Source organism: Lycium ferocissimum, chromosome 6, assembly GCF_029784015.1.
Source record: "Lycium ferocissimum isolate CSIRO_LF1 chromosome 6, AGI_CSIRO_Lferr_CH_V1, whole genome shotgun sequence".
Classification (NCBI taxonomy): Eukaryota; Viridiplantae; Streptophyta; class Magnoliopsida; order Solanales; family Solanaceae; genus Lycium; species Lycium ferocissimum.
This window is the reverse complement of record NC_081347.1, coordinates 3,206,803-3,274,066: the sequence shown is the minus strand read 5'-3', so window position 1 is coordinate 3,274,066 and position 67,264 is coordinate 3,206,803. Positions and strand designations below refer to the sequence as shown.

At 33.6% G+C, this 67,264-nt stretch overlaps 5 protein-coding genes across 5 annotated transcripts; 4 read left to right on the top strand and 1 right to left on the bottom strand.

Moving 5' to 3' along the window:
- Nucleotides 1–10,917: 10,917 nt before the first annotated feature.
- Nucleotides 10,918–16,811, top strand: LOC132058937 (uncharacterized). Its single transcript, XM_059451369.1, has 10 exons — nucleotides 10,918–11,406; nucleotides 12,016–12,153; nucleotides 12,720–12,908; nucleotides 14,404–14,541; nucleotides 14,669–14,790; nucleotides 14,876–15,008; nucleotides 15,178–15,307; nucleotides 15,419–15,498; nucleotides 15,616–15,750; nucleotides 16,225–16,811. Exons 1-10 carry the CDS (start codon nucleotides 10,999–11,001, stop codon nucleotides 16,546–16,548), a joined length of 1,797 nt encoding a protein of 598 aa, XP_059307352.1. The 5' UTR covers nucleotides 10,918–10,998; the 3' UTR covers nucleotides 16,549–16,811.
- A 3,752-nt stretch (nucleotides 16,812–20,563) lies between these two features.
- LOC132060552 (major pollen allergen Lig v 1-like) lies at nucleotides 20,564–21,820 on the bottom strand. Its single transcript, XM_059453561.1, has 2 exons — nucleotides 21,453–21,820; nucleotides 20,564–21,246 (listed from the first exon to the last, which is right to left on the bottom strand). The coding sequence occupies exons 1-2, from the start codon at nucleotides 21,622–21,624 to the stop codon at nucleotides 20,864–20,866; spliced, it is 555 nt and encodes a 184-aa protein (XP_059309544.1). The 5' UTR covers nucleotides 21,625–21,820; the 3' UTR covers nucleotides 20,564–20,863.
- Nucleotides 21,821–28,724: 6,904 nt separating this feature from the next.
- LOC132060493 (uncharacterized) lies at nucleotides 28,725–29,660 on the top strand. The gene has a single exon (XM_059453518.1). The coding sequence runs from the start codon at nucleotides 28,725–28,727 to the stop codon at nucleotides 29,658–29,660; it is 936 nt and encodes a 311-aa protein (XP_059309501.1).
- Nucleotides 29,661–38,369: 8,709 nt separating this feature from the next.
- LOC132058936 (protein RSI-1) lies at nucleotides 38,370–39,823 on the top strand. Its single transcript, XM_059451368.1, has 3 exons — nucleotides 38,370–38,527; nucleotides 38,640–38,664; nucleotides 39,358–39,823. The coding sequence occupies exons 1-3, from the start codon at nucleotides 38,444–38,446 to the stop codon at nucleotides 39,537–39,539; spliced, it is 291 nt and encodes a 96-aa protein (XP_059307351.1). The 5' UTR covers nucleotides 38,370–38,443; the 3' UTR covers nucleotides 39,540–39,823.
- Nucleotides 39,824–43,337: 3,514 nt separating this feature from the next.
- Nucleotides 43,338–49,200, top strand: LOC132058935 (uncharacterized). Its single transcript, XM_059451367.1, has 6 exons — nucleotides 43,338–43,520; nucleotides 44,118–44,212; nucleotides 46,561–46,822; nucleotides 46,916–47,112; nucleotides 47,870–48,057; nucleotides 48,883–49,200. The coding sequence occupies exons 2-6, from the start codon at nucleotides 44,118–44,120 to the stop codon at nucleotides 49,167–49,169; spliced, it is 1,029 nt and encodes a 342-aa protein (XP_059307350.1). The 5' UTR covers nucleotides 43,338–43,520; the 3' UTR covers nucleotides 49,170–49,200.
- The last annotated feature ends 18,064 nt before the right edge of the window (nucleotides 49,201–67,264 follow it).

Below are 67,264 nucleotides of genomic sequence, written 5' to 3'. Positions count from 1 at the left end.
GCCTAGTGGGCTTACTATATAATGTTCCTATTACTAGAGATGATTTAACCTGTTGAGTGATGATAAATAATAACTACATCTAAACTGTTGGAAGATGAAAGTTATAACCTTCCTTGTGATCTCCAATACCTCTTCTTCTAGTTTCAGCCTTTAGTCTTCATGTAATTGTTGTATTTATTGAGTAATTAGTGCTTGTTGGTAACTGGTTAGCATGTCATAACTTATAGGTCAGTCGAAAGCATGTGATGTTGTTTTTGTTTAAGGTTGCGCGCTATTTGGCATAGTTGTTGGTCTAATCTAGCATAATTTCCCTTTTACTAGTTTAGATGATACAAATCAATTATGAACCCATTGTTTCAAGTCTAAGTGTCCCTCATATGATATATTTGCTACTAGTTTAATTTGTGGTGGCCATTCGCTTAATTTGAATTAGTAAGACTGGACCTGTAGTTTGGGGGTGCTGTTAGTTGCCTGATTTAGTTATATAGGGAAGAAGCAATGTCCTTTTTTTTTTATGAATGTATTTCAGTTCTGTTCTCAAATGTTCACTTTAGATTTCCTTCCCTTTTCATCTTTCGTTCCAGTTCTGCCCTATGAGAAAGGTAGTAATAAGGTTAGTTTGGTTTAGTTGCAATATCATATATTAGAGTTGGGTTTGAGACATTCAATTTTCTGCTTGGTTCATGAAAATAAGGCATTTCCACACTTTGTTTTGTTCACCTAAAGAATCATGAATAAGGCTGTGTTAATGTATAAGTTCAGGATCTGATTTGGCTTGTTTTAACTAAAATTCGTAGGACCGAATGCATGTTATTAATTCTCCTAGATCTGATCTATATTGTGTACATCTGTTTTCCTTAGTGTGAGGAAGTCCATACTAGAACTAACATGCAATTCAGTTCGATGATGGCAAAAATATTCAGTTTTTATACTCACTTGGATGCGTATCAGTCGGCATATTTAATGTATAAGGGGTATACCCCTGGCAGTCAAATGATCAATTAAGCCTCGGAAGTTTTGGGCTCCGTCTTGTATTGCTTAACAATTGGGCTGCTGAATAATATACATATATGTATATGCTCAGCCCATTCGATTACCCATTTGCATAATCTATTGGGCCTATCCTTTTAAAATATATGTATAGCTTTGTGTGCTTTGCGTCTTGGCCTTTTCCTTCTTTGCGAACATCTAAACCGAACATAGGTCTGTTGTATTTGTTTAGCTTCTCTTCCTATCATTTCTTAGGAGTCTTTAATACATTAAATACAGGCAGCCCCTCTGTTTTAGTTGAAGGCCATTGGCCCGCTTTGAATTTGCATTATTTATGGGTTATATACTAATCTTTTTCCTTTTGTTTTGTGCATGACCATCTCGCACACGAGTCTGAGGGGCTTGTCATCTTCCGCATTTGGTGTTGGGCCAAAGCCCAACGAAATCTTCCTCTCGAGTCAGCCCACCCGCAGCAAAAAAAAAAAAAAAAAAAAAAAAAGAGTGCAGGCCGAGGCCATAACGCGATGTGACGGACGGCGATGGTTCTAAAATGGGCTAAGCCCATTTAGTTACATTTGTTCTTTTACTTATTGTGTGTGTTTGATTTGTATTATACAACTAACACTTTATCTTATTTTTGTTCTCTTGACTTAGACGGATTCTGGGCGGGGTTGTAGGAAGTCTAATTTTTTTTGTTGGGGAAGATAAAGTAGAATCGTTTAAAACTTAGAATGAATTTAGTATTAGTACCTACAGCATTTTGGGCTACACGAGATGATTTTCAAAAAGGAAGCCGAAGGCCAAACAATAACCATACCCTTCTAATAAATCATGCTGATTTCAAAACACTCTAAAATAATGGAAACCTGTATCATTTTTTAGGCATCAAAATCCCTTCAGACTTCTAATGATTTCGTCAAATTTAATACCAAAGCTTTAAAATCTTGCTTATATTAATCTTCTAATGATCCTTCATTTTGTTAGTCGGTATAATCTATTTTTTCACAAATATTTACAAAACGACGCATACTTTCTTCAGTTTACCTATAATTAAACTCTTTTATACAAAAATTAGTATCTTTCTACCAGTCCTATTTTAAATAGCATTCCTACATGTCTATCATAACTTTAGAAATACTTACAAAGTTATTTTCTTTTCTACAATATTATATTTATACTTAGCCTAATTAATTTGAGTCCGGTCGGTTAACCATTATTAATGGAGTTTAGAGGATGCCTAATACCTTCCCTCTAGATTAGTTGAACTCGTACCTAGAATCATTTGGTTTCGTAGACTTGGAAATAAAATTAACTTTAGATATTGACTTTGATTAAACTTAGGTGTCCTAATTCACCGTAAATAATTAGGTGGCGACTCTTAACTTTAAATAACCCCGGAATTATCCGAATGTTGTAAACTATTTTGACTCCGGTTAAAATAGGGTATAACACTGATCTCAACCACACACAGACTCTACTTGCTTCATGAATAGCGGTTATCTCAGCATGATTTGAAGAAGTAACAACAATGGACTGCTTTGTCGATCGCTATGATATAGCAGTACCTCCGCATGTAAACAAATAGCTTATTTGAGATCGAGCTTTACGTGGATCAGATAAATAACACACGCATCTGCATAACCAACAAGATCTGTACTACCTTTGTTAGTATAAAACGGACCCATATCGCTAGTTCCCCCTTCGGATATCGCAATATATGCTTAACTCCGTTCAATGTCTTCGTATGTAGGAAAGAGCTATATCTTGCTAGCAAATTAACAGAGAACGCTATGTCAGGTCTTGTAACGTTAGCAAGATACATAAGTGCACCAATTGCACTAAGATATGGTACTTCAGGACCAAGAAGCTCTTCATTTTCTTCTTGAGGCCGGAACGGATCTTTACTCACTTCAAGTGAGCGAACAACCATTGGCGTACTTAAAGGATGCGCATTGTCCATGTAAAATCGTTTTAAAACCTTTTCGGTATAAAAGCGGTTGATGGACAAAGATCCCCGTCATCCAAATGTTCAATACGCAAACCAAGACAAAGTTTTGTTTTTCCCCGAATCTTTCATCTCAAATTCTTTCTTTAAATATTCAATTGCCTTTTGGAGCTCTTGCGAAGTTCCAATTAGGTTTATGTCGTCAACATAAACGTGAATTATAACGAACTCTGATTTTGTTTTCTTAATAAAAACACATGGACAAATGGCATCATTTACATAACATTTATTTACCAAGTACTCACTGAGGCGATTGTACCACATGCGCCCTGATTGTTTTAGACCATACAACGATTTTTGTAATCTGATTGAATACATCTCCCGAGACTTTGAGCTAATTGCTTGAGGCATTTTAAATCCTTCGAGGAATTTTCATATAGATTTCATTATCCAAGTGAGCCATAAATTAAGGCATGTAACCACGTCCATCGAGATGTATTTCAAGGTTTTCATGTCTGTAAAGCGATGAGATATCGAAATGTTATGCCATCCATAACGGGTGAATATGTTTCTTCGTAGTCGATACCGGGTCGTTGAGAGAATCCTTGTGCAAAGGCGTGCCTTGTATCTCACAATTTCATTTCTCGTTCATTTTTGCCACAAAACCCATTTATGACCAATGGCCCAGTTTTACACCGTTAGGCGTTTGGACTACGAGGTCAAAATTCTCACGTTTGGCAAGTGAATTCAATTCTAATTGAGCGCACTCTTGCCATTTTGGCCAATCATATCTTCGTCGACATTCTTACGGATTGAGGTTCCTTATCGTCGATGTCTTTCATAATATTTAGTGCAACATTATGTCACGACATTATCCACCATAATCTTCGATCAATTCAAATCTATCCCGTAGGAAGAACTCGATGATGATTCTTTTTATTCTGAATCTCGGGTTCCCTCTATTTTCGGGAGTATCGGGATTAATCGGATCTTGAAAATCTTAGAAGTATTCTTTTATAGTGTCATTTTGATCATTTTTTCGTGTTTCTTTTTCTAGGATTTTTATCCTTAGAACCCAATAGCCTACCACGCTTCAGCGTGTATGAGATTCGAGAGGCTATGACACTTTAGTAGATTGTCCACTTTGGGACATCGGTCGGATGAGCACATTCTCTGCGGGGATATGTGACTTAGTTATCTTTTTCAAATCGATAAATGCGTCGGCATTTGATTTGCTATTTTTTGCAAGTGAATGATCTTCTGGATCTCTTGTTCACATATGGGGGCACGTGGATCAAAATGAGATAGTGATGGAACTCTCCACGCAATTTTTCTTTTGATTTCTTTTCTCTCTCCCCCTAATTGTGGAAAATTTATTTCATCAAATCGACAATCTGCAAATCGGGCAGTGAATAAATCTTCCGTCAATGGCTAAAGATGCCGAATAATAGAGGGTGATTCAAACCCGACATATAATCTGACTTATGCTGGGGGCCCGTCTTAGTGTTGTGGTGGTGCTACGAACACGTATACGGCTGACAGATTCGGAGATGAACAATATTTGGTTCATGACCAAATACTAATTGTGACGGGGAGTATTTATTATAATGATTCGGTCTGAGACGAATAAGAGATGCTGCATGTAAGATAGCATAACCCCAGACGGTAGTGGGCAACCGTGTTTTCATAAGTAGTGGTCTTGCTATCAATTGTAGTCATTTAATAAATGACTCAGCAAGGCCATTTTGGGTATGAACATGTGCTACAGGATGTTCAACTTTTATCCCAAGACGATAAATAATAATCATCAAAAGATTGAGACGTAAATTCTCCGGCATTATCGGCGTATGGCCTTGGGATAATCCAGGAAAGCTATTCCCCTTAAGCATATTATTTGTGCCAATAATTTCGCAAACGCCAGGTTGCGAAACTATAGGAGGCACACATGAGACCATCTTGAAGATGCGTCTATTAGGACCATAAAATATCTGAATGACCCGCGAGGTGGATGAATAGGTCCACATGCTATCCCCGTGTATACGTTCACAGAAAGGCGGGGGATTGATATCGGCTTTCATTGGTAATGGCTTAGGCTATTAATTTACACGATATGACGCGGCACATGAAAATTCATACTTTTAAGAATCTTCCAGGTTCTTAAGTGGATGCCAATTTGAATTTTCAATAATTCGTCTCGTAAATTTATTGATCCCGGGGTGACCTATTCGGTCATGCCAAAGCACAAAAGTACTTGAATCATTAAACTTACGGTTTACGATCGAGTGTGCTTCAATTGTACTAATTTTTGCATGTACGGACGAGAAGACAAAGTTGGTAATTTCTCGAAAACATATTTACGGTGGAGACATTCTTTGTAATGGCAAGATATTCATCATTTATTTCGTTTAATGTCTCGGCGTGATACCCGTTACGGCGGATATCTTTGAAACTTAACAAGTTTCTTGGGGATTTAGAGAAGAGAATAATGCATCTTCTATAACAAGTTTCGTCCATGGCGGGGAAATATAGTAGCCCTCTTGGGAGCCTTGATCAATTTCGAATTGCCAAAAATTGTATTAATATTTCCCACTTTTTCTACGCAAGTGAGAAAAGTATTTCTCATCTTTGAATATGGCATGCATTGTTCCATTTATCAATCACGCAGAAATATCTTCGTGATTGGTCATTGATCCAAATAAAATTTGAGGAATTTCCATAAATTCTTCAAAATGAAAGAATAGACAAAGTGAACATGAAAGTAGATATTATTATTATACAAAGCATTACACAAACTTTATTTACATAACTATGGAAACATAACTATTATAGCTAATAGTAACAACATGGATGAAAATATCCAAACTATTACAGATTCATCACCGATCAGATGATCTATTTTTCCTTCGGGAGTTCAAGAAATGCCACGTCTAGATGCATGGGCTCAACATTATCTTCGAAATAAAATTTGCTTCGGCATTCTTTTACGCCTTTTGAGGGAGGCTTGATACGGCTCAACTAGGTGCTTTGGCGTACGGCAGTGCGTGACCGGTGCCCGCTTTCCTCCACGTCGGAAGCATTTATTTTTGAATTTTCTTTTCTTTGCCGTGCTTTTCATCCTTCCTTTTACTACTTCTTGGTGGTGAAGGGTATTATTTGGTGCAAGGCGAGAATCATGATTAAAATTCCTTCCCTCGACCACGACCATGACCACGGCGGGGCCTGACCTCTTCCACGTCTAGAATGGCAAAATTTGCCTCGTTCACTTCAGGGGGTGGGGGGCGATGCAGTGGGCTTTCATGATTTTTCATTAATAATTCATTATGTTGTTCGACCACTAGAAGATGTGAGATTAGATCGAAATATTTCTTGAACTTCGGCTCTCGGTATTGCTGCTTTGCGGGAGCATACTCGAGCGGGAAAAGTGGAGAATGTTTTCTCCGGCACGTCATGATCGGTGATATTTTCACCACGTAATTTTAGCAGAAATAATTTTAAACATAGGCGAGGAATTATATGCCTTAATAGATTTAAATCTTGTAGCCTTAAATGGAGCCGATCAAAACGTGCTTGTGGAAGTATGACCATCTTCGGGTGGTCATATCTATCTTTTAAATTATTCCACGAGTAAGAGGATCTTTAACGGTGAGATATTCCATTTTCGAGTCCTCGTCAAGGTGATGGCGGAGGAATATCATTGCCTTGGCACGGTCTTGGTTTGATGCCTCATTTTTATCTTTGATGGTGTACGCCGGACCCATTATCACATTAAGGTGAATCTCGGCATCAAGAATCCCGAGACATATAGCTATTCTGGGATATATCTAAGGCTACGAGTTCACGTTTAGTAAGATTTGCCATTAGTAAAAGGAAATAGAAAGTCAATAAACTTGGAGGCTTTTAAAGTATTTGCTCGAGAGATGACGAGTCTACGTCTTGATAATGTGATATAAAATAAAGACTAAGCTTCAAATTAAAAGGCAAAAGATATACGGAGAGAAAGAGATAGGAAACGGTAGTACTATATCAATTGTTTCTTCTAACTTTTGTTTGTGTATTCCTTTCTATATTATCCAATACAAACAAGCACCTCTATTTATAGAAAAGGAAAAAGGCTTCTAAGACAGACCATAGTTGAAAAAGGCTTCTAAGACAAGCCATAAAAACTTAATGACCAAACAAACTTTGTGGCCAAGTAAAATGGACATACAATATAATATTTACAACATCCACGAAATTTTATTGCATTAGTAGTAAAATATGTACGTACCGCATTCAATTCTTTTGTTCTTTCCAAATTTACCCTTTTAAGTGGTAAAATAATGTATAGTAGACAAATTTAGTTTTTCTTTTTTTTTTCCTTTTTCTTAAGAAGAAATAAGTTCATTAATTAAATTATATTAACAAAAATTTGGGAAAGGGAGATGGATTTCCCCCGTTTATTATCAATGGACCCATTTCTTAATTTTCCTAAACAGTTATTATGTGCATCCACATCAAATAGAATTAATACCAACTTTCCCTTTTACGATTTAGGTAACTAATATTAATTACTCTTTTCCATTAAATAGGTGGTTTATTTCAAAAGTTCAAAATTCAAACAAACTTTCAATATGAGGTTTTACTGAATTTATTTTAAGATCACAAAAATCTCTTCACCTAACCATTAAATTCAGATTTATCTCAAAACTACTTATATGAGGTATTATCGAATTTATTATAACGTTAAGTTAATTTATCTCAGACTTTGTATCTAGTTGATCCAAGTATTATCAAAATATACGATTTAAGAGAAAGAGAAAAGTAAAAAAGGAAAGAAAAAGAAGTTAAGGACAAGAATAAGAACAATTTATTAGACTAGTAAATATTTTGGAGAAAGGGGAAAATAAAAAAAATATTAATTAATATGATTAAAAGAAGCAACAATTTTTCAGTCAACATATAATCATCAATGGCACCTTCTATCTTTTCTCTAAACCGCAAAACATAGATGGTAAAAATAGTTGGTGTGGCCGATATTTTGAACTATCGAACTATTATAAATAGGTTGTTTATTTCAAATTTGAAAATCTAATAAACTGTTAATATAAAATTTTACTGAATTTATTTTAAGATCATGAAAATATCTTCGGGCAAACATTATATTCATGTTTATCTTGAAAATTCTTATATGCAATTTTAGTTAATTTACTGTAACATGAGAAATTTATCTCAAACTGTTCATTAAGTCAATTTATGTTATACTGAAAAATACAATTTAAGAAGAAAAAAAAAGTAAGAAAAAATAAGTAAAAGAAGTCAAAGAAAGACTGAAGTAAGCAAAAATAAGAAAAAGAAGTCAAAGAAAGACTAAGTTTTAATTACAATTTATTTGGACTAATAGAAAGGGAAAAATAAAAAATATAATTTAATATGATTAAACGAATGATAAAATTTCTATCAATATATGATCATCAAAGGCTCGTTTTCACTCCTCTAACCGCGAAAAGTAGAGTGTAAAGGTAACTGACGTTACTGGTTTTTAAACTATCAAATTATAATAAATACATACTGCATAAAATTAATTATATTACTAGTACATTATTGATATTGCTTTCAATTTTTTTTTTTAGACTGATATTGCTTTCAATTCCTTTACTTATTCCAAAAATGTTCTTTTTCATGTGTTAGAGTAATGAATACTGGATATATTTTATGTCTTTTTCCCTTTTCTTAAAATGAGAAAAGTCCATTGAATAAAAACTGGAAAAAGATTCAACATTTTTCTTTTTGATACAAAAGGACCACTTCCTTATTTTCCTAAACAATTATGATGTCATGTCCTCATCATATAGACAACTAATTTCCCTATATAGAGATTTAGGCAATTTAATATTGATTACTATTTTCCCTTAAATAGTAGACTCTTCATGTCAATTCTAACAAACTGCCAATATTATGAGATTTAATGAATCTATTTGTGTATAATTACTAAAATATCCTCACCAAACCATTAATTTCAAATTTATCTCCAAACTACTACCCATTACTGGGCCCCTTCAAGGGATGGGAAAAAAGTCTTTGCAAATATCGCACATTTTGTTCTTCCTATTTTGTTCCTATCATTTAAGTTTAATTTCAGAAATGCCATAGATCTGATCATTCATTTGACTTCCTTGTACTAACATTTTTAATTATAGAACGTGGAGTAAAAGTGGAGCTATGCTATGCTGTGTTGAGGCTGTAGTCTGTACAATGTATGGTGCTTGTGGAATAATTAAAAAATTGTGACTTTACTTCCCAACTGTTGGATTTATTTAGCCTAATCATATAGATTAACTACTTTGCATGTGCACTTGATTTTTTTTTTTTTGGTGCCACCACATAATGATTTTACATAGAAAATCTTTGATATTGAAAACATATTATAAATTGAGACTAAGACCTAAGAACTATTACTGTTATAAAATATTATTCAAAATTTTCTTAACTATCCTTATAGATCATGTTCAAAGACTCTTTTGATTTGACTTTTAAATTTTAATCGAATATTCCATACAGAAAAAATGAAGTAGAAGAAGAGCGGGTCATACCTTTAACACGTGAAGGTGTAAAAATTTGGTGGAGGACGCATTCGGTCTAACATGAACGTACTTCAAAGAAACAAAATCAATTGGATCTATTAATTTAGAGGGGACTAATTAGCAATAAAACACTCCTTTAATTAATGATTTAACACAAGATATTCATCAAATAAGAAATATCGAGAAATAGACGGAGGGAAGGAAGAGGAAGAGGATGCAAGAAACAAAACCACCAAATAGAAAAAGGGTACAGAGATAACGCCCAACATAGTCATCGGTTCTCGCTCTACCGCTTTCAAGGGAGCTCGAGAAGAAAAGTGAATGAAGGGATTTGTTTTTCGTAAAATTTAGGCGTCTTTAAATAGACTTAGCACCGACAAAGTTATAAATGAATTATGGGCCGGTCCCAATCTCGACAACGGGTCCAACACAAATATATTGCCTTAAATATATTACGCAATAGCCCTAAAAAAAGGTTTCGCGACAAACTCGTAACAAAATCTTATCCACCTTATCCAATTATTGTTATCATATTGAGCCAACAAAATAAATTTGTCTTAAAATGGCTAATATAGCTATAACCAAATTCGCTAAATTATTTTACCTTTAATACCTACATTTTTTTACTTGCATAATAATTATTTCAATCGACCATAATAGTTAGGTTTCATGATAAATAAGTATAATGAAAACATTTATATAACTTTCCTCATTCATCAATACACGTCAATGCGTAATTAGCTTTTCCATTGTTCCTTAAATAAATCTCTATGAATCGCTTTGACAAGTTGAAGTCATATAGTGAAATAATTTAGGTCATCTTGACCTAAAGTTTCGATATTAAAATAGTGTCACAATACTCTACGTTACTTATAACTACACGAGTCAATTTAAGTATCGTAGTTTGACTAGATACAAAATTTAAAGAAATAAAGAGAGAATTTTGAATCTCGTAATCCTAAATTTAAGATGTGTTTAATATACTAAAATATTTTTTAAATCTTGTGGTTATAAACTTGTCAGACAGGATATTTAAATTAATAAATGCTACTTAAATAAAAAAAATATTTTCTTTTTGAAACAAACAAAAGGAAAGCAAGATACTAAAAGTTTTGGAATTTAAGGGTTTGGATTAGGTGTGTTGACAGCTTATCATGGGTGTCGCAACACCAGATTAAAACCACATTACCCGACATCCAATGTCAATACACGTTATTTATCAACTAAGATAAGGGCAAAACAGACAATTCTTCAAGTGTCATCACACATCCACGTGTAAACTAGTCTCTTTTCTCACACTCCCTCTTCTTGTCCACTTCTTAACCCGACCCGACTTCACCACTCCTATATAAACACACACCAATCTCCTCATTAACCAATCCGATCACCGTGATCTCTCTCACATCGTCACCGTTAAAATTTTCCTTAGAAACCGAAACGGAAAATTGTATCTGTTTAATTTTCCGTTTCGTTTGACGGTCTCTCATTTTTTTTTAATTAACAATGGAGGAGTATGATGATTCAATGTTAATTGAAGCTGATCAAGGTTGGCAAACGGTATCGTATCACAAAAAGAACAAAAAACAACAACAATCAGGTAAGTTAACGGAGGATCAGGAGGAATTTAACGCCGTTAATTCTGGTGATGTATTTCGATCGATTGAACAACACGCTGAGGAGAGAAGGAAACGTATAGTTGAGTCTAAGAGACTCTATGAGGAAGGTGAGAGTAACGCCGTTACTAATGATAACGGCGATGAGAATGATAGTGATGCTGCTGAGAATAATGCTGGTGTTGTGGAGAAGAAGAAGAGTAAGCCGAAGAAGGTGAAGAAACCTAAGGTTACTGTTGCTGAGGCTGCTGCTAAGATCGATAACTCTGATCTCGCTGTTTTTCTTGTCGATATATCGGTATGTGTTGTGGCAATTTCGAAAAATCTGATCTGTTGTTTCATAGTTACTCTGATTAGTCACGAAGTTTAAGAAATAAAGAAAAAAATGAGTGTGATTATAAAATATATCATTAATTTTAAAAATACTAAAATGAGTAATTTAAAGTTAAATTGTTAGTCCCTCAGTTTGTACTCTCGGATTTCGAGAGTCAAACTTGTTAGTTATATTTTGACCATGAATTAGGATATATTTTTTGAAAAGCAGACTTCTTAGTCTTATTTTGACCATGAATGGGGACATATAATTTTTAAGTTTTTTGAAAAATAATTTACATATCTGAAACTACTGTAAAAAAAAGTGTTATAAGTCGCAATAATTAACAATTTAAAATATTTAAAGGGCATAACAATAAATTGCGGTCAAAGATTTTTTGATTTGACTCTCGAAATCCGAACTATATCAGATAAAGTAGGACAGAGGGAGTACTAAATATAAAAATGTGTCAACTACGGATTAAAATGGAAAGAGTGTCACATAAATTAGAATTGGGACAGAGGGAGGGAGTAGGTGAATTTTGTGTTTGATTCTGAATGTGTAGTTGTGGAATTCTTTTTTGAATTCTTGCAGGCGTCGTTTGAGAAGCAAGAAGATATACAGCTAATGCGATTTGCAGACTACTTTGGACGTGCATTTGCAAAAGTGAGTTCATCTCAGTTCCCATGGATGAAGATTCTCAGGGAATCCTCAGTTGAGAAGATGGTTGATGTGAGTTTCTCCCTTTTTTTCCTCTGTTATATTAGATTTAATTGACTTGTTAGTTGCTTAAAGGTTGCATCTTTTTGCTTTTTGAAACATGTTAATGCAGGAGCATTCCATTTTTCTTTCTGAAATAATGGAATCTTGAGTAGAAAGATAAAGATTGAGTGTTTGTACTTCGTTTTCACTATTCTATTGTGATATAGAAACTAGAAAGTATATGATTCTGCAAGATTCTGTTTTTATAATTTCCAAATAGTTTTTATATCAGTAGATGGATGTCCTTAATTCCTTAATGGGAATGCCTTGCATGTTATATGAAATGTTCTTTAAATCTTTAATTTGATAGTCTTTGCTTGGGTTTTTGGGTAAAATTATTAGTTTGATTTACTGGAAATCCAAGTGAATATTCTTGTTTCTCTTTTTTGTTTTCTTTTTCCCACTCTTCTATTGCCAGTGGTTTTAATCGTCTGAATGCTATATCGCCTGCGCATTTCACTTATTGAGTAATCAATCTATTGTCTTATTGGTAATGCTGCTTCTTTTAACATGTTAACTTTGTTGTTATTGAACAGATCCCTCTTTCTCAAATTGCTGAGGACGTTTATAAGACATCGGTTGACTGGCTTAACCAGCGATCGTTTGATGCACTTGGTTCCTTTGTGTTATGGTCATTGGATAGCATTCTTGCTGATCTTGTACAGCACCAAGGAGCTCCAAAGGGATCCAAAAAGGTGGTTCAGCAAGTAACTTCAAAATCTCAGGTAATACCATTCAATTTCGGTTTGTGTGCTTTGTCTTTTCTGCATGTTATTTGAGAGTTTTGTGGCATGTATAATGTGACTTCAGTGATCAACTACTGTTGTCTTTTCATGGTGAAAGAAGAAAGAATCAGTTGCATGTGTGTGATTGGAATTAAATGAAGCTACTTTTTTGATGAATCATATCCCCACCATAAAGGTGAAAGGGAAAGGATGACTGGGGAAGGGGTCATGGATATATGAACCTTGCATGTGTTTTGTGGCTACAGATTTTCCGTACCAATACATATATCGGGGTTCAATAGAATCTAAAGTTGAGCGGCATCATGGGCAATTAGTATTTAATGCCTGATTAACTGACAATACTTGGATAATTGCCTTAATTTGCTAAGGTAATATAGTGAACAGAGTAAATGTTGCTAATGCATTCCTTGTCGCTACTAAAGTGATTCTAGGGTAATAAAATACACAACATCAAAAGTTATGATGATTCTGAATATCTCTTTCTAGGACAAGTATAACAGTTGTATTAATAATGTTAAGAACTCAAATTTATTAACAAACTTCCGTAACAAGTTTTTTGTATACTGAGGTGTGTTTCTCCATGGCAATCTGCATTCAGATTGGATTTGAAGCTATAGGGTGTTAGCAGGTTTAATGAGAATCTATCCAGAATAAATGTGATTATAGTTAGTGGATGTCTTATCTAACTAAAAGCTTTGTACTTATTAAAAAAAAAAAAAATTCTAACTAAAGAGGAACCTCTAGAATAGTTCAAGTTCTAGACAAAGAAAGATCTCTGTATGAATTTCCTTCTTTATGCTGCTGATGGCGTGTCATTTGCAGGATTAGAATGTTATTGAACTATGGATTAATTATATTATGGAATATCAATGATTCAATGGTTATGCATATATCCTTTCGTGCTTGTTTCATTTAACTAATGATTTTCTGACTTTCTGCTGAAGTTGTTTGTTTCTTCCAATTGCTTTTCTACTTCTCGACAGACGTAATTTTACAGTGGAAATATTTTATTAAAACATAGCAAGCTGCTGCCTACGTAGACATTGTCCCGGGAGGGTGGGGGGTTTGCGAAAGCCTCAGTTTCCCTCTCGCCTTCGTAATATTAGTTCAAAAACTTTGGAGTTTAGAGTTTTTTCCCTTTCATATCTATACATTTATAGCATCATGGACTGGTTGTGCTATATCACGTGATATGTTCTTTAATATAAATGGTCTGGGTTGTCCTGCAGCTGTAAATTTTATCTTTTCAGCTAGAATAATAGTCTGATCCATTCTTTTAAGAAATTTGGATCAATTATGTTAATTGCAGCACATTGTAAACTGTGCATTTACTTTGCTTGTCCACATGTTCTGCATTACAACGTCTTATTAGCTCTCAAATTGATATCAGCCCAAAAATTTCAGAATGTTTACCTTGATCATTGTGTACTTCAGCCTTTTCAGATCATAGTTGATATATGTCATTGAACTGCAGGTCGCCATGTTTGTGGTTCTAGCAATGGTATTGCGACGGAAACCTGATGTTTTGATTAGTCTCTTACCAATAATGACTGAAAATGGGAAATACCAAGGACAAGATAAGCTTCCAGTCATGATTTGGGCGATCACTCAGGTAAAAATCATCATTCATTGGTGTGATCTCATTTATAGATAACCTTTGGGATATTGCCATCATCTATCATTTCATTGCTCCTTCACTTATTGTTATCTCCTGTGCTAACTTGTCTCATTTCCTATAGGCTTGCCAAGGTGATTTGATTGTGGGATTGTTCATGTGGGTACATTTTCTTTTACCAATGTTAAGCAGTAAATCGAACAGTAATCCACAGTCGAGAGACTTAATCTTACAGTTGGCTGAGAGGTACGTATTTATACTTTGCTTAAGCTTTTTGGAAAGGTCTTTTATCAGTTCTTCTAGTGGTAATGTGGATTCCTTGTTCTTTCAGAATTGTATCCTGGCCAAAAGCCCGTGCTATACTCACGAATGGTGCAGTAAGAAAGGGAGAACGCGTTGTGCCTCCATCAGCTCTTGAGGTTTTGATGAGGATCACCTTCCCAGCACCTTCTGCTCGTATTAAGGTGATTATTACTGCAGTCATTATGCTTTATTGCCTCAATATTCTATAAGTTGCTGTAAATAAATGTTTTCAGCATATGTTACCAGTCTCAAAAAAAAAAAAAAAATGTTTTCTGCATCAAAAAATATATTTTTTGTGTCGGAGTAGTTTGTGATGCTTGTTATATTCAGGCCACTGAAAGGTTTGAAGCTGTCTATCCCACACTGAAAGAGGTAGCTCTTGTTGCTGCCCCTGGGAGCAAAGCAATGAAGCAGTTAACCCAGCAGATAATGCCTTTTGCTATTAAAGTCATTGCGGCAGGTAAAGCAAGAAGTTTTGACTATATGTTGGCTTTGCAGCTCCTTTGCTTGTTTCAGATTTGTCAGCGGTTTCTTATACAGTATGTAATCCTCATTATTACATGTTTTATAGGTGTCCCTGCTCTATCAGAGGAAGCTACTGAGCTATCCATTTGGTGTTTGACTCAGAACCCTGACTGTTATAAGCTGTGGGTAAGAAGTCTTAGTTCTTGATATTTTCTGTGTTGATCTAGTGATTCCAAACTCTTCCCTTTTTTCTTTAAATATCTAATGCCTTGCTCTTGCATCTGCCCCTTGTGATTTTAACAGGACAACATTTATCTGGACAATGTAGAAGCAAGTCTAATATTAATAAAGAAGTTGTCTACAGAGTTCAAGGCACATTCTGCTAAGGGGCCTGGTCTTGATCAGTTGAAGGTGACCTTAAACAGTCTCAGGCTTAAGGTATGTTAATCTTTTTGTAGTTGAACATACCAGAGTGATATTACAAAATATGAAGACTATCTATATAGAGTAGGGTGGTGAAAGTTTTAGAAGTATTTAGTTACTCTTGTATCTAAAGACTGTTTTCAGGTAATTATGGCTTTCAATTTCCCTTTTGGATTTTTTTTTTTTTTTTTTTTTTAAAAGGAGCATACGAGGCCAGATATCATTGTGTTCTTTCCACATTTATATTGATATTGTGTCATTTCCATGGTGTCTTTGGCATGAAATATGACACATGAGAGTCCTTGTATTAAACTTTCTTGATTAGTCAACTAAACAATGAAGGAGAATAAAGAATGGTCCTCCCAAGAAAGGAAACAAGTAGTCTGATGGAAACCTTATAATTGAATGATGTAAAGAAACTCATCAATCCATCATATATAGTAAGCTGTAGTTAACTCAGCTGATTTGTTTATATTTATGATAATGTAGAGTGAGAAGGCATTGGCCAGTGTGGATGATGCTGCCCGTCAAGCGTCCTTGAAGGAAGTGCAGAAGTACTGCAAGATTTTACTTGGACGCTTATCCCATGGCAACGGATGCATGAAGGCTCTCCTCCTTATCGGTCTCATAATGGCTGTGGGTGCTGCTTTTGTCTGCAAGGACCTGCAGTCCCTGGATGATCTCAAGAAACTGTTGGCAGATCGCTGCAATGACTTGCAGTCCCTGGATCTCAAGAAAATAATTGCAGATCTCTGCAACGACGTGCAGTCCCTGGATTTCAAGAAACTGTTGGCAGATTTCAACTTGGCTTGATGCTTCCCCTCTCATGTAGAGGGTTGTAAGTTAAATCACCCACCTTACTTTGTTATATGTCTAAATTATGTCCCGGCACAGAGAAGCTAGCACAGCCCACAACAAAATGGGTAGAGAATGAGTTTTTTTAGAAAGAAAAATTAAAAAAAATAGATACAGTAGATATGATGCTGAAGTTTTTGGCCTTATTTTATAGGGTTTGTCTTTGTTTACTTTTTATGAAACAGAACTATTTAAGTAATCGAGTTTCGTTGGCTTGAATTGTATGCTTGGTTTTTCCTTTTATAACCATTTTCAATGATTTGAAATGGTAACATATATGGAAGGAATGGTGAGATGGCTTTGCTTGAAAAGCTTTGCCTTTGAGTTTGGTCTACTTTAGCTGCAGTTTGACACATTTGTTCACTTCTGAGAAGTTGGACTTTAGGGTCAACATTCCTGCAAGCAAAAGTTGGACTATGCTAGAGAATGGTTTAATGAAGTTTGGTTAACTATAAAGAGACTAGTCTTGAAATCATATACAATTATGTATTGACAGTTATAGGTTTGTTTGGACCATAGTCAAATATGTTTGATTTATAAAAATGTCCTTGGACTCAATTTTTATAGGTTGATTAACAAGATATATGACTGATGCTTTTTGCTTATAAATTGCTTCTGAAGGTACCATATTATGTACACTTCACAATGATTGCTACAGATCATCAAAGTATGATTTTACAGATAATAAAATGACATGAGTCCAATCATAATAATCTCCACCTTTTACTTTATTCCTTACTCGAGCAAGGTATAGAAAAATTTAGATAAATTTGTCAAAGATATAATTACGTGAATAACAGTGTGTTTTTTTTGATAGCTAAGCTTTTATGTGAGATTATCATACATTTTAGAATGATAACGGAGTGTCATATATACGTTGAAATCTCACTACCATCCATAATACACAAAAAAAATAAAAAAAAATCACATGCTTGATCATGATAAGGTATCAAGTCCACACGTGAAGGAGCATGCTAACGATAAAATGTATTTGATACGTTTAAATTACACCTTAATTATGATGCAAGTGGTTACGGTCAAATATATAACTCACACGAGATTGGGTCGAATCCTGCAGAGAATCTTTGAGTTTGGTCTATTTTAGCTGCAGTTTGGCACATTTGTTCAATTCTAAGAAGTTGGGCTTTATGGTCAACATTCTTGCAAGCAAAAAGTTGGACCATGCTAGAGAATGGTACTCTGGTAATGAAGTTTTGGTTCACTATAAAGAGACTAGAGGCTAGTCTTGAAATCATATACAATTATGATAGTAATAGCCTAATAGGTTCTTTGAACCATAGTCAAATATGTGTGATTTATAAAAGGGAAAATTACGTGTTATAGCTACTTTTAGTACATAATTAGTGATATTAACTATCTTTTGTTTTAATTACTAATAATAACTAAATACTTTTTGAATTTAACTAATATAGCTACACAGTAACTTTCAGTTACTGGTGCACAAATACACCTAAAATTTAGCACCCCCAATCCCATATCCCCTTTTAATGGTAACAATATTAATCACTTAATATACATTACCATTCTCTCTCCTTTTTCATAAATTTTGACTTTCTCTATTCTCACTCACTTTCCCATTTGATTTTTTTTATTTCTCAAATCCCTAAAAAATTATCTCTCTCCTTCTATCAACCACCACCACCACGGATGGCGGTCGCCCCTCTCTCAAATTTTTTTTGGTCTCCATGATTTGAAGCTTTGTGGACAAATTAAATATAAGAAGACAATTAACCTTTCCATTTTCTTTTTATGTGAATGATGTTCCAACTAGAATGATCATTCATTATGGTTGTGGGCTTATCTCCCATTGTGGGCAAGTTGTAGCTGTAAATGCCAAGACTTTTGGGCATGGATCGTGCCCATAAATTTGGACCGAGTTGCATTTGATCTGTGGCTGTGGTTTTTTTTTTGGTGGTCTAGGGTTTTTTAGGATTTTGAGAAGATGAAAAATATATGTATTTGTGTATGTTCTATGATATAGCTACCAAATTGTTGTGGTTGGTGGTGTATTTATGTAAGTTTTTCTATATTTTTGTGTATTTTGTTCAAATTAATTCCATCGGTTAAATCTAATTATCAGATTCATCTAGTTTCAAATACATAGAAATGTGGCGAAAATACATTGTAAGTTTTCTATATATTTGTGTATTTTGTTCAAATTAATCCATCAAATACATGTGTGATGCAAATTGTTACTCACACAAATACATGAGATTTAATATAAAAATACATGGGGTTTGATTGGTAACTTCAAATACATTGGTTATGCTATCACATACATGTGTAAATCAAAACGAAATCAATATTGAAAACTTCAAATACATTACCGCTAAAATACATGGGTGATGCAAATTGTTACTCACACAAATACATGAGATTTAATATAAAATACATGAGGTTTGATTGAAAACTTGAAATACATTGGTTATGCTATCAAATACATGGGTAAATCAAGAACGAAATCAATATTGAAAACTTCAAATATATTGGCTGTTGAATGTTTTCAAATTTCAAATTTTTGATTTTTTTATGTTTGAATGTTGAAGATTGGATGAAGGAATAGAAAATGGTTATGGAAAGGTAATCTAAAATCTGATTTTGTGGAAGGGTATGGTAAAAAATATCAATTAATAGCTAATTAATTGATCCCACCATTATGGCCTTAAATCAAGGGATATGTTTTATTTTTTACCGTGTTACTATGTATTTATAAGCATCAAATACATCCGAAAAAATATCTTAATTTGAGAAAACATAGCTACAAATGGTAATTTTTAAAAGGTAGCCATAAATGATAGGAAACTACCAAAAGGTAGTCATTTTGTTAATTTTACCTTTATAAAAATTTCCTTGGAAGTGGGGTCTTGGAGTTTTAACCATGCTTGCCCCATGAGCAAAATTTCAAGTTTAACGAGTTTTGCTTCATAAGCAACACTTTAATTTTTGATCTTGAAGTTTTACCGATAAGACAAGCGGGGGTCAAAAGTTCAGGACCTTCATTTTCAAAGTCTTTGGGTGTAATTTTTAGTCATATTAGGGGCCTTTTGTTAAGAAAAATGGGGAAAATTAAATGACTATATCACTCTTGGTCGGAAGTCATTTTCTTTTACAACGATATTAATTTTTATCTTCATAATATTGTTCTAACCAACATTTACACATTATTATCAATCTTCACTACTCAACTTTCATCAAAATACTATTCTATTTGATATATTATTATCAATCTTTAACTAAAAAAAATCCTTCAAAAAGTACATTTCCTAGAAAATAATTTCACACACCAAGTCATTTTCAAAAATGATTTTTTTTGGGGAAATACATTTTACTTTCCAACCAAACACTAAAAAACATTTTCCTAGAAAATAACTTTCACAAAATAAGTCATTTTCCTAAAAAAAAAGTTACTTTTCAGAAAATAATTTCCAGAAAATGTCACTTTCAAAAATACTTTTCTAAAAATGTTTTCGTTTGTACCTAAAAAATTGGAGAGAGGGTTGAAGAAGAATGTTTCTCGGTTCTACTATATTTTTCTTATTTTTCTTTCCTATTCCTTTTTAGTGGTCTGTTGTTTCTCTTCATTTCCCTTCCATGGTCTAGTTTCCAAGGATATGATGAGAAGAAATAGAAGCAAAGACAGAAACCAATAATTTAGCTATTTATCCTTTGTGTCAATAGCTATGAACTTAATATTAATAAATACAGATTTAACATTGGTTTATTTTTTAAAAAATGGGGGGAGAGATTAATACGTTGCATTGACCATTAAAGTCGTCAATATATGTTCAGCAGGTCAATTAATTGATTTGATCGATTGTTTCTTATTGAAGGTCTCCTAATGGACGTTGAGTTCGATTTTAAAAGCAAAAACAATTTAAAAAAAAAAAAACAATGGGGAAAATATATAATTAAAAAGTTGGGAGAAAATTAACTAATTAAAGAAGCATAAATATTATACAGGTAAGGCAACCAAAACTTCTTCTGAGAAAAACACATTACATACAATCGAAATAATACATCGATTGAAAAGCTATGCTACAAATTAAGCTCTAAATGAATAAACTTTACAAAGCCCTTAAGCCCCAATACCAATGTCAAAATTAATACAAATTAAACAACATAAAAATGAGAAAATTAAATGTAAATAATGAGACAAAACGACAAAATAGTCCCTTATGTTTGGTGATATGTTTAAAATATATAGTCCATTAAATAAACTCTTGAGCAGTTTTAATCTTTTTAATTTGGCAGATTACATGTACGTGAATGGTCCACACCTGATCATGTGTTTAAGTTTAGGTATATCTTGCATATTTTCGAATTCTCGTTTACACTTTGGTGAGGCTTCTTTGGCAAAAAAATAGAAATCATTAACTCTACGTATATTTCCGTTATTGTTATCGTTGTTTTTGTTGCTAGGGAGAGTAACATTGAATGTTTCATAGTCAAGCTTTCCACATGGAGTCTCATTGCAATTTTCCACGGGACTTTCCATCAATAGGACACTGCATATAGCATTCTTGTGATCTCCTTCTACTCGTACGCTATAAAATCCGGTAGAGTTGGTTACACTGGGCATATCGAAGGTGACCTTATGAGTTTTAGGATCTGTGCAACGAACCCGTACACCAGCAGCTGCATGAATTTTTTGTAAGAGATGTCAATATTTAATAAAAGTGAAACAAATGGATACATCATTGTGAATTACATCGTATTTTTAAAAATAAATTCAAGTCAAAGGGAATTATTCTATATAACTCACCTCAATGAATTTTCACATTTTGAAAATAATAAAAAGTGATAATGGAGTAAATTGGGAAAAATTAAAATTTTGGATATACCTTCTAAGGGTACACTAAGGTTGGTTTTGAATATCGAACGACAAGGATCACAATAGACAATTCCTTCTACAAAAAAATGAGGTTTTTTTGATTCTTTAGAGGCTTGTGTAATCCCTAACAGGAAGAACAAGCAAATAGTACTAGCAATGAGGATTCCAACTGATTTTTCCATTTTAAAATTTTTTTTCTCCTTTTTTGGCTTTTCGTTATTTCTTGACTAAATCCGTGCTCCTCCTAGGATAGAGTTTGCTTTACCCGATTCCCTTTTGGATAATAAGGTAGATATTCTCGATCTGACACTTGTTTATTTCGAATGCAGAATAGAAAGTGCCTACTCTAGCAGGTTATGAATCAAAATTAGAGAGTACCTCCTATATATACACTTTGTATTTTGACAGTTATTTTCGGTAGGTTTTTGTTTGATCGTAATCTTATTGTGGTGAGGAATTTTCTATTTTTATTTACTTAGTGTATCCTTGCTTATTTTTGGTCCCAAATGGAAGATTAAAAGGCATTCTTCCGATTTTGACTCTTATTCTTTATTTCCCCCCTTTTTCTCTCACATACACAGAAAAATCAACGTTTTATATTAGTAAGGTCATATCAAAAGTCGGGGAAAAAGAGAAGTTTTGGGTACCCATCACTCAAATTCATTTCACTTAGATTTTTTTTTTTTTTTTTTTTTTTTTTTTTTTAAAAACAACTAAGTGTGATTGACTTACTGACTCTGGGCGGAGCTACCCTTGCCCGAGGGGTGTCAAGCAACACCTCTTCGCTGAAAAATTACATTGTATAGATAGATGAAATTTTGATTTATAGATATATATATCAGTATTGACATCCCTTGACACAAGCTGAAGACTTAGCGCCGCGGTTAAGGAGTTGGAAAACCTCCCTAAGATTGCGTGTTTGAACTTGGATTGTGACACATCTATATTTTTTGACATCCCTTAGTAGGAATCCTGACTCCGCCACTATCTTCTGAAGAATAATAGTTTTTACCAAAAACCTCACTAGTTTCCAATAGGATAAAGAAGAAATGGAAGCAAGGCGAATCTAAAATATTACTAGTATCTATTGATTCTTTGTGCCAATAGATATCAACTTGAGATAAATTTACACATTTTTAAGTTGAGCCAGAGGGTGCAACTTCTGTACTACTATATTTGCCCTTTCAAAGAAAAAAAAGAAAATTCAAATTTCTATGAGTTTGTATGAAGAAGTGATCTCCATAATATAAGTCATTTTCCGACAACCAAACATCAAAAATAATTTTTCATTAAAGGGAAAAACTAATTTCTTCCTTATATTTTTGTCCTATATATGACGGAGTTGATTAGTGAAACAAAATTTCTAGTGAAAAACGTTTTCAAAAGACATTTTCTGAAAAATATATTCCAGCACATCAAACGCGCCAACAATCTTTCCTTATGTTTTTCGAACAAAGATGTTAAGCATGTTACTGAACTTTTCTAGTTTGATTAATAAGATATATGACTGATGCTTTTTGCTTAATTGCATCTGAAGGTACCATATCGTATAAACTTCACAATGATTGCTAATGAAGATCAAGATATACATGCTTTTACAGATACTAAAATTGACACGAGTCTAATCTTAATCTCCACCTTTCACTTAATTTCTTTACTCGAGCAAGTGAAGAAAAATTTAGATAAATTTGTCGAAGATATAATCATGTAAATAGAAGGATACTTCTCTGACAGCTAAGTTTTATATGAAGTGTCATATATAGGTTATAGAAAAATGCCAAATATACCCTTCGTTATATTTTGAGTTCAAATATGCCCCTGCTGTTATATTTTAGGGCCAAATATAACCCTCTCCGTTAAAGTTGTCCAGGGTGAACCTCCAATCCTAAGTGGCACTGATATTTGTTGAGGTGACATTCTAGCCAATTTTAATATTGTAGCTGGTCAGGCTTCTCTTAGCGGCAGTGCCGCATACGTCTGTGCTCAATTCTTTCAGACCTTCTTCCCTCACAATCACAAAAAGCCCATGTTCAAAAAACAGTACTCAATGAAGTTTCAGTGGGAAGTGTGAACACATTTGTTTTGCAATTGGAAATATCGGTTCTTCTGTAGACCCACTTCATAGAATTCAAGAACTAGCTAGTAGTCCTTGTTGATTTTACTGAGATTGATCGGAAAAAAAGAATGGAGGGGTGTAAAATATTTTCTATGTGAACCCATTCGGTGAACACTGCATTGTATAAGGAAAAAGGGAAAAGATTGATTTTCTTGGAGACCCATTTCATAGAATTCAAGAACACTAGTGGTCCTTGTTGATTGTACTGTGTTTGATTGAAAAAAAATCTGTTTTGATTGAAAAAAAATCCGTTTCTTTGTAGACCCACCTGCCAGAATTGAGTCTCACTTCTCTTTCCTCTGTCTCTCACCACAATTTGTTATTACCAATGGTGGCGGTAACGGGGGCAGTTATAGCGGAGGGAAGGAAATTTTAGTAGTGGAAAAATAAATAGAGGGGAGGGGCAAAATGAGTTAGAGGCGTTGAGGTGGCATGCCACGTGATATTCACCTCATCAAAATATTAGTGCCACGTAGGATTGGAGGTCCACTATAGACCACTTTAATGGAGGAGGGGTATATTTGGCCCTAAAGTATAACAGCAGGGGTATATTTGAACCCAAAGTATAGCGAAGGGTATATTTGACCCTTTTCAGATACTACAGGGGTATATTTGGCCAGTTTCCGTATAGGTTATTGAGGTCTCACCGCTATCAAAACAAAAATCACGTAGTTGACTCTGAAAAAAATATCAAGTCCAGATGTAAAGAGGCATTGCTATAGATATAATTAAGTAATTAATAAAAAAGTTACTCTCTCTCTGATACCTTAAATTTTTATTTGAGATTGGCGCACATGCCTCTTGTAGTAGTAATGCGATAATGATCTGATTAACCTTCCCATCGTTATGGCAGAAAAACAAAAGTTACAAAGATTTAGCGAGCTAAAGCATGATAACCTATTTCATATTAATAAAATGTGAGGGATATATTGGGTATACAAGGAAACAAGACTTACATCTTAGTTACACGTTTTAAAGCCAAGTAGGTCTAGCCGTCTAGTCAAAGAGAGATGCCATCTAACCTTCCATATGACAAGGATTATATCACTATGTAGATATAGATTAATACGTTGCATTGACCATCAAAGCCATGTCAATGTACGTTCAACAGATTAATTAATTGATTTGATCAATTTTTTCTTACTGAAGGTCTCCTAACACACGTTGAGTTCAATTTTAAAAGCCAAAATAAAAAATAAAAAATGTGATGGACAAAATATTGGATAATTAAAAAGTTGGGAGAAAATTACAAAATCAAAGAAGCATAAAGAATACAAGTACGGCAACCAAAATGAGGTGCTTTATTATTCCTTCGGAAAAAACATATTACATACACTTGAGCCTTGACAAAATAGGTTGATTGAAAACCTGTGCTACAAATAACCTTTAAATGTATTAAGTTTACAAAACCCTCAAGGGCGGATCCACCCTTTGGGGGTGGGGTGCCATGGCACCCCCTAAATTAATAATTTTTTTATATACTTATGTTGTAATTTGCTTAAATTAGGTTAATTATTTGATCCTGCCACCCTCAGTATTAAATTAGACAAAGGTGCCACGGCTGGTAGACACAAGTTTGAATCTATCTTAAACATTTTTTGACTCCCGTTTTTCTTTGTGCTTTTTACTTCCTTTGTACCAGTAATTCCCTTTTCGGCTCTCCTAATTTTCTATTTATCTTTATTATTTATATTGTCTTTCCTCTTTTTTATTATTTTATCTGTTATATCTACCGAGAACACACAAATAAAAACTTCAAAATCCCTTAAATTAAGCATTTGTCTTAATCTAAATCTGTGAGTATTTAAATTGAAAAACTTGGGTCTCAATGGAATTTTGGATTGAGATCAAAATTCAATTTTTTTTTTAATTATTATTTCTATTGTTTATTACTCCCTCCGTCCATGTTTACTTGTCTATATATGACTTAGGACACTCTTAATAAGCAATAAATAAAATGAGAAATGAATTGGAATACTTAATAATAAGGGTAAAATAGGTATAAAATGGTAAATTATGTCTTGATTTTTCAAACTATATAACTTACAAGTAAAAGTGGACATATATTTTTAGTCTAATAGACAAATAAAATGGACGGAGGGAGTGTATTATAAAAATTTATGCTATTCTATAATTGGTAAATTCAATTTAAATCACTTTGCTACTTAAATTGTGATGGAAATTTCGTAAGCACTGCTTAGAAAAAATATGAAATTTATGATTTATTTTTGAGAACTTGTAGTTTATCTAATTCAATTTACTTATGGGGTGTATTTACCTATTGAAGAGTTTTTTTTTTTTTTCCTTATTTTGATTGGTATAATTCCCTTATTGAAGATGTTATTTTACTTGTTCAAATTCATTTTTTAATATACATAAGAGATGCAAGTCCCTTGGTGAAAATGTTGATTTTAATTCTGTTGTTAATGGGTGCAATTCCTTGTTTAAGATGCTAATTATGTTCGTTTCTTGATTTTTGAGATGTAATTTCATATTTGCAAATAAAAAAAAAACTATTAAGTTGACTCGAATAAACTAAAAAGAGATGGACCCGATCTCAGTACACGTTCCTAATAAGATGCACATTGAAAAAATTGTGGCACCCGCCGCCTTCAAATCCTAGATCCGCCTCTGCCTCAAAGCCCAATATCAATGGCGCCCAATATCAATGGCAAAATTAACACAAATTAAAGAGCATAAAAATGAGCATATTAAATATAAATATGAGAGAAAATGACAAAAATAGTTCCTTGAGCAGTTTTAATCTTTTAAATTTGCCAAAAGTGAAATTTCCGATCTTCGTCTAATATTTGACAAATTTAAAAGATCAAATTATATGTCCAGGAATGTTCCACACCTGATGTTTTAAGTTTAGGGATATGTTGCATATTTTCAAATTCTCGTTTACACTTCGGTGAGACTTTTTTGACGAAAAAATAGAAACATCAACTCTGCGTAAGTTTCCATTTTTGTAGTTATTGTTGTCCTTAGTGACAGTAACAATAATTGTTTCTAAGTCAAGGTTTGCACATGGAGTCTCATTGTAATCTTCCACAGGACTATAATTCAATAAGACACTGCTTATTTCGTTCTTGTGATCTCCTTCTACCCGCAGTGGCGGAGCCAGGATTTTCATCTAGGGGTTCAAAAATTCTAAAAGGTAAATACACGAAGAAATCAGGGTGTTCAACATCTACTATATATACATGATAAAATAATTTTAACTTTGAAAATACACTATAGTTTTTCATCCTGTCTACCCGTACACGATAAGATCCGTCGGAGTTGGTCGTATTGAGCATATCGAAGGTGAACCAATGAGTTTTAGGATTTATGCACTGAACTCGCACACCAGCACCTGCATGAGTTTTTGGTAAGGGGTGTTAATATTTAATAAAAAGAGAAATAAATGGATCAATCATTATGAATTACATCGTATTTTAAAAAAGGAAAATTCAAGTGAAGGACATTATTATATATAACTCAGCTCAACGAGTTTTCAGTTTTTGAAAATAACAAAATGCAAATAGAGTAAGGAAACATTTAAAATTTTAAATATACCTGCTATGGGCACACTAAGGTTGGTTTTGATTATTGAACGACATTCCTTCAACAAAAAAAAGAGGTTTTTCAGATTCTGCAGAGGCTTGTGTAAGTCCTAATAGGGAGAACAAGCAAATAGCACTAGCAATGAGGATTCCAACTGTTTTTTCCATTTTTAAATATTTTTTCATTCTTTTTTGGCCTTTCGTTATTTCTTGACTAAGTAGGCGTTTGGCCATGCATTTTCAAATCATGGTTTGAAACCATGACCCCAAATGAGCGTTTGGACATGCGTTTTCACTCATGGTTTCAAACTCCAAATCATCCAAAAAGACATGATTTGGGGTTTGAAACCATGGTTTCAACTTTTTTAAATATAAAATTTGACCCATAAGTTTGTATTTTATAAAAAAAGATCGATAGGTTGGTAGATATTTTTAACAATTACCCCCCTCAATCATTTAATAATCTCATTAACTTCCACCAACCTTTATTTATGTCTACCAACCTTTAATTTATGTGGGAGGATTATATTCAAGAGTGGTTACATTACTATTCATGTTAAATTTTATTTTTATTAGACTAAAGTTTGATTAATTGATGTTGTATTTTTTAGAAAGGCCTTCTAGTAGTGTACTAATTTTGTTATGAATATGATTTGCTCACTTGGTAAGACTGTATAAGAATTGAGAATGTTTTGATAGTTTTTCACAATTTGTGGGGTTTTATGTCTATAAGAGAAAATACAACTTAAAATATCCAAATTGCATGTCCAAACATGGTTTCAAACCATGTCCAAACGGGGCCTAAGTTTGTGCTCCTCTAAGGATATATTTTGCTTTATCCAATTTTCTTTTTGATAACTGTTGAGCATGATCATGGTTGAGTATGATCATGTATGAGCATGGATGATCGATGATGCTGAGCTGGCTGATTTGTGAGCTGTGCACAGCTGTACATTAGTTAGTGGAAGCATAGTTAGTTAGTTAGTTATAGATATTTTGATCAAGTGCACTGCATTATATAAGCAGTTGCACAATTGTATTAAAGACAACACTTCTCATTTTTCCTTCTAATCATCTCAATAACATCTTCTCTCCCTCTCTCCTCTCACACCTTCTCCTTCCAACTGTTCTTCACATACTTACTGTTTTGATTCGATTAACTTAGTAATCAGCTGCTATGGTAGCTGGTTAAGATTGTTTGAACAGTGTTTTAATGAAATAATTGAAAGTTATCATGGTATCAGAGCAGGATTGAATGAATCTAGGGATCCTTTTCGCAAAGAAAGGAAAAAGGAATCGAGAGATTCATCAAAGTTTTTTTTGTTTGGCATTTGATCCAGTTTTGAGTTGTTTTGCTTCTGACTGTAAGTGCATCTTACTGAAGCTTATTGCTGCATTTGTGGTGGTTGATTGTTGTTTTTTAAATCACGCTTGACATATTAAGATCAACTGATAGCATTCAACTAAAACTATGGAGAACACTGCAAGTATAACCTCTGATAGCACAGTAGTTGACTATAATCATCCACTTTATTTGCATCCTTCAGATGCACCTGGTTCATTAATGATAGAAATTCAACTAAGTGGAATGGATAACTATATGTTGTGAAGTCGAGCAATGAAACTTGCACTCCTAGGAAGGAATAAACTAGGTTTTATTGATGGATCTGTTACGAAAGGTAGCTACCAAGGTGATATGCAGAAAAGGTGGGAAACATGTAATGCTATAGTAGTTTCATGGCTGATGAAGAATGTGCAGACAGGTTTGCTTAGTGGAATACTATACAGATCTGATGCATACCTAGTATGGAAGGACTTGAAGGAGAGGTTTGATAAGGTGAATACCTCAAGGGCATATCATTTGCACAAAGAGATTGCAACAGTTATGCAAGGTGTGTCTTCTGTGTCAGTTTACTACTCTAGGCTAAAGGATCTATGGGATGAACATTATTCAATTGCTCCTATACCTTCTTGCAACTGTGAAGAGTCTAAGGATTTTATTGAATACATGGAGAGGCAAAAGTTGTTCCAATTCTTAATGGGGCTTAATGATGGATATGCCCATGCTAGATCACAAATATTAATGATGAATCCTGAGCCTAATGTGAACCAGGCTTATGCTATGATAGTACAGGATGAGAGTCAAAAATTACTGGTTGGAAGCAACTGTGTGGTGACTAACAAGCTTGACCTCACTGCCTTATACACTTCTAAGGGCTCAGGGTCAAGTTTAGGAGCTTCAAGCTCAGGACAAACATACCAGAGGAGAAACTACTCTTCCTCTTATTGTGATTTTTGTAACATGAAAGGCCACACAAGAACAAACTATTACAAACTAATGAAGTGTGATTTCTGTTTTCAAAAGGGACACCTTAGAGAGAATTGCTATAAGTTGATTGGCTATCCTGAAAATTTTAAAGGCAAGAAGAAGGCAAATGTGGTTACACATCCACTTGCAGGACAAAATGCAGGATACACTCATGGGAGGACACTGGAATCTACTTCAACACCAGTTTTCACTCAAGAGCAGTACAATCAACTTTGCAAATGCTGAATAGGTGCACTACCAATGATGTATGTGCTAATCTAGCAGGTAATGCAACATATGCTGCTAATTTTACAGGTAATTCACTATGTAATAATAATGATTACCTTAAGTGGATTAAGTGGATCATAGACACATGAGCCACTAATCACATGATTGGTGACAAAGGCATGCTGAAGAATGAGACACCAGTTGCAGATACTGGCAAAGTACAGTTACCAACAGGAGAAGCAGCTAACATTTCTCATATAGGGGATTGTCAGCTGACAGGAGGTGATACTATTAGTAATGTGCTATGTGTGCCAGCATTCAAGTTTAACCTCCTATCTGTTTCAAAATTGACAAAAGAACTACAATGTTGTGCCATGTTTTTTCCTAATTTTTGCTTGTTTCAGGATCTCTTCACTGGCAAGGTGAGGGAGATTGGTAAGGAACAAGAAGGACTATATGTGATGTATTCTCAGCCTGGACAAAGAAATATTGTAGCCAAATCTTCTTTTACTGTACACAAGAATGTGGATGCAAAGAACATGGCATAAAAGAATAGGACATGTTCCTATGGCAGTTCTGAGGAGAATCCCAGTCTTCCAACATGATAAGTGTTTTGACATTAATAACTGTAGCATTTGTCCGCTAGCTAGACAGACTAGAGTACCTTTTCCAATAAGTACTTCTAGAAGCAGTGACTTGTTTCAATTAGTTCATATAGATGCATGGGGACCTTACAAGGCTATTACACATGATGGGATGCAATACTTTCTCACTTTAGTAGATGATCACTCTAGATGGACATGGGTTTTCCTAATGAGAGTCAAGTCTGAAGTTGTTTTCTTACTTAAAAACTTTATTGCTATGGTTCAAACTCAATTCAATAAGAGCATACAAATGTTTAGATCTGATAATGGCTCAGAGTTTTTTAACTATCATTGTGCTGATTTTTTCAAGTCTAGAGGGATTGTACACCAAAGTTCCTGTCCATACACCCCCCAGCAAAATGGGGTGGTGGAAAGGAAGCATAGACATATACTAGAAACTGCTAGGGCCATTAGATTTCAAGGTTGCTACGCCATCTAAATTCTGGGGTATCTGTGTTGAATCTGCAGTATACATCATTAACAGAATACCATCCATAGTTCTCAATAAGAAATCACCTATGAACTAGTATATGGTAGGGTACCAGACTTACAACATATGAGAGTCATTGGTTGTTTATGTTATGCCACCAACTTAGTCAAACAAGACAAATTTAAACCAAGAGCAATTAAAGCAGTCATGATGGGATATGGTACTCACCGTAAAGGGCTATAGGTTGCTGGACATGGAAAACAACAAATTCTTTATCAGTAGAGATGTCACTTTTACTGAAAATGTTTTCCTTTTTCAACAATCAGTAGTATTGCATACATCTCAACCATTGCATGATTCAGCCATTTTTATGGAGGATGATGACCTATCTGGTCCATCTATTATTGCACCGAATATTGAAGCTCCACCTGAGAATCATACTAGCATGGAGATTATTGATGCATCAGCACCATCCATCAATACAACTCAGGGCAATGACACCACGAGATCACAAAGAAGTACAAGACCACTTATTTGGCATAAAGATTTCATAGTTACAGATACAAAAAGGAGTATGCAGAGTCATGATGGATGCCAATATCCCATAACAAATGCAGTCTACTATGACAATTTTTCTGTCCCATATCAGTGCTTTATCTCTACTTGCTCAGCAACTTCTGAACCTAACTCTTATGCAGAAGCAGCTAAGGATCCTCTTTGGATAGAGGCCATGCAGGCTGAGATCAAAGCACTTGAAGACAACAAGACATGGAAGGTGGTTTCACTGCCTAAAGGAAAGAAAGCAATTGGTTGTAGGTGGGTTTATAAGATCAAGTACAAAGCAGATGGCACGGTTGAGAGGTACAAAGCAAGACTTGTGGCAAAAGGATACAGTCAAAAGGAGGGACTTGACTACCAAGAAACCTTTTCACCAGTAGTAAAAATGGTGACAGTAAGATCAGTCATAGCATTGGCTGCTGCACACAAATGGCATATACATCAGATGGATGTGTATAATGCTTTTCTTCAAGGAGATTTAAATGAAAAAGTGTACATGCAGCTGCCACAAGGTTTTAATACTCAGGTCAAAACAGATGTACAACCAGCTTGCAGGCTACTTAAGTCATTATATGGATTTAAGCAGGCCTTCAGGCAATGGAATATCAAGTTAACCTCAGCCTTGGTGGAGTTTGGTTTCACTCAAAGCTATCTAGACTACTCATTGTTCATCAAACACTCTGATGGAAAGAAAGTTTTTGTACTGAACTATGTTGATGATTTGTTAATCACTGGAGATGATATTGATCTTATACAGGAAACCAAATCAATATGCGAAGACTAAATTCAAGATCAAGGACTAAGGTGATCTTAGATTTTTTTTCAGGAATTGAGTTTGCCAAAAGTGACAAAGGTATTCTAATGCACTAGAGGAAGTATGCACTTGAACTTATTTCAGACATGGGCTTGGCAGGAGCCAAACCAGTTGGCACACCAGTTGAAGCTAATCAGAAGCTCACTTCAATAGCTCTTGATCAGCTTCTAAGTGTGAAAGATGAGAATTCAAAGGTGCAGGAGGACATATTGTTGAATGATCCTGGAGTTTATCAGAGACTTGTTGGGAGGCTGTTGCAGCTAACTGTCACTAGACCTGATATCTCATTTGCAGTTCAGAATCTTAGTCAATTTATGCATTCTCCCAAACAATCTCACATGGAAGCAGCTATTAGAGTTGTCAGATATATTAAACAGGCACCAGGAATGGGAGTGTTAATGTCATCTGCTGCATCTAATCAGTTGCAAGCCTTTTGTGATGCGGATTGGGCATCTTGTCCATCCACTAGAAGGTCAATCAGTGGTTATTTAGTGAAGCTTGGTGATTCTCTTATCTCTTGGAAATCCAAGAAACAAGCAACAATTTCCAGGAGTTCTGCTGAGGCAGAATATATAAGTCTTGCATCTGTGGTAGCAGAAGTTATACGCTTAATGGTCTATTCAAAGAATTGGGCATCATTAGCCAGTTACCAGTTAGTGTGTCTTGTGATAGCAAGTCAACTTTGCAAATAGCTGCAAATCCGGTATTCCATGAACGTACAAAGCATATAGACATTGACTGCCACTTTATTAGAGAAAAGATTCAAATTGGGCTCATTCAGACCATCCACTTGGCCTCTACGGACTAGCCAGCTGACATTTTCACTAAAGGATTATTGGCACCCCAACATGTTTATCTGCTGTCCAAGCTAGGACTTACAAACATCTTTGTAGCTCCTAGCTTGAGGGGGGATGTTGAGCATCATCATGGTTGAGTATGATCATGTATGAGCATGGATGATCGATGATGCTTTGTCAAGGATTTGTGAGTCGTGCACACCGTACATTAGTTAGTGGAAGCATAGTTAGTTATAGATATTTTGATCAAGTGCACTGCATTATATAAGCAGTTGCACAATTGTATTAAAGACAACACTTCTCATTTTTCCTTCTAATCATCTCAATAACATCCTCTCTCCCTCTCTCCTCTCACACCTTCTCCTTCCAACTGTTCTTCACATACTTACTATTTTGATTCGATTAGCTTAGTAATCAGCTGCTATGGCAGCTGGTTAAGATTGTTTGATCAGTGTTTTAATGAAATAATTGAAAGTTATCAATAACAAGGTAAAAATTCTAATCCAACACTTGTTAATTAATTTCGAATGAAGGATGAAAAGAGCCCTCTCCTAATAGATTAAAAATCAAAACTAGAGAACATCTTCTTTGTGATATAGCTAGGAAAGCTGGGAGCCTACCTATTTCTTGAAAGGATGTCGTATATATATAATAGTAATTTGAGAGTTATTTTTGTTAGGTTTTGTTTAATTGTACTCTTATTGTGGTCAAGAATTTTTCTTTTATTTTACTCAGTAATCCTTGCTTATTTTTCTTCCCAATGGATGATTAAGAGGCGTTCTTCCGATTTTAACTCTTATATTTTTTGTGTTTTCTCTTTTTCTCTCGCATACACAGAAAAAACAATGTTTTTATGTTAGTAAGGTCATGTTAAAAGTTGAGGAAAAAGAGTGTCTTTTATTGAAGTTTTGGATACCCATCACTCAAATTCATTTCATTTCGAACAATTCTTTTTACTAAACCTAAGTATGATTAATTTACACTAATAATAATTTTTACTAGAAACCTCACTGGTTCCAAGGATAGAATAAGGGAGAAGTAGAAATAAGACGAATTTACAATTTTACTAATATTTATCAATTTTTTGTGCCAATAGATATTAACTTGAGATAAATTTACAAATTTATAAGTTGACCCAGAGGGTGCAACTTATATACTACATCTGCCCTTTCAAAGAAGAAAAAAAGATTAAAACTCTATACGTTTGGTTTGAAAAAAAATAATAATTAAAACTCTATAAGTTTGGTATGAAGAAATTATCTCCCGAAAATAAGTTATTTTCTGACACTGCACCAAACACCAAAACATATTTCTTCTAAAAACTTTTCACTAATCTCTTCCTTATATTTTCTCTGATGACAACATCGAATAGTGAAGCGTAATTTCTAGTGAGAAACATTTTTCGAAAGGCATTTTCTGAAAAGTATTTTTTTACCACCACACACGCCAAAAATTACCCCCCTCAATAATCCCTTATGTTTTCCAAACAAAGATGGTAATGTTAAGCATGTTACTCAATTTCACTACCTTGATTAACAAGATATATGACTGACGCTTTTTGCTAAATTGCTTCTGACGGTACCATATACACTTCACAATGATTGCTAGCTATGATTTTACAGATTCTAAAATGACACGAGTCCAAGCTTAATAATCTCCACCTTTTACTTAATCTCTTTACTCGAACAAGTTTAGAAAAAATTATATAAATTTGTTGAAGATATAATTACATAGCAATAAAAGGGTGCTCCTCTCTAATAACTAATTAGCTTTTATATGAGATTATCACTCACTTTAGTCTGATATTGGAGTATCATATATAAGTTAAAATCCCACTACATCCATAACATATCAAAAGAAAAAAAATCACGTGCATGATCCTGAAAAAAGTATCAAGTCCACACGTAAAGAGGCATGTTAAATATATAATTAAGTTATAATTAAAGGCGTACTTTCTCTTACAGCTTAAATTTTTTGATGGAAATTAGAAGGCCACATGCTTCTGTAGCAACAATGTGATAATGATCTGATTAACCTTCCATCAATACGATAGAAATTCTCTCCCGAATCCTAAACTCTTTGCATTAGGACCTTGAGAAAAGCAAAAGTAAAATGTTTCATCGAGCTAAAGCGTAGTATATTCCACATTAACAAAATACGACAATAGAAATATTGGGTATCTAATTAATGAAACAAGCCTTTAGATTGTAGTAACGCGTTTTGAAGTTGTGTAAATTTAGGTTAAAACATACAATATTATTGATATGTGTGACAGATGGTGTCCTTAGCTTTTTACTAAGTTTAGGCGTATCCCACGTATTTAATATAATGATGGGACAAAATTCATCGGAGACGCTGAGCTATATAAGACAAATAAGCTTTAGATACCAATAACCCAATTTAAAACCGTACATACCTAAACCCAAAATATGTACTCTGTTCGTCTCAATTTGTATGACACTTTTTCCTTTTTAGTCAAATTTAAAAAGAATGACACTTTTTATATTTAGCAATAATTTAACTCTAAAAATTCAATTTTACTCTTAATGAAATAATTTCTAGCCACAAAAATTTCTTTGACTTGTTTTAGACCAGAATATTAAAAAGTTTTTTTTTCTTAAATTTCGTATCCAATCAAATACCCTCATATAAATTGAGACTCAGGGAATATAATTTTACTAGTGAATTGGGTTGTTACATAAAGTTATCATCTTGCTTCAGAATTCGTTTTAACTAACTTCAATATTTAAGCATCTTAACTAATCTATTTACACTGAACTATTTGTCGGTGCTTTTACTCTACTATGGACCCACAACGACCTCATGCACTTTAATTTCACACATCAGCTTATTATATTTTTTTGGGGGGGAATTCAACAGGTATCAACCTTGAAGTTTTACTCTTCATTTTCTATATGGTGGAATTCCATATATGACATCATGAAAAATTAAGAATGTATATTACATTAAGGAAATTATTTACCATTGGACGTATGTAGAAGAAAATGTCTTATACTTGGACTTAAAATTTAAGTTCGCATTGCTTGAAGTACCCCAATTATAAGAGTTATACCTGAGATTAGAATCAATGAATTAAGAATGAGTAAGATTTTATTATATGTATATACTTTTTAAAAAAATGTTGTGTGTGTATATATATATATATATATATATATATATATATATACATATCTCGAGCGAATGCACCGCATTACATTTTGAAAGGGGAAAAATATTGTTTTTTTTTTTTTTTAAGTGTAGACATTCATGATTTGAAAGTAAAAGTTATGGCATTTCGAGGATTATAATAAGATCTTATTGACTCAATACATATATTTTATTTTTCGTTATGTATAAGCTACGGGAAATAATAGTGTCCTTAATCGACTAGCAAGCTCCACCCGACGAATGTTGTCATTAAGAAGCGGATGGTGAAGCTCAGGGATTTTAGACGCTGTAGGTTGACCTCCTATGAAATTATCATCCATGTGCAAGTTGTTATAACCGCCTATCAAAGCAAAGAGTGAAACAAGAACCAATGATTAAAAGTTTAACTACGTTTACCTTTATTAACCAAACAAAATATAATGAATTAAGTTGAATCTGTAAAACCCGTTCCTAAATCTGCTACTATACTCCACTTTGGAAAATAAAAAGTTTAAGTGTTAAAATGATCTAAGATCTTGCAAATTGCAATAAATGCATCAACATGGAGTTTCCTTTTGTACATGATATATCATACAAACCAAATTGTCATAAGGCATGACGTCCGTACAGTGCATGTAGTTATAAGGTTCCATTGCACGTTATCGACTTCTACTTGTATTATTAGTCGGTGGCAGTATTTTTTTTTTTTTTCCTTTTCCGTTAAGTGTCTTAGTATCCGCTTTGAGGTCTCAACTAATTAAGATTCGCATCGCATAGATTTATTAAAGAAGAAAACGCTTCCTATGAAGACTTTTTTCATTTTCTTAGTTCAAATACGAGATATGTAATTAAATATGAAGAGATTTTATCCATCCTATCACAATATTCGATGGTCGGTGATAATAAATTATTATATTACTGTTAGAAGAGAAATAAGAAAGATCTATGCCTAAGTGCCATGTTACCTCATGTGAGCATTAGGATTTTTTTTTCTTTCATTGTCCATATAATCCCGGCATGTGATGAATATTTAAAGGTCAACAAAAATATAAAACTGATCTATCTTTCTTCCGATATAATATTAACTTATTTACACGATAATTTCATTTTACCTTTTTCTTTTTGACAGTTATATTTCATGCATATGCAACTTTAATTACGCAGACAACCCATAATATTGTTATACCACAAAAAAAAAAAAAAAAAAAAAAAAAAAAAAAAAGAACTTTGTGAGTAAAACCTTACTTGAACTCTGAGTGGTAAAACTAGTCCATTACCCATCAAAGGGTGTAATATAGTGTTAGATTTTTATGCCACCTTAGAAAAATTAATATAATTCCTTAGTTGGGAATTCTTCTTTTTGAAAGACAAATTAATATAAACTAGTTATATTACCATCGAAGGTTGTAGTTAAGTAGTTAGGATTTTTCCCGTCTTTAAGCCGAGATTTTGGGTTCGAGCCATGAAAACCCAGTACTTTACTTTCTTAGTAGACTTACCAACATGAATTCGACTTAATCAATCAAGTGTAATTCAGATACCGAATAAATAAAAATAAATAAACGGAAAAGGTAAATGACAATCAATTTGGACAAATATCATCAATTTTGGCAGTATTGAGAAAAAAATGAGAGGAAACAACAGAAGAAATGGGCCTTCTTTTTGTCTTAACATTTCAAGATCCAAGAAAACGACTCAACTAACATGCTAGTATAAAAAGTTGACAAAAAATCAATCCAAAAAATAAGAAAATAAGAAATTATAATTCACCGCAAACACGGCGCCTTCACCGCTCATCCTTTTTCATAATTATCAATCAATTAAATGGACTTTTCTTGTGGATTGGTCCTATTTTCACGCCATAATATTCGCCACTTTTGTTTTCTTTTTCTTTTGCTTCCTCGAAATTATAAGATACAGTTACACTTTTGGACCTTTTGATATATTACAATTGTAAACTCAATTAACTAAAATGTGTATTTTTTTAAGACCTTTTTATATTAAAAAAAAGTAATATTAAGACTATTTTTTAGAACTATATTACCCTCAAATACAAATCGACATTATAAATTTAACATAAACACATCGATATAATTGAATGGTTTATCACTTAATAATTTGTTATAATTATAAAGATTCACAATCGAAGGGATCAAGCTGCCCCTATTAAATAAATGAAGGTTAAATTAAATGTGCTGAACATAAAATTATAAGGACTAAAATAATAATTTATCCGTATTTGAGGGACTAAAGGTGTTAATTTTTCATATTAAAATCACTCTATAAATATTCCCACTTAACTCTTCTACTTCCACCATTCCAAATTCTTCTCTTCATTTTACTTACTAGATCTTCCTTATTCTCTTCACTACTAAAAGCAAATTAGTTTCCTTTTTTTGAAGAGAAGAAGAATGGCAAAAGGTGGATACAATGCTAGCATCTTGTTGCTTCTCTCAATGTTTTTGATATTGCTCATTTCTTCCAATGTGGTTGAGGTATATGGGTTTTTTATATCAGTATAAGTGATCATTAGAAGAACAAAAAAGAATGTAGAGTTTGTTTGACAAACCATTTTAATTTTGTATCTATTTCTCTTTGTTTTGGCAGGGTTACAACAGGCTCCGCCCTAGTGGTATGTATACACTTTCACTAATTTCCTTTTCTTTTCTTGATCTTTAATGTGTAGGAAAATATTGTTACTTGTGATGGAGTACAATTTGTTACTATATTAATATCAGTAGCGGATCCAAGATTTTAAAGTTATGAATACTCCACGTACTTTAACATAGAGTGCTAAGGATAAAAAGAACTTAGCAAGTGATAAAATAAGAAGTATCAGAAATTTATTAGAAGAACGCTTCACATCGATTTGAAACCCGTACATTGAGATTAAGGGCTAATTCACCTGATGTGGTTTCTGCCTTCCACTGTTGAAGTGAAGGGTTCAAACCCCATGTCACTAGCTTAATTCCCCTTTCCCCCTTATAAAATGACGTCTTGGTCCATCTTTCTATGCAAAGGTGCTAGCCAATTTTATATGTAACTTATTCATACTTTTTACTGAATATTTATAGTTTAAGTCGGGGTTAATAGGTTCTTGAGCACTCGAAATGTTTAATGTGACTCCGCCCCTACTTTGACAACTATAAAAAGAAATTAACGTTTGAATAGTTGATGTACGGTCTCATCCATTTACTTAAAATCTTGAATCTGGATATAGTGATGGTGACGTTTAGTTAATTAACCGCGTAGTAATAAGACTCTTAATATTTTTTTGTATAACTTTTTTCTTTATTAATTTATTTTGGATGTGATGTGTTAACAGATTGCAAGCCAAGATGTACCTATCGATGCTCAGCAACATCACACAAGAAGCCATGTATGTTCTTTTGTCAAAAATGTTGTGCTACATGCTTGTGTGTTCCTGCTGGGGTTTATGGCAACAAACAAACATGCCCTTGTTACAACAACTGGAAGACTCAAGAAGGAAAACCCAAATGCCCTTAAATATTAAGTTAGGGAAATTAATTTTTTCCAATAATTAATGGAAAAAAAATTAAGACTATGGTCATTGTGTTTTGTATTGCATTAACTTAATTTCTTTTTTTATGGAGTTTTGATGTATGTTTAAGCAATTTGTATTTCTCTACTCGGTTGTTATCAGAGTCTAAGTTGTAGTACTGGAGTGATATGATTAGTGAAGATTCATATAGCCGACTCCAACTTGCTTCTTATTGAGGTGTTGTTGTAATCTGTTTTTATGAGAATATAATAATAACTTATTTATTGAATCGAGTCTACTTTATGATATTAATTTTATTATTCTGATATTTGTTTCTCCTTTGAGCCTTGAGTAGGGACTTTTCGTGCAATTTGTATTTCTCTTCTCTGTTGTCGTCGGAGTCTAAGATGAGTTGTAGTACAAGAGCGATATGGTCAATGAAGGATCATATAATCGATTCTAACTTGCTTGAAATTAAAGGTTGTTATAGTATATTTTTAATATGAGAATGCAATAACTTATTAATTGAATCGAATCTATTCCATTATTGTAATTTTACTGTCTGTGCTGATATTTGTTTTGTCCTTTGAGCCTTGAGTTGGAACCTTTTTTTTTTACTGTATCTTGTACGTACATAAACCTTGTGGGGGAGAGAGAGGAAAAAAGAGAGAACCAAGTTACTTTCTTTTTGTTACAGCATCTTTTTTCCAATAGATGGTCCATATAGTAGACTGTAAATGACTACGGTCTTAATAAATATTATTCTTTACTTAAAATAGGGTCAAATTAAAAAAGGTATGATGATTTAATTATACTGAAAGGTCACTGGTTATTTTTGGAATAGTTGTAGAGGGTGGTGGTGGATAAATATGTACCAGTATATGTTATTTAGGCCAAATAAAGTTGTCAAGATTTTCCATTTTGGCACTTTAGCTAACACTTATTCTAATTAGGCACTTCAACTTGAGCAAAAGTGTACCAATAAAACACAAAATACACCATCTATAAGAAAACTAGCGCGCGTGGTCACAAGTGGTTCCTTTCTGTAAAAGTAAACAAATAAAAATCTGCCACCTGTTCTCTCACCTCCACGTAATGTCGATCTGGATGAAATCTAGTGGTGGGTTTGTCTCAATTTTGAATCCTTAGCCCAATTGGGCTGAAGTTTATTTGGTTTTGAAATCTTAGGATTAATTGTATCTTTGAAGTTAAATTGATGAAGTAATTATTGTTCGAAAATGAGATGAATCTGTAAGAAAACCAAACAAAGAAATGTCGACGGGAGTGATGGTAGAGAAGATGAACAAGAAAGAAAAGAAACAATAAATTGTTTGAAGAAGGGGATAATAGTATTTGGAGCAGTTCACGCGCTTAAGAGGAGTGACATGTCAAAGATTTTGTGTTTAATTGGTACATTTTTATCTAATTGGAACACGACTTAGTTAAAGTGCCCAAATGAAAAATTTTGACAAGTTTAAGGATCTACTTATGTATTTGGCCTGATATTTATACCAAATAAAAAAATTGAACTTATTGCAATTTGCACCAAGAATTTCGCTGAGGAAGGTATCTACATGCACCATTGAATCAAATATATACTCCAAACTTAATTAGTATGACTTGATAGCATAACCATCACAATAACAATAATTATGCCTCGTTTTCAAGCAAGAGGGGTATGCTATATCATGATTGAGTCGTCACTTCATTTTAGTTTATTCGTTACAAATTAACTCTATTTATATTGACGGTTAACCTACCGCACCTCCTTTATCCAAATTGGGACGGCAACAATATTATGATGGGAAAAATCAAACTAGACAACTATGCTAATCGAAGATTGACGCATTAAAGAAACAAACATGACGTGACGCAGTAAAGGTGACCACGATCTCGACCTATAGACCTGTTGGGGTAGGTTGGCTATATCCGTTGAAGGTCTGGAACCATAATGCAAACTTGCTAGAGAAGATATGTGACCATGATCAAAGAAATGATCAGTCAAGATTAGTCTCAATGGTAATCAACTCCGAAGAATCCAGGATTCTCTCCTGAAGAATTTCAACAACATGAGAGACATGCAGATATCATTCAACAAAGTGGGGCGTCAGGCGTGCAATACAGAGTGATGTTATGTAGGGTTAGGCTATAAAAGTATCCCTTCCCCTCAATTGTGTCCCATCTGATTTTTTTTCATCACTAAGTGCTATAACACTTGCGGTTCATATTTTTCTCTAGTTCTCAATTTCTAAATCTCTCGCAGCCATTGTAACCCTAGAGTCATCTCAATAAGGATAACTTACTTTGCTTTATTTGATTACTCGTTCATTATTACTTGTATATTATTTTACATTGCTTTCCATTTAGTGAGTTAGTATTATCTATTTCAATATTTGTTCGATCGACCTGTTTGTCCTTAAGCCACTAAATAAATTAAATTGTTTCTCTGAATTGCAAATGTAGGGGTAATCATAAGCAGAATGGGATCCGGAATTTTAAGTTTTTAATACTGCTGTAGTTGTTATTTACTTGGTCAATAATTGCAACATATAGGAAATACGATCTCTTGGTCTCTTACAATTTGAATAAAAGAAAATGATTTTTTTCAGATCTCTTATATGTTTTTTAAGATCTCTTATGTGTAAAAAAATAAAAATCTCTTATAAAAGGGTCATAAAACTAAAAAAAAATTGTAAAGGACCAAATAACTATTTCAATATACAGTATGAATAGATGAAAATGAAGTTCTTATTATTGGTGCTGCTCCTCTTTTGTCCACAAACTATATGTACCCATCACATCTCCAAGGAATTTACCAACTCTGCTCCTTTATATTTGTAAAGATTATGCTTTGTAAAACTTTGTACTTGTGTTAAGAAATTCACCTAATATGTACAAATAATTTTATTGAGAATTTAATAAGTTATCTTTTCTCGAATACAAAATTCATAAATTTAAAATTCTTGCTCTGACCCTATTTCTGACAGGTTTTCACTACATGAATATATTATCGTGTAGAAGCGGTTTCTGAATTTGAAGCTTATGAATATTTATAATGACCTCAATTGCTAAAATATGCACTTTTAATTCCTTTTCTTATGAATATGCAAAAAGTTTAAAAATTATTAATTGTTCTACTGTTTAATTAATCATGTGTTGTGTTAAATTTGTACTCTTCATATTTGAGGGTAATGTATTTCCAAAAATAGTCCAAATATAAAATAATTCCTTCACAAAAGGATCAAACACAAATATTTTAATTGATTGAAGGTTAAATATATCTTAATATTATACATCACAAAGATTAAAATCATAATTTACCAATAATTAATGGATCAAAAGTAGTACTATTTTTCCTACAAAAAAAAACTTTGCCCCATTGGAATACACCTTTGTTGTTGTTGCTCTTTTTTTAAAATAATATAATAGTCAAAAACACGCCTGAAGTATTATTTTTAGTTGCGAGTTTTCTGTCTGAACTGTCAGGTGTTTGTGTTTTCTATTTGAACTATCACCAACTATTTTATCGAAACACACCTCAAAGTTGACTAAACAAGTGTTTGAATACAATCGTTAAAAGGCGCGTGATAACTTAATTTAGCAATAAAATTTCGTCAACATGGCAGTTGACTCAGTAATTTCAAAATGTAGCTTGATAAATAGTTAGTGATAATTCATGTAGTAAATGTAACCACCTCACAGTTCAAGTAAGAAAATAAAAAAATAAAAAAAAGTCATATTTCACGTGTGTTTTTTACAATTATTTTTTAAGTTGACACTAAATCCTTTCTTATTTTTATTTTTTATTTTCTCCCTACTTTCCAACCTTCACTGCTTTGGATTCTCCTCTCCTCTATTCATTACAAATTGGCAAACCATTTTTCCAAATTGTCATGAATGTGAAAAGGCTTCTGGTGGATTGAAGAATGTTATATCTATTTGCTATTTGATACAATAATTGACTACTCAACTGTCAATCTAACAAGGTAATTTGCTTTTTAACCTCTTAGTTTCTTCCAAAATTTCAATTTCAAATGTAAAAATCAAATCTTGATTCAAAATTTGGAGCTTTTTCCTATTTGGGTTTTGCAGATAGAAACCTATTTACTAAATTGATTAGACTATAGCTAACAATTGATATCAAAGATTTCATTTTTACCAATTTAAACTGAAAAATAAAATCTTGTTTGAAAATTTGGAGCCTTTTTCTATCTGAGGTTTTCAAGATAGAAACCAGTTTACTAAAATGGTTAAGACTATGTATAATTTGTGACATCAAAGATTTCATTTTTAAAAATTTTAAACTGAAAAATTAAATCTTGATTGTAAATTTGGAACCTTTTTGTATGTGGGTTTTGGAGATAAACCAGTTTACTGAATTTGTTAGCCTATATATATATAACATGTGACATCAAAGATTTCATTTTTAAAAATTTTTAACTGAAAAATTAAATCTTGATTGTAAATTTGGAACCTTTTTGTATCTGGGTATTGGAGATAGAAACCAGTTTACTGAATTTGTTAGACTATATTTTAATATGTGACATCAAAGATTTAATTTTTAGCCTATTTTGTGATATCAGATGGCAGGTGTTTATTGGATCGCTTTCTTGGTAGTTTTATTTTGTCTTGTTGGTGCATTTGATGCTAGTGCTGGAGATGCTGACCCTTTGTACAGGTAACACCTTATGCTTAATATTTTGTGAGAGCTTTTCAATTTTCTATTTTTGTAATCTAGTAGTTTAGGGCATAGTTGTTCAGATGCAATGAAGATCGAGTTGAATGTTCCTTATCTCAATCACAAGTCATATGTGCAGTAACATGTTTTTCTTGAGTGTGAGGTAAACTTATTGTAGAAAAAACACCTAAGAAAGTGCAGAGATATGCACAAATCAGCACCATCTGCAGCAACGGCATCTATAGTGTGTAGCTTATGGGTTCATCCATACCTAGTAGCTTTGGCTCGAACCCTTGGACATATTATAGATTTTGAACCTAGTAAATCAAATGCGCATGGTAGAATCCTGAAGTCGAACCGATAATGTTCAAATCCTAGATCTGCCTCTATTTTTGAAGTTTTGGAAAGTTCCAGTTCCTGTGCAGTAACATTGACTTGGTTGCCTTATTGAGCTATAGTTCGTTGCGGGAAAGATTTGATTTTTCAAACTAAATGGCCCTCAAAATTGAATTATGTAGAAAATGTTGAGGTATCTAATGGGTATTTGTCCCATCATAGAGGCAGGAAACTGGTTAGCGACTTTAAGAATGATATACATCAGTATATACTCAGGGAGATTGGGCGAGTAGGTTTCCAGTTAGAATGATTTAAGGTTTCATCATATCAATCAACTATGCATCAGTCCCACTATTAGTTGGGGTCACCTATGTGAATCATATGGATCTATTCCGTTTTTCAGGTCTATTCTTTCCAATACTAAATAATTTGTCTTTGGGCAAATTAGGGGTTCTCTAAAACTAAGGGTTCTCTAGTCTCATACTTATATCTACATGGACATACAAGTCTCTGATTAGAAATGACTCATCGCAAACGACGGATGTAATGTAAGTGTAACAACAATTATTAAGATTTAATCCCAACCAGTTGGTATAACTTGTATAGAGACCTTTTGCTATTGTTCTTAGTCAAGTCCCTATTGATTTTGAGAGATTGTAGGTCTCTTGAGATAGTTTCACTCTATGTAACTTTTAGTTTGTCTTGACCCTTTTATCACATTCATTCACCATAGTGTTGCACTTATGGACCGATTCTGTGGGAATAATCAAATCATCTCAGACTACCTTCTCTCCTTTCACGCTCTATGAGTTTTATTCATAACTTCTGTCAGATATGATCATTTTTAATCTTGTATTGCTATACATCAGTCTTAGTATCCATTTTTCCTATAACATTTAATGAATATAGTGGGCTGTAAAGTCCTAACATTCACAATTATAATACATTATTTGTCTCACAATCGATCTATAGAACGTGCCTTTTAAAATCCTCGGTAATTATTGAAAAATTGAAATATTTACTGTCGTCCAACTATGCAAACATTACTACTCTTATTTAGCAGAGAGGAGGAAAATGCACTTATTACAATGAGCACATTTCTTTTCAGAATATCGAGGTAGTAGTACTATCCCATTTGCACCTAATCACGATTATGCAAACTTTAAAACTTTGGGGCAGTTGGGTAGATTTTTTTTTTTTTTTTTTTTTTTGGGGGGGGAGGGGCTGGGGGCGGGCGGGGGGGCACCAAATAGTTCTTAGGTAGACCTGAAAAACAAGCCCGAACAGTTGTTAGGTAGACCTGAAAAGTGGAAGTAATGAAAACTGTCCCCGCCGGAAGTGAGAGGTTCGGAGATTGAGGAGCATGTTAAGGATGGGAAAAAGAATAGGAAGAGCTTAGACAGAAATCTTTCAGGTTCTTCATGTTAAAGGTAGGAAATATGTTTCTCTCATAGATTCAATTTTTACTTAGTTCTCTATAGGCTCACTACCTCTTGGCACCCTTCCTAGAAGGTGGTTAAGACTTCGAGTGCTCTCTTAGGTGTATTGATCTCTTTTTTTAGTATGGTAAAATTTCACATTTATTACCAAAAAAAAAAGGTAGAAAGAGTAAGGACGCTGGATCAAGCTTTCCAGTTTATGGAGATATAACATGGATAACCACTGATAGTTATATAAGTTGCAACGAATTTGTAAAGGTTGTGAAGAAAATCGTATGCTAATTTCAGTTTCTAATCATGGAATAGATTTCTATTTTAGAGAAACTAGGAAGGGTAGGATGGTGATTGGAGTTTCTAACATAAAATACTGAAATACCAGCTGCTTTTGACTTTTGGTGAAGTATCCCCTGTGCTTCATGTGAGAAGCTATTCTAGTGAAGCTAATCCAAGAAGGCACCAACATACTATTTTTTTTCTGACACAAGTCGCCTTTGCAATTTATAAATTTTCTGTGCAGTCTTAGCACTTAACGATCAGACATGATATTTTTGAAATATCGTTTCTATGTTTTAGGGCTTGTTTTGGCCAGTGTAAAGAGACCGGATGTGCTGGAGAAACATGCTTCCCGCATTGTAAAACTCCTTCAAATGATTCTTCTTCTGATGATAACTGGTACTTAAAAGAGCCTCTATACCTATGGTTGAAACAAGCGAATTGCATAAGTGATTGCCAGTATCACTGCATGCTTCAAAGAGAAGAAGAACGAGCGACACATGGATTTGGGCCTGTGAAATATCATGGGAAATGGCCATTCAAACGAGTGTTTGGGCTTCAGGTATGTTAATTAAACGCCTTGTCCTATGTTCTAACAGCCTCAAAAAAGGTCCTCTCGTTTATGTATTCATATATTTGAGTATTAATCTCTCAGGAGCCAGTGTCTGTTGCTTTCTCTGCGCTTAACCTTGCAATGCATCTCCATGGATGGTTGTCCTTTTTCATGCTTATTTACTACAAGTTACGATCAAACTCTGATGAGACGACCTGCTACAGTTACAGTAGTTTGTGGCACATTTACGCGTTCTTGTCTATAAACTCATGGTTATGGAGTGCCGTCTTCCACAGCCGGTAAGTTTATGCTTTCTCAGTCTCGATAAGAGAAAAGTGACAAAAATGATCCCTTATGTTTGAGGGTAAGTTTAAAATAGTCCCTTAAGTTCCCTTAAGTATGTACTGAACAGTTTTGGTCCTTTAAGTTTGTCAAAAGTTAACACTTTTAATCTCCGTCAAATATTTATCGAACTTTGTCGGTTAGATTTTATAGGAAATATGAAGGGAAAAAAAATTAGCTGGAACACACATTTGGAGGTACAATTTTTGTAGTTTTTAATTTATTTCTAGAGTCTGGTGCCGCTTTTTAAGGTATAATTTCTGCTTCTTTTTTAAATATCTTTTTGGTGTCTAGTATAGTTTTTTGTGTTGCATATTTTAGGATTTGATGAGATTTTCTTGGTGTTTATGGGTAAATCTTTTTTCCCACTGTTTCCATCAAATCTAACGAACACAAATTGTTACATATTTGACAGACTAAAAGTATTAACTTTTGACAAACTTAAAGGACTAAAACTGTACATTGTATACTTGAGGGACTATTTTGAACCTATCATCAAACATAAGGTGCCATTTTTGTCATTTTCTGGTCTTGATAATGCTGATTTTGATTTCTTAACTTTACCAATGTAGAGGCTTTACTTTTTTATTGTATGTAGTTGGGATTTGTTGGCAGTGCCTGCCTTATCCGGCTTGAAGTTTATCTATTTTCTTGCAATATTAGTTCAGTAGACCAATTGAACTGTAATAACTTGTTTTCATTTATTTTTTACAGAGACATGGATTTTACAGAAAAGCTGGACTACTCATCTGCTGTGGCGTTACTTGGATTTTCACTGATTTTATCAGTATTAAGAAGTTTCAGTGTAAAGAATGAGGCGACGAGAGTTTTGGTTGCCGCTCCATTGCTTGCCTTCACAGTCACTCATATATTGTACCTGAACAACTATCAAATGGACTATGGTAATGTCATTATCTCTCTTTTTAAATTTACGACAAAAATGTGCATGCCTTGATAATAGGATGTTGAGTTGTATTCTCTAGGAAAACAAGCACAAGATAGTTTTTAACTCTAGTAAGAAAGGATAAGAATGTAATATTGAGTTTGGTGTACAAGTTGATCAGAATTACTGACTCTCGAAGTCATGTGCGGTAGCAATGCCAAAACAAATATGACGAGTAGTGGGGCCCTGAGCTAAGCCTTGGAAATCGTAATGCCATAATGCTTTTTAAAATCCTCCTAGCCGTTATCTTACTGCAATAATTCTTGCTAAAAATCCCCATGTTGTGCTAATTCTACGGCTAGTTGTAGGGTACTCCTACAAGAAGGTCCTTATATAATGCTCAAGGCTCTCGACTGAGTAATACAAGCGACTTTTAATTTGTTATGAGCGCAAATGATGGGCTCAATAAGTTCTACTTCAGCTATTGTTGTTTGGCATGATTTGTGTTTCGAAAAGGATTGGAAAGTGTAGGGAGCTACTCCCCCTGTCCCAAATTCTATGACACTCTTTTCCCTTTTAGTCAGTCCCAGAAAGAGTGACACCTTTTATATTTAGTAACCATTTGGCTTTAAAATTCCAATTTTACCTTTAATGAAATGATTTATAGCCACACAAATATCTATGGTTTATTTTAGACCACAAATTTCAAAATTCTTCCTTTCATTCTTAAAATCCATGCTCAGTCAAATACCTTCACATAAATTGGGAAGGAGAGAGTATTCGTTTTTGTGACTTACTTTTTGAGCGATTATATCTGATGATAATTACTGTGATTAATTCTCAGGATGGAACATGAAAGTTTGTGTTGTGATAGCTGTTTCTCAACTTCTAATTTGGGCAGTCTGGGCTGGAATTAGCCGTCATCCTTCTCGGTGGAAGTTATGGACGGTGGTTGTGGGAGGTGGCCTCGCTATGCTCCTAGAGATCTACGACTTCCCTCCATATCAAGGACTAGTAGATGCCCATGCACTTTGGCATGCGACCACAATCCCTCTGACCTATATCTGGTGGAGTTTCATCAAGGATGATGCAAAGTTTGGAACTTCAAACTTGAGTAAAAAAGTGAAGTAGTGTTTTCCGACAGAGTTTTATATCGCTTGATCAGTTAACTCAGTAGCAACTCCTTTTATTATCTTTTCTTTTTAGATGTTATCATCTTGTTTGTGCAAGAAAATCGAGTTTGGAATAGATAGAAGGGTATTAATATGCCCTGAGGCAGATTCAGGATTTTGATTTGATGGGTTCAACCTTTAGATTAGATTGTAATGTTGTTATAGTTGCAGAGTTGACATTATTCATTTCCTCACATGATTTGCAACATTTCCTTTGTTTCGTTGGGAGATCATTAACTTGTAGCTTTTGATTCCATGCTTCTGAAACTGGTTCTGATTTTTATTCTTGGAAAGCAATACTTGTGCCATGTACAGATTTGCTATTATATGAGTCAATTCCTCAAATGGTCATTGAACTTGTAGAAAAGTCGTACTAAAGTAACTTTTGAATTTTTTTGGACAATAAAGTCATCAAACTATGCCCATATTTTCAAAAAAGTAAAACATTCCATTTTTGGACATAAGACCCCTTGACTTATTTTTAAATTATATAACCATTTGAATAGTTTTTTTTATTTTCAAAATGTGAAAAATATTAATTCAAACAAATTTTTTAGAATATTGTAAAATGGTGTCTAAAGTAGAAAATAAAAGGATATAGTTGAATGATAGTAGAATTAAGCACGACGCTTAATTATAGATTTTTTAACTGATTATAAATAATTTTTCCTAATATATAAAGTTTTTGATTATCAAAAAAAATGCTTACTATTTTTATTTTTTGGGAGATGAACTTGTAATATTTTGATTTTATTTAACTACAACAAATAAGTGGATTACAATTAATATAAATATTTTATATTTTTAGAAAGCATATATACTACTAATTGTAAAAATGTTTTCATTTTTACGAAGTAGTTATCCAACACAATTTTTTCTTTGAGAAAATTTATCCAAATATTATACATGCATCATGCATCTATATAACGTCTCATGTGTTTCAATTATGTCCAAACACTTTCATTCAGTAAAATGTTTAACTTCCTGCTTTGAGCAATAGAAAAATATTAAAATAGTTCAAAAGAAGTTGAGATAACACAGAAAATCTTATAGCATACTTAAAGTTTGAATTTTTATATTGTTTTATTCTAATAACTTGAAATAATACTTTGATTTTTTATTATTTATGAAAATATTATTTGAACAAGAATTTCGGAGTACTGGAAAATTGTGCCTAGATAATGAATTTTGTAATTTAAAAATGGGTTAAGGGGATTATGTCCAAAAATGGATTGTTTTACTTTATTGGAAACAAGGACATAGTTTGATGACCTTATTGTCCAAAAAATATCAAAATTACTTTAGTAGGACTTTTTTTATAAGTTCAATGACCATTTGAGGAATTGACTCCTATTATATTCGATTTTCACATGTCTGCAACTCAAACTCTTACAGACGTTGAAATTGTTTACAAATTAGCAATACCTAGAAATTTATTTAAAATTTAAAAAAAAAGAAAAAAGAAAAATGACAGCAAGATCATACTGAGATTGTGTAGATAAGATTACTGTACCATGGGTCCATGGTGTATAACATTTTTTTCTTTTTCATTATTAAAAAGTAGTAAGGTGTACATGTGGCTTACCTTACAGGTAGTTATTATACCACTTACATGTTGAACATAACTCACCGTCGTTAGTCAATTGTCATTTTGATATGACTTAGGAACTTACAAAAAAACCAAACTTGAATAATTAGTAGATGAATGATTGGCTGGATCATTTGCCATTGTATAAGAACCTGTTTCTATGTAGCATACCCAATAAAAAATCATCATAAGAACCCGTTTCTATGTTGAATACTCAATAAAAAGTCATCATCCTTCTGTTGCCTGTTAGCCACACTAGATAGTCAAGAAAAGACAAACTGGTCGATCAAGACTCAGCCACGACCTTTCTAACGTCATTAACATTTGTTTTTCTAGAGTTTGCAACCATTATAACAAGAAATTAGACAAATAACGAAGCTCATCGTGATGGAATAATGTTTCTTGCCTTGCTTATATCTGAAACGTGGACTGTCTGTTCTATATTTCCTTGTGGCATATGCAAACGTGGTGATCACACTGGTTGTAGCACTTCGTGTAAACGCCTATTAGAGAAATGTCTATGTCGAGTCTTGCATGTATTTTTGTTACTATTATTTTGCTTCCAAATGCACACGACCTTAAATATTAAGGTCACTGTAGTTTCGTAACATTTCATAATGCAAATCCTATGTACGAGTTGTTCTTGGCACCTATCAAGTTTGTTAATACTAGCGAAAGCTTTATTGATTTGCTTGTGTCTGCTTTCAGTACTACAGAATAATACTCAGCCGGTTCATATGAATGATTTGTACGTACAAACTACTAGAATTGAAACATTATTTTGGAGGCTTTCGTACTGAACTATGCAAAAGGCACAATTTAATCGAAAATGGCCTTCAGAAATTTGTAATAAATATATGCACTTCTGCAGACATCTAATCGTGACGTTCAACATGAAATCAGCATCATTAATAGTTGTATGTCATCTTGGACTTAAGATCAGATATGATATTTTTGAAACATCGAATTCTATGATTAAGAGCTTGTTTTGGCCAATGTGAAAATATTGGCTTTGCTAGGAAACATGCTTCCCACATTGCGAAATTTCTTTTTCTGATGACCTCTGGTTCGTGAAAAAGAGCCTCTATACATGTTTGAAGGAAGTGAATTGCCTAAGTGACTGCCAGGAAACACTGCATGTGACTGCCAGGAAACACTGCATCCTTCAAAGAGAAAAAGAACATAAAACACTTGGATTTGGGCATGTGAAATGTCACGGCAAATGGCCATTTAAACGTGTGTTTGCGCTGCAGGTATGTAAAAAGGGTGTTGAACAGAAGTTTCTTTTTCTCTGCACTTAACCTTGCATAGCAAGTTCCATGGATGGTTGTTCGTTCTCATGTGGTTATTTACTACTCCCTCTGTTCCATTTTATATGACACACTTCTCCTTTTAGTTTGTTCCAAAAAGAATTTTAACTTTTTATCTTCTCTTAGTGACACGATATTACAAATAAAGAAATGTATGGTAATTTTTAGACCAAGTTCCAAAACTCCGATCTACTGGGGCAAACAACTTAAACACTTTATGAAATGAAAAAAAAAAATTAAAAAATATATATGTAATGTAAGAAATAATTAACAAATTCATTCATAATGTTTTTCTTAGGGATTACAAGTTTCAAATGAAAGAAGATAAGAAGTCCTGCTACGATTTTATACTTATTTGTGGTACATCTATGTGATCTTCTCTATGAACTCATGATTAGAGTGCTGGCTTCCACTGTCGGTGAGTTATCAAATATGTTATGAGTGAAAATGCAGCATAGGTCTTGAATACACTTTATGCTGTTATAGTTTGTCAATGGCATGACATAGTAGAGTAATAATGCCAGGCTTTTCTTAACTTCTGTATTGCGATCAATATGTGAATTGGATATTATTGTTTACAATCCCTGCCTGTCTGGTGTGAAGTTTATTTTTTGTCTTGCAATATTTATTCTGTGTAGAAAAAATGAGTTGTATTGACTTGTTTTCATTTCTTTATTGCAGCGACATGGATTTTACAGGAAAGGTCGACTACTCATCTGCTGTGCCATTACTTGGATTTTCACTGATTTTGTCAATCAAGTCCTGGTTTATGAGCTTGCCTATGCAGACACCTATCAAATGGACTCTGGTAATGTTATCGTCTCACATTTTAATTTTAGGATACAATGTTCATGACTTAGCAATAACATGTTGACTGTTCCTCTTGAGTTGTGCTTATACAAGTACTTATTTTTAGTTCACAACAAAGGGAAAGTTCATGTGAGAAGTTTTTCTATCAGCATACTTAAGGTTTCGCTATAATTAATCGGTAGTGTTAATCAAGTAATTACAATTATGATCTCGTTTATCATAACATAATTGCCGTATAATTTTGAATATCATGTTTGTTTGAACAGAATTACATATTCTGATCTTATTCTATTTTAAATAACAGTATCCATACCCGTGCGCGGTTGATGTCAAAAGAACTAACCATGCAAATTTTATATATGATATAATTGTTAAGTCATGGAAATTTAATAATTGATATTTCTAATTGTTATGCGTATATATAATATATCACATTAAATCTAATTGCTTCAATATTTAATTGACATTCTTGCTTCAAACTTTATAATTCAATTTTTAATACTCCTATACGTGAAATCTAAATCAAATGTTATATAAGATAACTCGTTAATAAGATTTTAAGTTAGAGAAGAAAAACTTTGATTCTATTTTTTTATTATTTACCCTTCATACCAATATTAATAATTTTTGAAAAAAGTCTATATTAGTACTTTAGTCATTCTAAATTATTACTCGTATCTTAGTTTCTCTATATACTAAAAATATTCTTTTTTTATCTTTCAATTAAATAAAAATCTAAAAATACTCAATTTTAAAAAGTTTATTGTTCAAATCAAATTCAAAATATAGATCAAACAGAGAAGATTATGCAAAACTTGCCATGGATTTTATAATAAGTCATTTGGTTAAATATCATTACCCATTCACATATATATAAATATATTTTATTGAAACTTATTAGATCTCTTGTCATATATTCCTCCACATAGTAAAGGAGAAAAATATTTCAATTCTATTGAATAAGAAAAAAAAAAAAAAAGGTTCTTAAGCAATTGATAAAAATTTGTAATTAGAAAACCTAGAATTTGCACATTTTACTTTAATTTTAGTAATAATTCTTTAAGCATGAAAGTAGTCACTTGAGCAAACAGACATGGATTTTAACCAATGACACCAAAGGGCGCCCATTTCCCTCTTACTTGTGTCTATACTGATTTCTTTTAATTCGCGCTGCCAGTGGAAACGCTTGGTTTTGGTCTTAGCCAGCAGTATTAATGTATCCAGCACCTGCATTTCAAAAAGAAAAAAGAGCGTAAGAGATAGAGAATAGGCTAATGATCACAGGAAAGCAATCAACATAAAGAAAATGGATATTGCATGTTTAGTGTCTACGTCTTTAGATTTACTAATATAATGTTCAGTGACTGACAATCAGTGTTGTTGAAGGCAAAAAGCTTTAAAAATCGCTCCAGATCTAATGGGAGTTTAAGCACAAAGTGCAGTCAAACTATGGCTTTTGTATAAAAAAGGGCAAAATGAAGAAAAAAATTTAAAAATATATATATGTAATGTAAGAAATAATTAACAAATTCATTCATAATGTTTTGCTTAACAATTAATACATCTCTTTGCCGATTACATTTATCCTATGGTACCGCTCGATTCAAGATAGAACTCATGGGCGATGAGGCACACACGCCTTGCCTACATTGAAGCGCAGCTTAAGCAAGCGAAGCACGTTCCCCAAGTTTTTCTGAGCTTAAGTGTGCCTCAAATGAGCTTTTGACAACTCTGCTGACCATGTATTTCGACTTGTTGTAATAGGTTACCTACATTATTTCTTAGGTCACTAATCCCACTTAATGAACGATATTACCTGCATATTATTTTATATGATCTAAATGTGTACAAATTCAAAGTTAAACTTTTATATTTGAATATATACAAGTATGACTGCATTTAACACTACAACAAAATATGCTTAATATTAATGTATATTCTGTAATCAATTATTACCTAAATACCAAACTTTGGCCCTAACAATAAATGCCGCTAAAGGCACCATCCCTACCTGTGGTAGGTGGTTTCTGAAGGATATGAATCAAAGATGCTTTGAAAGGAAAAGAGAAAAAAAGATGCTTTGAAAGTATATCAGATTCTAAATCGGGGCTCAATTCACATGTATTTTCTCTGGCTTTTTGGTGAGGATGAAAAATGTTTACAATGCAAACATTCTGATCAAATTCCTCAGTTCCTTCCAGGATTAGACAGATTCATCAAGCATTTCAATTTTGTAACTTATAGTGTGCATAGGTAGCGCTGCTTTGACGCAATAAAATCTTACTTATCTATCAAAAAAAAAAATGGAGAGGCAGAACATAATTGTTGGACCACTAATCGCATTCAAGTGTGTGCATTTGATATTCTGTTACGGGTGTATAAAACAATGTAAAAGAAACAACTCTAGGAAAATTGCTAATGTAAAGTCTTAACCATTTTAAAGAGAGTTGAAAATTTGCTACTAAATTATCAGTACTTCTTCCATCTCTTTTGCACAAGGTTTCTTATGCCAAGGGATTGAAGCGATAATCATTACATATCGACGTATTCATAAGGGTTGATGAGACTAAAGCATCTTTCAACCTTAGGAGCTTCACAAAATTCTAATGGAAGGTCCTCTATACATAACTAAGGTAAATTTGAAGGATAATCATTCTGAAAAACATCTGAAGGATAAAAGGAGCAAAAAAGTCAGTTAATGCAAATGCGGCCATAAAAAGCCCGGCACATTCATTCCCGCTCGTACACTTGCCGTGGACAATGACGGTTAAGTGAGAGCTCTAATTTTAGCTATGATAACTATAAAATAGACAAAGGAAGACATTGAACTGAAAGTGGTAATGAAGTATTTCAAAAGAACTCCATCCACTTCCACAGTCAGTTGTATGACCCCCTTCCCCACCCCTTTATCTAGCACGCATTGCCAATTACATGCACCACAGTGGATCAGGCTAGATGTAACAAGGGAATATAGTTACCAAGCTAGAAAAGATAATGGAAGAAGTTCCATCTACCTCACTTGGAGAATAAGGCATTTGGTAAAGAGAACAATATTACAAGACGCTCCCTACCAACAAAAATTCCAATAAGCTCCACATATAATAGCAGAAGTAACTTTAAAAAGACTCATAATAGAGCAATTGTCTACAAACACATAAATTGAAGAAACTTATACTATAGTTAAGGGTGAGATAGCAACTAATTTGAAAAGTTAGTAACTTTGGCAGGTAAAGGTTTTCATCAAAGAGCCCATCTTTTTCATTTTCTTTACCAAGACACCACTTACACATAGGCAGATTATCTTTTGAAAATGACACACCTAAACAGTGTTTTAAAGGCTCACCTAGGCACACTTGAGCCCTAAATCTAGGTGCACTGAGAAATTCGCCTCGCTGAGTCGGCACTTTAGTGTAGTCATTAAGGCACTAAGGCGTACACTTCATTGCAAATAGACATTGTTCTAAAGAGGTGACACTAAACAACAAAATTTCACTTAATTGAACTTTTAAAATTCGTTGGTCCACATAATGTTTTGTTCACTTAATTGTACATTTAGATACATTTGTCCATATAATTGTTATTTATATTCATAATTATTGTTCTTGAGCTTCTTCTTCTTTTAATAATTTCTTCACTAGCAACAACCTTTATTAAAGTCCGTGCTTTATTTGCCCTTAGCATTTAAAGCTGCAACAGACCCCATTGCTTTTTTGCACCTTTCGCCTCTGATAACATTGCACCTAAAATAGAAAATGAGAAAAAAAGGGGAAAGGAAACACCTTTCTGGCATCGTACCAACCAAAGACAGAAAATACAATTAAGACATTTTCTGTTTTTCCAAACTGAATACAATCTAAAATGCAAATGCACTCAGCAACCCTTCTTTTATATCGATACACAAGTGATATATAAAGGTAGAGAATCTTCCTTAAGAATAAACTCTGCCTATCAGACATTGCCACGTCCTTCAACACAGGAAGGTTCTCGAATTTTTGTGATGACGTCATCGAATTCGTCGTTATTGTTCCGGTGCTACTTCTAGAAGCGTGGTTAACGACAACTACATTTGTGCCGGAGCTCCGAAGACCCGACCCGAAATCCGATGGATCCGATTTCGGTACCTTTTTGTGACCTCGCTTTATAATTTTATTCAACATTTTAGGTTATTAGCATACCAAACATTAACAACAATAATTACGATTTACGAGAGGGGAAATGAACGGTGATCGGACGGAAAAGAATTTTCCGGCGATCAATCGGAGAAAATGTAATTTAAGAGAGATATCGGAAATGGAAAGTAGCGAAAGTTGGGATAATTTTAAATGGAGGGACTAATTTGGAAAATAGTTTTTCTTCTTTCATTATATATATTCTTTTCTTTTTCCTATTTATTTTATTACTCCTCCGTCTCTGTTTATACGAGGGTTGATCTATTTGGGGGAGTCAAATACCTTTTTCTTTGACTCAATTTTAAATATAGATTACTGGATATTTAATAATAAAATTTACATATTTAAAAACTACATAAAAAAGTATTAAACGTAATTCACAATATATGAAAAGAGTAGGAAAAAATCGTAGTCAAAGAAAAAGTTATTTGATTCACCGGATAGGTCAAACCTGTGGTGAACAACCCTCGGCAAGAAAATACACCTTATATATAAGATATATTTTTTTACGTACATATATGTATTTTGACTATCTTGAACACATAAGAAGAGGTTGATTCAGCTTTAGGGCTGCTCAAAATTCACCTCGAGGTTCCTGAAATATTATATTTTTATTTTTCGAACCCTCGATTTAAAAATCCCCTAATCGCCACCGTAAACCTCATACAAATTAGGACGGAGGGAGTAATAAAAATACCATAAAAGAGTTTTATTAATTAGAACATATTGTGACCATGATGTTATATATATTTTTTTCATGATTCAATAATACAAATCTTAAAGTCGCGAGTTCAAGTAGTCCGTTGATGCAGTAATTCAAACTGCGTTTTTTCGATGGAAAAAAAAAATCACTAGTTCGAAATTCAAGATTGGACCTTACTTTTAAAAAAAAAAAAAATTAATAATGTAAAAAAGATTACTTTGTATTTTTCTTTTATACATTTGTTTTGATACATTAGCTAACATACGCTTGAAACTAAAACAAATTTAATTATAGTTAGGTAACAAGAATTAGACAATTATCATTACAATGTGATATGGGATTTCCACTTACACAAAACAGTAATACTCCGGGGTCGTTTGGTTTGGACTAAATTAATTGATATCATTAAATCCGTTTACATAATTTTATTATGTCCAAACTTGGACTAAATTAATAAGAGCAAATTTTGATCCTTTTCTAGAGAAAAAAAGGAATTACAATTGGCAGGGGAATATAGTTACGCTAAAACCCTCGAAAAACCATTGTCGTAAAATGAAAGGAGGAAAAGCTGAGTGGCTGTGATTTGTCGTCATGTTAGTTTCGAGATAGACTCAACGCCGCCTCGCCTCTCTCTTTTCTCAGTAATAATATTTCTCTTCTTTTTACTTTTCTAAGCTCCATTCCTTTATGTGACAATTTTTAGTTGAGAAAATGAAATTCTTGAACTTGTGTTGAAAAATAGTTTGGGGTTGAGGCGGCACAAATTCAACACTATTTTTTTAAAATTCTTTTACTCATTTGGTCTAATTTTATTCAATTTTTTTCCCTTTGTTAGAGTATTACATTTGTTTGTCTGGTTTTTGTAAAAAAAAAAAAAAAATCTTTTCGGAAATGTGGATCTAATGACAGAATTTGAGAGAGAGAGGGGAAATGAACAGTGATCGGACGGAAAAGGATTTTCCAGCGATCAATCGGAGAAAATGGAGGGAGAGAAATGTAATTTAGAGAGAATTTAAGAGATGTAATTGAAGAGAGATATTGGAAATGGAAAGTGGCGAAAGTTGGGATAATTTTAAATAGAGGGGCTAATTTGGAAAATAATTTTTCTTCTTTCATTATATATATTCCTTTCTTTTTCCTATTTATTTTATTTTAATTTTATTACTCCTCTTTCCCTGTTTATACGAGGGTTGATCTTTTGGGGAGTCAAACACCTTTTCCTTTGACACAATTTCAAATATAGATTACTTAAGTATTTAATAATAAAATTTACATATTTGAAAACTACATAAAAAGTACTAAAAGAAATTCACAATATATGAAAAGAGTAGGAGAAAATTGTAGTCAAAGAAAAAGTTATTTGATTCACCGGATAGATCAAACCCAGGGTGAACAACCTCGGCAAGAAAACACACCTTATATATAAGATATTTTTTTATTTTTTATGTACATATATAGATTTTGAACACCTTGAACATAAGAGAAGAGATTGGTTCAGTGGTTTAGGGAATTCAAAATTCACCTTAAGGTTCTGAGCAATCATTATATTTTTATTGTTTCACTCAATGAAAATTCTGAATCCGCCACTGATCAAACCTCATATAAATTGGGACGGAGGGAATAATAAAAATACCATAAAAAAGTTTGATTAATTAGAACATATTGTTCAAATTGTATTCATGTACAAACAGAATTCCAATTTTCATTTTCCAAATTTTACATATTTTATTATGTCAAACTTGGACTTAAATTAATAAGAGCAAATTTGGTCGTTCTCCAGAGAAAAAAGGAGAGCAAATGTTGGTTTCTCAATGCCGCCTCGCCTCTCTCTTTTCTCAGTAATATATATTTCTCTTCTTTTAAGCCCCATTCCTTATGTGATTTTTGGTTGAAAAAATGAACTTCTTGAAAAATAGTTCAAGTTGTGTTTCCTCTGAGATTTAAGATTCCTTAATTTGTTCTGAAAGACAAATTTTTACTATCCAGCTAACTATTTTGGGGTTGAGGTGCACTTATTCAGCACTATTTTTTTCAATTCTTTTACTCATTTGGTCTAGTTTTATTCAATTTCTTTCCCTTTCTCAGAGTATTACATTTGTTTGTTTGGTTTTTGACTTGCCACATAGAATAAGAAAGTAAGAAACTTTTGAATCTTACATTAAAGATATGTAAAATGTCCTTTAATCTGGTTGTCTTAAACATGTCATATGTAAAGTTGGAATTAAAGAGTTGACAAAAAAGGAGACATTCTTTTTGAAACATGCTAAAAAGACAAACAAGTTGAAGCAAATTTTTTAGCCTTGGTTATCTTGTTATGTCGCTGTTGTTTCTGCTTGTTGCTACTGCCTCCTTTTTATCCTATGGGAAAAGACTCTCTACCTTCTTAAGGTAGGGATAAGATCTGCGTACACTCTACCCTCCCCATTACTCTAGGTTTGTTGTTGTTGGTGGTGGTCTAATTTGATACACTGTGTAATTTGAACAAATGCAGGAATGCGATTCTGAGGAGATACAATTCGGTGAATGTGATTTCCAGCCTTGGAAATATGATCAGTTCTCCGGTCGAATATGTACAAGTTCCTATTTTTACTTCAACGAATGTATGGAATTGCAATGTTGGAGTGCGGTGGATGAGCATGAGGAGCAAAGTGGCAATGAGAATGCAAAATGAGTCCAGTAAAACCCTAAGAGAGATTCGAAGGTCAAAGAAGTTAAAGTTGAAGCTCATGACTGATGAAGAACGATTAATTTATAATCTCAGAAGAGTAGGTCCTATTGTTCCTCAACTTATTTACAAGCAAATGCGATTTAAAAGATAATATGAAGATTATCATTGGCAATGATATCAGATTTCACTCTTTCCCGTCGTTTCTTTTTGTTGATTAGTTATTTGTTTATCTGTGATTTTCAACTGTGTTCAATTTCAGTTTCCTTTTCCATCCAAAGAAGAAAGAAATGTTTTTGCCTTGTGTTTTATTCCCTTTCTGTTCCGTACAAAATATTTTTTTCTGATATTTGGGTTTATGAGCGTATTTAACGATAATAACATTTCATAAGGAAAGAATCATTTTTCTTTGAATATATTGGTGAAATTTCCCAAGTGTGCTGAAGTTTGGCCATAAATGTGCCATTTTGTTTCTTAGCAAATTGTGCTCTGCTGCTTGTGTAAAAACTTTTTCTTGTGATGCTGCTGAGTAAAAACTTCTTCGTGTGGATTTGTCTAGAGGGTGCATCAAATTGTTGCTTCATTCTTGGGGTTGAGCATTTCCTTTCTAATTAGACTAGCACAATAAGAGTCGATTGGTTCACAGGTTAACCTTTGACAGGGCATTATTTTAGTTCCTTCTTTTTTGCTTATTTGGTTGAATGATATTTGCAGTCGGAATGTAAGTTTCAGGCCGAAACCTTTCAAACTCATAATGAGCTCAAGTTGGTATAGTGTACAAGACCTGGTTGACTTATGGTATCATAATACTTGGAAAGAGAAAATCGATGTATATACACAGAAAAAGACGAAGTAGCAGGGTAAAAGTAGAAAGAAATTGGATGAAGATATCTTTTCTGGAAGGCCACCGCTTCATATATCGTTCTCATCCACAATAAGCATTGTCAGCAAATTTCAGCATGTGTAGCTATACAGTTTTATGTCATAACATTAAGGTGAAGCAAAAATACTTAAATGCCCCAGTGTGGGCAAACAAGCATGTCGATGGACAGACCTATGCTTCGAGCCCCTTATATAGAGTAGTAACTCAGACAAGGGATAATTATTCTGCTTTTTTAGATTATGCGAGCTCACTAAATAGGTCATAAGACAATGAGACAGTAACGTAGTTGGTTCCCATTAATGTGTTTTATGCTGATCTATTATTTTTCTTGTAACCTGATAGCTAATAATCAAGTCTATTATGGATTATGACAGGTTAGACTCGTCATATTGGTGCTCTTAGAATTCAAAGGGAGAAAGAGCTATCTTTGAGGTCCAATAAAAGTTTTCAGGAGAAAGGCACAATGTGCTCTTATAAACTGTTAAAAGGAGAATGAAAAATGGAGCACAACATTATAATCCAGTCAAGAGTCAATCTGAATATATTATCGAAACAGTAATTGGTTCACTGATAAAATATACAATAGCTGTCACTATAGATTCTTCCATGTACTACTCTTTAGCAGCACAATTGCTTTGACAAACACTATGAGAAGGGAATAGGAATTATTACGTAGACAATGTGAATACAAGAAAATTACAGACGAAGAATTTCAGGTGTACTGCCAGTGTCCATGCGCCTTGACCCAAATTCAAGCATGTAGACAAAAAAGCAGCAAACAGGAAGAAACCGTTAGCTTGATTTCTTACCCATGTGAAGAAAGCATTCAACTACAAACCATGAGCTTCCAGTAACCACTAAACTTGATAGTCGATACCTTTCTTCCCGATTTGTTTGCACCATAAATAACACCGGCCTCTATCACACTACATATCTATATCCAACGAGCCCTATTTCTATGTTAAAGCTGGCATCCAGGTCAGTCGTTGTCCCAAGTTTCATCCACGTATTTTGAGCTTTTCACTTTCCTCTTGTTCTCACGGGTATCCTCATTTTTCTGCCTTTGCCCTCGACCATCGGTCCTAAAGCTATTACCAACCACTCTTTATGCCCTTGAACCAGGTGCATCCTCGGCATCTGATTCCCATTTTGCTATTTTATCATAATTGTCCCCCTCGTCACTATTACTTCTATACTCACTTGGTTGTGTTGAGCTCTGCCCACCCTCATCATCTGAAGTCCACATGGCTTTCTCAAGGTCACTTAACATATCTGAAGCAGAACCATCTTTAGCCATTGTTCCTTTCAAATAAGGGCCAAAATTTCTGCTTGAACCTCCCTCATTTTTAGGTCTATTGCTCTTACCTGTCTGCCATTTCTCAGTTTTATACTTGAGATGACTGACAAGAGCCTTGTACGTGTCGGTATCTCTCCTACCACGTCGTCGACCATCATCATCATCCAACTCACTGTCATCTTCAGATACATCATCGTGTTCATCATCATCATCAATTGTGTTCCTTCTGTATGTCTTACTCCTGCCACGTGTCCTTCCTCCCGTCTCATCATCTGATTCATCACTTCCAATCATTCCGGACCTTCTGAATCGACTACCTATATCTTATTTGTTCCAATATCTAAGCTTCCCCGCTTCTTCTTTCTCTGCTTCTTCTTCAGTTGCCCATTCGTCACCAGCTGCCTTTTCTATCTGGGCTATGAGATTGTCAAGCTTCTCCTGGTTACTGTCTTCAGCTGTTGAATATTTCTCGTCTACATTACTGCTGTGAGCGCCATTATCCTCCTGAAAGACATATGGGCTTTCTTCTTTCTTATCAATGTTATTGAAGAATGTAGATGCTACTCGCTGGATGCTGGCTCCGGCAGCTGGATCATCAGGATTTTGTATGGAACAGAAAGGGAATAAAACAGAAGGCAAAAACATTTCTTTCTTCTTTGGACGGAAAAGGAAACTGAAATTGAAGACAGTTGAAAATCATAGATAAACAAATAACTAATCAACAAAAAGAAAGGACGGGAGAGAGTAAAATCTAAGATCATTGCCAATGATAATCTTTTAAATCGCATTTGCGTGTAAATAAGTTGGAGGAACAAGAGGACCTACTCTTCTGAGATTATAAATTAATCGTTCTTCATCGGTCATGAGCATCAACTTTAACTTCTTTGTCCTTCGAATCTCACTTAGGGTTTTACTGGACTCATTTTGCATTCTCATTGCCACTTTGCTCCTCATGCTCATTCAACCGCACTCCAAGATTGCAATTCCACAAAATAGGAACTTGTACATATTCGACCGGAGAACTGATCATATTTCCAAGGCTGGAAATCACATTCACCGAATCGTATCTACTCAGAATAGCATTCCTGCATTGTTCAAATAAATCAAATTAGACAACCAACCACAACAACAAAAAATTCCAAAGTAACCCACAGGGTGGGGTAAAAGTGGAGGAGTAGAGTGTCACCCCATGCAGTACTATTCGTCTTTTCCCATAGACCCTCAGCTCAAAGAAGGATAAAAAAGAGGCAGTAGCTACAAGCAGAAACAACAGCGACATAACAAGATAACCAAGGCTAAAGAATTTGTTTGTCTTACTTTCTTTTTTAACAAGTTTCAAAAAGAATGTCTCCTCAACTCTTTAATTCCAACTTTACACATGGCATGTTTAAGACCACCAGATTAAAGGGCATTTTACGTATCTTTAATGTAAGATCACAAGATTCTTACTTTCTTATTCTATGTGGCAAGTCAAAAACCCGACAAACAAATGTAATACTCTGAGAAAGGGAAAGAAATTTAATAAAATTAGACCAAATGAGTAAAAGAATAGTGCTGAATTTGTGCATTTAAGTGCGCCTCAACCCCAAAATAGTTAGGTCGATAGTAAAACTTTGTCTTTCAAAACAAATTAAGGATTGATTTTTTTTTCTTCTTAAATCTCAGAGGAAACACAACTTGAAACTATTTTTCAACACAAAATTGTCTTTCAAAGCACATACGCTTAGAAAAGTAAAAAGAAAAGAAATATATATATTACTGAGAAAAGAGAGAGGCGAGGCGGCGTTGAGAAACTAACATGACCATAAATCACGGTCACTCAGCTTTTTCTTCTTTCATTTTACGTAACCCTATTTTTCCTTTTCCGGCAAGCAAATCGAAGAGAGAGAGAGAGAGGAGGTAGGTTTGTACCCTTGTCTCTCTAATTTGGGCAAATGGGTTGTTTTGGGCCGGATCCTGGTCCTTTTGGACTCGGCTCGGTCCGAAATTAAAATAAAAGGAGAAGGACCCAAATTTCATACATATACCTTTATGGGGATTTGGCATGGCATGACGACCTAGGCCATTAATTGGCATAAAAAAGGAGCCCGCGACTTTTGTAGGTTAAAAAAAAAAATTGAACAGAAATAGCACAAAAAAAAAAAAACCAAAGTTTCAGGACCAAACTGTAAAAAAAAAAGTTTGGCCTTTTCGTGCGTGAAAGAGGGCAATAAAAGTCGCCCATACCCTCCTTCTTTGGCCAATTTTTTTTAAAAATTAACGTTTTTTCCATACTTTGCTTGAAGATTAGTCATGTTTCAAAACGCCAGAATATCAATATTTTATATAGAACTTAATATCTTTTTTTGAGTACAATAACGTATACCATTACATCAAGTACCTAAACGATGGGATCGTCGTTTTAGGGGAGTTCTAAAGTCTTATTACCGAAGTAGTTTTCTTCTTGGGAAACTTGTTATCCTTAGGTTTAAGTGTCATATTTTATAGGGTTTTGATTAATTTAGGACGTCCCACGAGTTATTATTAATCGACAATAAAGACTAAGATAACTAATTATCATTAAGAAAATAATAACCAAAAATATATATAATATTAACATAAAATGTACACATTATTTACAAATAGACAATCTCAGGTCCCACATCTGGGAGCCTTTAGAGTACGGATAGGCCTAAGGCCAACACCATCACCCTCACCATCATCTCTATCCCCCTTCTTCCTCTTAATCCGTACATGCTCTATGGCATGATCATCCTTGCCTCCCTTCCTTCCCTTTTTTTGACCCCGGACCCGGTTCATGTAACATGCTTCCATGGGGAGAGGACGGTGGGGAACGTGGATCGGGAGACAACAAAGACGGGGAGTTCGTCAATCTCATTAGGAACCCGAATCCACAAAGCAGAAGAATGAACCTCGAAATAACATATAAACAATTTAGTTTAGATTTATTCTAAACTAAACATGAAATTAACAATTAATTAATAAATTATTTTATTTTATTATAAAAATCAAAACTCGCGTGTCGACGCGCCTTCCGAGACGCTTCCGCAGAGAGACTCGAGGCTCTGAATCTGCTCCGAGTTGTCCCCGGAGCCGCAGTGGGAGCCGAGACGGGTCCACCTGCGTAGAAGAAATGAACCTCGAAATAACATATATAAACAATTTAGTTTAGATTTATTCTAAACTAAACATGAAATAACATTAACATATAAATAATTTAGTTTAGATTTATTCTAAACTAAACATGAAAATCAAACCTGTGTGTCGACGGCCTCCTGAGATGCCTCCCGAACAGTGTTCTCGAAGCGGAAGAGATCTGAAGATAATTCGTATCAAACAACTAAGATCTCCGCGTGCGAGTCCCCAACAGGATGGACACGTACCCCGGTTGTAGGTCGGATGTCCATATATGTTGCGACCTATGCTTTCATGCACAAAGATATAATACCTCTCCGCCGAAGCGGCCCTGGATCAAGAGTGCGATCCATCTGTTTTACGCATTTTGAATCAATCATTAACAAGTAATATTAGTTATGTAATCTTTTACCGAAAATTATATTAAGGATTGTGTCTGTTTTACGCAAGGGTTTTCAATCGTTAACAAGTAGTATTAGTTATGTAATCTTTTATCGAAAATTATATCAAGGATTGTGGTGATCCATCTGTTTTACGCATTTTAAATCAATCATTAACAAGTAGTATTAGTTATGTAATCTTTTATCGAAAATTATATTAAGGGTTTTCAATCCTAAACTAAGGGTTTTCAATTCTAAAATAAGGGTTTTCAATCATTAACAAGTAGTATTAGTTATATAATTTTTTATCGAAAATTATATTAAGGATTGTGGTGATCCATCTGCTTTACACATTTTAAATCAATCATTAACAAGTAGTATTTGTTATGTAATCTTTTATCGAAAATTATATTAAGGATTTTCAATCCTAAACTACGAGTTTTCAATCCTAAGCTAGGGGTTATCAATCCTAAAATATAAAGATTAATAATTAATAAGTCAAATAATTAACAATTAGCTAGCAAACAATTAGCATAAACAATTAAATAAACAATTAACTAACTAATCAAACAATTAACAAATTATTATCATATATTTAATAAATAAACAATTAACTAACTAATGAAGCAATTAACAAATTATTGACAAATAAATAATTGGCTTAACAAAAACTAAATAAATAATTAGCTAGTCTAACAGTTGAAATAGCTAATCTAACAATTAACAAATACTTAAGTCGCTAATCTAACAATTAACAAATACTAAATAAATAATTAATAAATCATTAAATAATTAACAACAAATAAACAAATAAAAAAATTTTAAAAAAAGGCGCACAGCAAACTGCCCCAAAAATGTACAAAAAAAAAATGAGCAAAACTTTTTTTTTTTCGATATCCACAACGACTACACTATGATCATGCTTAGGGTAATAATGTATTTAACAATGTAATAGAAAATTCATAGTGAAATACCTAGATTGAAGATTTTTTTGAGTTTTCCAAATGAGTTACTCGCTGTCTATTAAATCTAACCTTAAACTTCGTCTCCTATGACGATATCAATACGAATATTGTTTTCGGGTTGAAAAACAACACGAAAATGACTTTTTTTT

What these genes read in the sequence shown, in the direction of transcription:
- LOC132060493 (XM_059453518.1), top strand. Translation starts at nt 28,725, where the DNA reads ATGAAACTTGCACTCCTAGGAAGGAATAAACTAGGTTTTATTGATGGA.
- LOC132058936 (XM_059451368.1), top strand. Translation starts at nt 38,444, where the DNA reads ATGGCAAAAGGTGGATACAATGCTAGCATCTTGTTGCTTCTCTCAATG. An exon ending in TTTCTTCCAATGTGGTTGAG is followed by an intron (nt 38,528 to 38,639) that starts GTATATGGGTTT and finishes TTGTTTTGGCAG; the next exon opens with GGTTACAACAGGCTCCGCCC. An exon ending in CAACAGGCTCCGCCCTAGTG is followed by an intron (nt 38,665 to 39,357) that starts GTATGTATACAC and finishes ATGTGTTAACAG; the next exon opens with ATTGCAAGCCAAGATGTACC.
- LOC132058935 (XM_059451367.1), top strand. Translation starts at nt 44,118, where the DNA reads ATGGCAGGTGTTTATTGGATCGCTTTCTTGGTAGTTTTATTTTGTCTT. An exon ending in AACGAGTGTTTGGGCTTCAG is followed by an intron (nt 46,823 to 46,915) that starts GTATGTTAATTA and finishes TTAATCTCTCAG; the next exon opens with GAGCCAGTGTCTGTTGCTTT. An exon ending in AGTGCCGTCTTCCACAGCCG is followed by an intron (nt 47,113 to 47,869) that starts GTAAGTTTATGC and finishes TATTTTTTACAG; the next exon opens with AGACATGGATTTTACAGAAA.
- LOC132058937 (XM_059451369.1), top strand. Translation starts at nt 10,999, where the DNA reads ATGGAGGAGTATGATGATTCAATGTTAATTGAAGCTGATCAAGGTTGG. An exon ending in TTTTTCTTGTCGATATATCG is followed by an intron (nt 11,407 to 12,015) that starts GTATGTGTTGTG and finishes GAATTCTTGCAG; the next exon opens with GCGTCGTTTGAGAAGCAAGA. An exon ending in CAGTTGAGAAGATGGTTGAT is followed by an intron (nt 12,154 to 12,719) that starts GTGAGTTTCTCC and finishes GTTATTGAACAG; the next exon opens with ATCCCTCTTTCTCAAATTGC.
- LOC132060552 (XM_059453561.1), bottom strand. Translation starts at nt 21,624, where the DNA reads ATGGAAAAATCAGTTGGAATCCTCATTGCTAGTACTATTTGCTTGTTC. An exon ending in CCTTAGTGTACCCTTAGAAG is followed by an intron (nt 21,247 to 21,452) that starts GTATATCCAAAA and finishes AAATTCATGCAG; the next exon opens with CTGCTGGTGTACGGGTTCGT.